This window comes from Lycium barbarum, chromosome 3 (genome assembly GCF_019175385.1).
Source record: "Lycium barbarum isolate Lr01 chromosome 3, ASM1917538v2, whole genome shotgun sequence".
In the NCBI taxonomy this organism is placed as follows: Eukaryota; Viridiplantae; Streptophyta; class Magnoliopsida; order Solanales; family Solanaceae; genus Lycium; species Lycium barbarum.
In genome coordinates, this window is record NC_083339.1 from 55,518,138 (window position 1) to 55,590,226 (window position 72,089).

Consider the following 72,089-nt stretch of genomic DNA (forward strand, 5'->3'; position numbering starts at 1 on the left):
GAGATGTTCGCGGTCGAGAAAGCGCCACCTTTTCAAAAAACGCCAGATCAAAGAGATAATGAATTAATTGGAGGTGAGGAAGCAAAATAGGCATTAAAGGATACGGGTCCGAAAGCGGAGCAGAAGAGATCGGACCCGGTTGGTGAAGAGGACGATTTCGGTGTACCCATATCGTTTGTATTACTGGAAGACTCGGATGCAACCAAATCCACCGTGGAGGAGCTGGAACAAGTCATCTTGTTCAAATATCTACCGAATATAAAGGTATACCTGGGCACGGGGTTAACCTCGGAGCTCAGGAACAAGTTAATTAAATTTCTTCAAGCTAATGTCGATTATTTTGCATGGTCCCATATAGACATGACAGGTGTGTCACCGGAAGCCACAACTCATAAGCTCAGCCTCGATACGAGATTTCCCCCGGTGAAGCAAAAAAGGAGGCCAATGGCCGAGCCAAAACGTGGCTTCGTAAAAGATGAGGTAACAAAACTTTTAAAAATAGGCTCTATCCGGGAGGTAAAATACCCGGATTGGCTAGCCAATGTAGTGGTAGTGCCAAAGAAAGGTAATAAATTTAAAATGTGTGTTGACTATAAGGATCTGAACAAAGCATGCCGAAAGGATTCATTTACGATGCCTCACGTCGATCGAATGATCGATTCAACGATCGGGCATGAGATGTTGAGTTTTCTCGATGCTTACTCTGGGTACAACTAAATCCGGATGCACCCGGAGGATCAAGAGAAAACGTCCTTTATTACCCGATACGGGACTTATTGTTATAATGTCATGCCATTCGGGTTAAAAAATGCCGGAGCAACTTACCAACGCCTAGTTAATGGAATGTTCGAAGAACAGATAGGGAAAATAATGGAAGTTTATATTGATGACATGGTAGTCAAGTCCATGGAAATGGAGGACCATTTAAAACATTTGCAGGATACCTTCGATGTGCTTCGCAAATACAACATAAAGCTTAACCCGAAGAAATGTGCCTTCGGTGTCTAATCAGGCAAATTTTTGGGTTTCATGGTGTTGAATCGGGGAATTAAAACTAACCCGTACAAGATCAAAGCCATCGAGGATATTGAGGTGATGAACAACGTCAAGGCCGTGCAGAGTCTCACCGGAAGGATAGCAGCACTAAGCCGTTTCATTTTGAGGTCTTTGGATAAAAGTCACAGTTTCTTCTCATTACTAAGAAAGAAGAATGACTTCGTCTGGACATCGGAATGTCAAAAGGCTTTGCAGGAATTAAAAAGATACTTATCGAGCTCGCCCCTGCTGCACACGCCGAAGGCAAACGAACAATTGTTTCTATACCTTGCCGTGTTCGAAGTAGCGATAAGTGGTGTTTTGGCCTGAGAAGAAGTAAGTACGCAATTTCCAATATATTATGTGAGTAGGACTTTAGGGGATGCAGAGACTCATTATCCACACCTCGAAAAGTTGGCCTTAGCTTTGGTAAGTGCATCAAGAAAGCTGAAACCTTACTTTCAATGCTATCCGATATGTATAGTAACTACTTACCCGCTAAAAAGCGTCATGCATAAACCGGAGTTATCGGGTAGACTGACCAAATGGGCCATAGAGATTAACGGATATGATATCTAATATAAGCCTAGAACAACTATTAAGTCTCAAATCTTAGCTGATTTTGTGGCAGACTTTACCCCCGCCAAGATTCCCGAGGTCGAGAAAGAACTTTTGCTAACCTCGAGAAAGGCTTTGGGAATTTAGTCTCTACACACAGATGGGGCTTCGAACCTAAAAGTTTCCGGGTTGGGCATTATCCTTAAAACCCCCGCCGGTGATGTCATTAGACAGTCGATTAGAACTATTAAATTGACTAACAATAAAGCGGAGTATGAGACTATGATTGCAGGTTTGGAATTGGCTCGGAGTCTGGGGGCCGAAATAATCGAAGCAAAATGCGACTCTCTCTTGGTCGTTAACCAAGTAAATGGCATCTTCGAGGTCAAGGATGAGCGTATGCAAAGATATTTAGAGAAAACTCAGGTGATACTACACCGATTTAAATAGTGGACCATGCAGCATGTACCCAGGGAGCAGAATAACGAATCCGATGCGTTGGCCAATTTGGGCTCTTCAGTCGAAGCGAAGGAAATCAACCCAGTACCATAGTGCAGTTGATGAATTCGGCGGTAGAAAACGGGCAGGCCGAGATAAACACAATGGGTCTAACTTGGGATTGGCGAAACAGATACATCGACTGCTTCCAAGATGGGAAGCTCCCGAGCGACCCAAAAGAATCACGATCACTCAGGACCAAAGCAGCACGGTTCTGCTTAATCGACGATCCTTCTTCGGACCCCTATCCAAGTGTTTAGGTCCCGCAGAAACAAATTATGTGATGAGAGAAGTCCACGAGGGTACCTGCGGTAACTATTTCCGTGCAGAAGCCTTGGTTCGAAAAATCATCAGAGTCGATTATTACTGGAACCGGATGGAGGATGATACTAAGAATTTTGTCCGAAAATGTGACGGGTGTCAAAGGCATGCCCCGATAATCCATCAACCCAGGGAGTTGCTACATCAGGTTATATCACCTTGGTCGTTCATGAAGTGGGGAATGGACATCGTCGATCCTTTGCCATGGGCACCAGGTAAGGCTCGTTTCATTCTGTTTATGACTGACTATTTCTCAAAATTGGTTGAAGCGCAAGCCTTCGAAAATATTAGAGAAAATGAGGTTATTGACTTCATATTGGACCATATTATCTGTCGTTTCAGCTTCCCGGCCAAAATAACTTGTGATAACGGCCCTCAGTTCGTTGGCAGCAAAGTCAATAATTTCCTTGAAGGGTTAAAGATCAAGAAGATTGTATCGACTCCGTATCACCCGAGTGCAAACGGACAGGCGGAATCCACGAACAAAACAATAATTCAAAATCTGAGAAAAAGACTCGAAACATCGAAACATCAACGGAGGGAAGTGCTGCCGGAGGTATTATGGGCTTACAGAACTACAACCAAAATCAAGCACAGGAGAAACACCTTTCTCGTTGGTCTATGGGGCCGAAGCTCTGATTCCCGTAGAAGTTAGCGAACCGAGCCTCCGATTCAAATACGCCACCAGTGGGTCAAAGGAGGATGCCATGGCCGTAAAACTCGACCTGGCGGACGAACTACGCGAAAATGCATTGGTCCGTTTAGCAGCTCAGAAACAGAGAATGGAGAGGTACTACAACCAGCGGGCCAATTTTTAGCATTTCCAAGTTGGAGACTTGGTACTTCGGAAAGTTACTTTGAACACCAAGAATCCCAATGACGGGAAGTTCGGTCCGAACTGGGAAGGGCAGTACAAGATAACCGGGATAACGGGCAAAGAATCATACCAATTGGAATCCATGGACGCACAACAATTGCGCAATAACTGGAATGTGGCTCATTTGAAGAGATACTACTGCCAAGGTACGGATGCCTACCCTTGTGATAATTTTTTATTAACCTGTTCTTTTTTGCAGAAGAAGAGTACCGAACGAAGTTAGGTCTGAAAACACGTGTTGCACTCTTTTCCTTAGTACGGTTTTGTCCCAAAACGGGTTTTCCGATAAGGTTTGTAATGAGGCAACAAGTACAACGTGTTACTTTATGAAAACGAAGCAAAGTACCCGGGAACGAAGGGTCTGCCCCTCGAGTGGGGACTTAATAGTTCTTACCTGATCATGCAGCTCGGATAAACACTAGGGGAATATCATACCCATATCGAGGTCTACCTCAGAAAGGTAGAATGAGTTCAACTCACCAAAGCAGATGAAGAAACATTGTTAAGTGCTACCCCGGAAAGGTCCTCGAAATTTTATGTTTCTCATCTTTGTCTGATCCCGGACCTTCTGTGTTAGGCTTCGATGTAAGGACCAAACGATCAAACACGAATCGTGTCCACTTAGTATTTTCTAAGGCAAAAACAAAAGGAAACGGGTGAAGTCTTTATTATGTACGTGCAAATACTTGCAATATAAATAAAGTTATGGAAAATTCGTCTCGGACATGTCCTTTTATTAAATACCCTATACTGGGGACTATCGTCGAAATTCGGCATCTTTTTATTAAATACCCTATATTGCGGACTACCGTCGAAATTCGGCAAAGGCAACAAGGTCACGTTTAACCGAGCCAAAATCGTTTAACACCCTCGAATGAGGACTGCCGTATCAAAATTTGACAAGGCAGGGATTCAGGTATCCGAACCTAATTTATTATAAGCAAACGGTCGGAAAAAGGTTTAAATAACTTAAAAACATTGATCCAAAATGCCCAACGTGATTCGGAGACGTCTGAATTCACGAAGCATAAATAAGCCCCGCGGGCAAACCATTCGATAAAATTCTCGATAAAAAACGTACCGAACGAAGAAAAAGCCGATACTTAATAAGATAGGCGCAATGCAGACAAAAAGGTGACTTCGAACCTCGGATCATCCGTTGCTGAATAAAACGGTTAAGGCCAATGTCATAACATGCATTCGGATAAAAGAATGAAGAAAACAACAACCAAAAGGGAAATACGCATTTCATATACAAAGCTAAGTCTTTACATTTGGACTTTCCACAAGTCAAAAACAAAAAACAAAATAAAGGCTCGTACAGGCCCTGATCTACCCGGTATGGTTGGAACCGGAGTTCTCGGAAACCGTACGCTCAGAATCATCAGACTCAGCATCAAGAGCTTTCTTGGCCTTCTTCTCGATTTCCTTGGCTTCGAGTATCCGAGCCTAGAGGTCCCCTAATCCTTTTTGGGCCTATTCGAGGGTAACCCTCCGGGATTTCCACCGCTCATACTCGACCAAAATCGAAGAACGAGCCTCGACAGTCTCTATGTCCTTAAGAGACTCTTCCAAGTCAGCTTCGGCTTTTTCCAATTTAGCCGCTAGTTCGGATCTCTCTTCGAGAAGAACTGTTTGAATTTGGTTAGCCGACTCAAGCTCGGCCTGAAGCACGTCATTGGCCTCGGCTGCCTCCTCGAAACTTGCTCTTGAGCTTGTCACTAATCCGGGCTTGAGCCTCGGCCTTCTGTTCGACCACCCTCAACTTCTCCTTGTCATTAGCACTCTCGGATTCAAGCTGCCGATGCCTTTCTGCCATCTTCATGGCATCGGTCTTGACCGAATCAAGTTCACTTCGAAGTTGGAAAATAGTGGCCTTGAGTTCATCGAGCCTTGAAATGAAACGGACATTGTCTTGGTTGAGACCGACATTATCTGCTTCAAGGAGCCGGTTCTTTTCGACCATATCAGCTAATTCGGCCTTCAAGCGAAGATTGTCGGCCTTTGCCACCTCGAGCTCGGGTTGAAGGTTGGAAAGAGCAGTGGCCCAGCTCAATTGGTCTTCTTTTTCCTGCAAGAGGTGTTGGAACTTCTCCGTTTCTCGGCCCTAGGCATCCAGCTGGCCCTTTAAGTCGTCAACCTCGTGTTGGGCACGGACAAAGCCCTCATTACCGAGCACAACACTCTGCAGAAGAAACAAATCGGGTTAAGATGGATAAGCGAGAGTCGAAAATCACATTGAATTACGGAAAGATCGAGTGTAAAGCTTACCCGGTTGCTTGCATGTATGCCTTCGTTAATAAGGCACTGCCAAGGGACTCCGGCCATCTTTCTCTTATCTGAGTCTGAAATAAGAGGCCTCAGATAACTTGCTACTCCCACAGGACGGGATAAAAAGCTATAATCCTCAGGGACGGTGATCACGGCTGACCTCGTCCTTCTCGGTTCCACACTGGGGGCCGGGAAGATACCTACAAGAGAATCCCTTGCACCCATTTCGGTGGCCCGGCTAGCTGCCCTCGTGGCTCGAGGAATAGGAAGATGTCCGAACCCAGCTGCTTCCCCAGTTGCAGGAGGGATATCCGAGAACATGTCATCCAGGTTATCAGACCTCGATGCAGGAGTAGGAGAAGTGGGAACAACTCCAGCAGCCTCGGTAAAAGTAGGTGCCTCGGATGTAGTAGCTTGGTCACCACCGGGCAGTGGGCTGGTAGCCATTGTAGCCTCGATATCAGGAGTCGACTCTGCCCTTTGTTCAGCCTCGATGTCCGGAGATGGTCCAGATCTTCTAGGCCTCTTCGCCAAGGGTACCTCTTCGGGCGAAACATCACCTGAAATGTCGATAAATTCAACAGACCTTAGAGGAATCGGAAAAAGGACATCTTCTTCGCCACCTGTGTGCGGGCCCGGAATGGAAGTTCTTTCCTCAGCTATATGCAAGGGTGGAATGGTAGTTTCTTCCTCCAGAATAGAGGTGACGAAGGGGCCCGCTTCGACCCTTCGAATAATAACATCGGGCTCAGATTCATCCCTCAGGGTCCGAACAACACTTATCGCCCTCTTCTTTGGTTTATGCCCTTTGGCCAAGGGTTTTCTCTGTCTCTTCTCGGCTGCAGCAATGAGCGGGATGATCCTGCCATATCAAATTCAGGAGCCGGAGCAGCAGTCTCGGTCGTTGATTCGGGTCTTGGCTCCACCGAGCTCTTGGGCAAGCCTGAATACCGAAGGAGTTATAGAAAGAAAAAGAAAAAGGGAGGATGCAATAAATACCGAATCAAAGAGAACATTACCGTGATTTTGGGCAACTCATCAGCCACGCAACAGGTCCCCCCATGTCCATTTTTCATGAGGGTGTTGGCTACTGATTGCTCCAACCCACTCGGTAAGGTTCCGGGAAGCTAAAGGTATCCATGCCTCGGCTAAAAAAAAACATATGTATGTAAGGGAGCAAATTTTGACAAAATGGGGAGGAAGGATAATTATAGAAGGGAGAACTGAGAAACTTACGTCTATCATTCCACTTTTCCGGAAATGGCATGTGATCAGCCGGAATAATGTCTGCGGTCCTTACCTGGATATAACGTTCCAACCATCCTCGATCTCTATCCTCGTCGAGTTTGGAAAAGATCGGGTTCCGACCTCGTTTGGCGATCTTTATCACTCCCTCCTCGGAAGATTCTCGGAGAATACAATCGGATGAAGTGCGCCAGTGTGAATTCCCTGTTGGCATTATTGGCCAGTAAGCGGAGGCAGGCCACGATCCTCCAGATAATCGGCCCAATTTGGGCCAAGGTCACGTTGTACGTCCGACACATCTCGAAAATAACCGAATCAATTGGAGGATCGAATTTGAGAGTGAACGGATACGTGCAAACATATAAGAAACCTTCTCTGTGATCGGTAATGGACTCGCCGGGCCTGGGGGCGAACACTTGCACCGGATGCTTGTCCCATCCACATTCGGCCCGGACCCGAGGTAGAAGATCCTCTGTAATAGACGAAGGGTATCGCCTTACGTCGTAACCCCTATCCGCGATTGGAGATGGCTTCTTGACGTCAAATTCATGGTTGTAATTGGGCTTGGACGGTATTATGTCCAGGGCAGTCGGTTCCATGAAGGTTTTACCTTTGGGCTGTGAAACAGGCTCGGCTCCCGGAGAAGAAACTGAGGGAACGTCCTAGAAGTAGATTCGGTGTTGGCAGACATTTTGAAGATGGACATGAAAATTTGGGAATTTGAAGTGGCAGATGAAAATTTCACGACAAGAACAAAACAATGGAAGAAGAAATATTAGGAGTAGCGACCCAATTTGATCTTTGATGCAAGAAACTTTTGAAGATTCAGTTAACAAACAAGAAGATAGCAAAGAGGCTTTCACGATCAAGAAGTAAGAAGAAGAGAATGTGAAGTGAAAATGAAAAAATGAATCTGCTATGAGCCTTATATAGGCGTGAAACTATAGCGGTTACAAACAACGGCCAATCGAGAAGCGACACCTGTCCCACATTTAATGCGACGTGATATGAAGAGACGTGGGTTAAGGCGGTTCCCGAGGTCGACCACTTGGGACGAGACACGTGGCCGATGTCAGAAGGACGTGACATAATTGTTCCCGCCAAATTTGAAGATAAGAACGGAGCTTATGGAACCACCAGTTTTGGGACTTATCCACTTCCCGTTACTCCGGTTAAACTATGATTCGAAAAGTGTGTGGACTATCTGTATACGGTAAAAACCGGGTTAATGTTTGACCGATTAACCTGAAACCGGGGGTTTGACTAAATGAGCACGAGCATGTTCGGGTTTTTTCTTCATACCAGGGTATCGTGTCGAATGCAATTGATCCGAGACAAGGAAAGCGTGTCCGTTTGTCTGGGAACGCCTGTCCAAGATCAACATGTCCGTTGGTCCGGTTAGCCTGTCCAAGATCATCATGTCCGTTGGTCCGGTTAGCCGGTCCAAGATCATCGTGTCCGTTGGTCCGGTTAGCCGGTCCAAGATCATCGTGTCCGTTGGTCCGGATAGTCGGTTGCGGTCTTGCCACGCGTCAGAAATCATTCTGCCATTTTGTATTGACGAACGTACGGATGTCAGACCGTACGGTCCTACCTTATCCTTTTAGGGTTTCTTTATTCAAAAGGGCTTGGCATTATATTCAAGGCCCATGAGGCATACCTATAAATAGAAGACATTTTCTCACTTTTTGGGGTTAACTTTTTTTTAGATCTCAACATTGTAATAGCCAAATATATTAAACACACTCTCTCTCTCTCTAATATTGGTTCGGATTTGTGTGCCCTTCTTTAGTTTTAGTTACTCATTCAATATTTACGTATTAACACATATATTTAGTGTAAATCTCCAATCACTATACACATCTGCATAGCAACAACTCGCATATATACATATATTGCAATAAACAAATACATAAACATTCCCTTCCAACCAAATAGATTAAAATTCACCCACATATCCTATACCTCACTTACAAATTCAATTGTTACCGAAATTCGGGGTAAACAAGTATATCTCAGTGGCAGTGTCAGAAATTTTGATAAGGGTGTTCAAATATTGACGAGTAATTTTTTTTTAATGAATAAGTGCATTGAAATTTCTTTAACATCATCGCCGCACACTTGCCTAAAGGAAGAAAATAAAGGAAGAGAAAAGTGCAAATACAAATCAACCAAGCAGCTTCAAACATCGTTTTTTTTATGTTTTCTTTTAAAGAAAGAACAAAACCAACCTTTGACGCAAGCTTTAAACCGTGACTTTTAGGTAATATTGAACACCCTTCACAACTAAACTATGTATCCCAATTGTTTTAAGGGTGTCCAAAATTTTAATATATATCCAGTTAACTATAATATCTAATCTATATACTTGTACCATTTTCCAACCAAGGGTGTGCAGGTGATCACCCTTGGCCATGAGTGGCTCTGCCACTAGTATAACTACGTTAGTTAATTAAATACATAATATAGCTACGATAGATTACACTGGGTATGTTGTTGTATAGCTACGATAGATTACACTGGGTATGTTGTTGTATAGCTACGATAGATACTTCCTCTGTCCCAATTTATGTGATACATTTTTCTTTTAATTCGGTTAAAAAAAGAATGATACATTTCCTCATTTGTCAATAATTTAACTTTACCTTTTACGCTTAACGAGATAATTTATAATCACACAAATATTTTTGATTTATTTTAAATTATAAGATTTAAAAAATTTCTTTTATTTCTTAAATTTCGTGCCCAATTAAATTATATTATATTATATAAATTAGAACTGAAGGAGAAATTAATTTAAAATATAGCTACCTAGGTTAATTTCTCTTAGATATTACCTACGCCATGTTAAATAGGGGGACCTAATTAGATTGAACCGTTGTCAAAGAAATACGACGCGGATGAGGGCATTACATGGCCCACAAGGCTGCGTAACTTGGGAGCAGCGTAGACTGGACATTCACTGCGGCATATACAAAAAGCAGTCAACATCATCTATCTCCCTGAAATCCTGATTGCTACTTGTACTTACTCGAGTGTTACCTCTAAATCTAATTATAGTAATCTATAATTCCCTATCAATCTCTCCTCTTCCAACACGGCAAGGGTGTTTGGTCGATAGTTAAAATTATGCAAGTATTATAAATATGAAGATTAATTATAAAAGAATTTATGTATTATTTTATATAGGATAAATTTAATTTTTTGATGTGTTAGTTATTTCATTTTTTATTATGCATAAAATAATACATAAATTAGTTATTTCATCTTCTATTATATATAAAATAATATATAGATTATCTCATAACTTATAAATATATTAGTTATATGAGTTTTTAAATTGTAAATTAAACACTATATTAATTTTATACATACCTCCTAACCAGCTATCAAATATGATATTACATGATTTAATACCTATATAACTCAGTTCAACACTAGCTACCAAACAACCCCTTCTTGCTCAAGCATTTACCTCCATAAAATATTCAAGAATTCACCATCAATCTCTCATGTTCCAACACGGTAACTCTTTTTTCACAGTTGAAGCAATTTTTTTTCTGATTATTATATAATCCTCACCGAAGCACCCAACAACTCTCCATGACAAATTCCTCCTGAAAGAGTTTACTTTTCCTACTTTCTGATATAAAACAATCCAAATGATAGTCTTCTTTTTTTCCCTTTGTTAATAGTATATAAAATATCTCTTGCATCAGTATCAATCCAACTTATGGATCAACCAACCATGTCAACGACAATGCCATTTCTTACTCACGTAGATTTTTCTATCTATATATTATTGGGTGTGCATAAGTCCATCACCAATCATCATAATCTTATTTCTTCTCTCCAGGCAATCCCACTTGACCCATTTTCACTTTTCCCCACAATTAATATGTACTAAATTCAACTTTCTACTGTGAAATCATTGGAAATTCTTGAATTTCATTTGACACTTGATTCTTCCTTTTCTCAGGTATGCTATGCTACTAGCTAAGTAAGCTTTTGGGGTTCTTTAACTTACTTTTTCATCTTGTTTTATGTTAAAAGTTTAACCTTTATTATTCTGTCCGTTTTAATTTATATGAACCCATTTGACTGTGCAAGATATTTAAAAGAGAAGAATTTTTTTTTAAACTTGTGGTTCAAAATAAGCCTTGAAAATTTGTGTGACTGTAAATCATTCATTAAGTGAATTTGTTTTCAAATTAGGAAAGAGATCGGTCATTTTAATACGGATTTAAAAGAAAATAGGTCCAAATAAATTGAAATAAACGCAGTAGTACTTTATTTCAACAATCCCCCGCCCAAATACTTTCTTTTCTTTTGAGCTATAATTATGGGTTTATGATTTTTTCATTCTACTTTTTATTGCTTGGAGCAAAATAAAATAAAAGTGAAAATCATAAAATAAGAAATGAACTGGTCCACTTTCTAGATGTTATGGTTTCTTGGTACTTGTTCAGTTCTCTATCCAAATTGATTATACTTGGTTTAAGGAATATTCCATTAAATGTAAAGACTTAGAATTTTAAGTCCGTGGATCTATTGAGGTCCACACATTAGCTGATCAATGTATTGAGCTTTTTATATTTTGCTTCTAGTTTTAGGTAGCCTAACTTGTATGAAAAGAGGTGTTTAACAGTTCAAACATCAGTTTTTTAAGTTGCCTGAAAACTGACATTGTCAGATAAAATTGCCTATTAAGTTGACATGCTGAGCACTGAAAAAGAAATATATAAAATATCTGTTTGGAATAGTGAACTTCTCATTTATGTGCCTTGAGGGGAGATCTTTCTAAGATTTCAAATCTCCTGCTTGATGCTCGTGTTTTTTTGTTTTATTTTGTTTTTGTTTTTGGTATTGTTTCACGCTATGAATTGATGTAGCTTGTCGATTAGTGTTTAATCCCAGGATTTGTGGCAAACATTGGTTGTACCAATGCCAAACTTTACTCTGCTGATCTGAAGAGTTCCAACAGAGCTTGACTTGTAAGAGTGACTGCTTTCCTCTCCTTTTCTTCTTATGGAAGTGTTTGTTGATGCTACCTGGAAAGACTCTACAAAGAACACATGAACACTAGTTTTTTTTAATTAATATTGACTTCCCGAGATATTCATGAATTTCAACAGCTTGCTCATTTTGTTTTCCATTCACTACCAGATTCATTGCTTATAAATTTACTATATAGGGAAAAGAATGCTCTTGTCCTACTTAAAAACCGGAAGTGAATAAGACGTTTCCATCAAGCGTACTATATTATGTAACCTTCCACTGGGTTTATGAGTATGTTTTAACGAAATGAGGACTGGCTTTAGACCAAAAGGTTGTGTACAAAATATAGATGGTTTTTGTTTTAGTTAAATCCTTAGTAAGCCGCTAAAAGAATCTTGTAATGAATCTGGATCTAGAAGTAAGTTATAGTAATTTCTTGCTTCGTAAGATTGCAAAGCAGCGACCTGAGTTATCTTTGCCTTAAATGTTTGTAGGTCTTCAAGATGGAGGGACCCAGATATTGTATATATGTTTTTGCTACAGCAATTCATTGCTATATGCTTCTTGTGGTTGCTCAAATAACCGATCCGTCTGAAGGTGGGTTTTCATCTGCCACTGCTGATGCTTAAACTATCCTGCTTGCAGTATTATTGAGTACATTCCTTGCTCCTAAAGCATTTTTTTTAACTGACTTTTTTTCATTACTTAGAAATTCGTATGTGTTTCTAATTGTTGAAAAGTTGTGATGTGAAGTTGTAAACTGATAAAGACATCATGTGCAAGACCTCAATTGTAAGGTTATGCTAATGGACACTCTAAAGCTTTGATTATCTTTCTTGCATTACGCCTTAGTACATCCAGGGCTTGCGTGGCCTAAAGGTTTTCTGCTCACTAACTTATTTCGTCTAATTAAAATCTGTGTTCCCATTTTTTGTAATACATAACAATGAAGAAATCTTGCAAGCCCTCAAGCTAATTCCAGGTGGTTGAAGTTAATTTTCAATTTATGCTGATGGGAAGTGTCATTAAGCAGACCTTCAATTATCTCTTTTATAAGGGCGTGTTCCTTTCACTTCCATCATCGAATAAAGCCTTCTTCTTGTTCTGCAGAAGGATTTTGGTGATTATCTCTACATCAATAATACAACGGATTCATCAAAATTGTGTATAGCCACCTTTGTTAGATGAATTTGCTTTAGTTCTTTAGCCTTTCTTAGTACATCATAAAATAATTGAAGAAGCTGTTCGGAAATTGGTTCGTTCTGCTGTGTAATATCAGAATCCCTGGACTTTTATGGCTTACTCCATGAGTTCTTTTGCATCAAGATTTCTATATAGAAAATCTGTCATGTTTCTATTGTTTAACCTAAGAAATACAACAAATGAGGATACAGGCATCAATATATTGAAAGGTGTTATGGGGATAAAGTCTACTTTTACAAAATTCATATGAAAACAGTATCTGAGAATTGGATAGTTAGATGCAACTTTACTACCTGCATTATGTTTTCTCTTAGTTCATTAAAAGGGATAAGGTTTGCGTCCACTTTACCCTCTCCAAACCACACTTTGTGGGATTTCACTGAGTATGTTGTTGTTGTTGTTGGATAGAATTGGAGAAATATGTATATTTTTGGGGCACCTCGTTAGTGTTTACAATTTTACTACCTATTTAATATTTGCATTTCAAGTATGCATATAGTAAGGCCAAACCAAACTGTGCCTTTGCTGGGATCAAATTGAAATGTTTAATCCTCATTTCATCTCTTGGTGAAGTATGAGCACTGACAGTCAGGTCCATGTTTTCTCCACGCTATGTTAAGGCTGTCTGACTTTCTGAAGGCAAAAAGAGATCCATGTCTCCGCCATGCATCATATACAGTGTGGCGGATCCAAGATTTTCACTTAGGGTGTTCGGAAAAATAACTGAACCTAAATATACACTGTAATATATGTTCAGGGTGTTCAAAAGTTAATATATGTACATGAACACAAAAAATTTACCCTAAATATACACTGTAATTTTTGTCCAGGGTGTTCGGTGGCCTCTTACTGCATCCGCCCCTGATCATATATAGGCCTGTTGGTACCTCAGCAGGCAAAGGTGTCTGGGAAAAATATTTGGCAACTATTGTTGTGCCTTTCAACCTGCCTTGCTCTGACATCACAACTAATACTGCAAATACAAGCACTTTCTTTTGGACGAAATAAATCGTGATATTGGTATCACATTGTTTTCATTTTTTGCTTGTATGCCCCATCATATTTAAATTCATACTAATAGTTCACTTCAGACTTGAGAATTAGATATTAACTTTCCCGTATTAGTCCCTGGTGTAAAGCTGGTCGACCATGTCCTTGATATAGCTAACACATTGATCTGCGAAATGTTAAGTCGTGTGTACTTTCTCTTGTAGTGGTTTATTTCGAAACTTAACCAAGTTCTATTCCTATTTGCAGTTTCAGCTCTAATATCTGTCAAGGGTAGTTTGATTGATAGTCTGAAGCACTTGAAGGGTTGGAAACGGGGTGATCCCTGTACTTCAAACTGGACAGGAGTTTTTTGCTATAACACTTTTGGTGATGATGGGTACTTGCATGTCAGAGAACTGTAGGTTATTCTTCTGCATTCTGTAGTATATGGTATCAGCAATTTTTTGTTCACTATGCAGATCCGTCAGCTGCACAAATTTTTTTGGAGTCTGCTAGTTGACTTCTCTCTTCATTCTGGGTTCTTTATCATTGCCTCAATTTCCTCAAACTAAATATATTTTCTTTTGCTTGTGTGACCACAATACATGAAAGAGGCCGTCAAAGCTTTTTTATTTTATTTTTGGGAATAAGTATGAAAGATTGTCAAACCTCTTCCTCTTGACTCTTTCTACAGCCGTTTGATGAATAAGAATCTTTCTGGAAGTTTAGCACCTGAGCTAGGAAAACTATCCCGTCTTCAAATTTTGTAAGTTGTAACGAATATTATATCTTACAGATAATAATAGTATGATAGGCTTCATAGTTTGCTTATCTATGCTACTCACTCTTCTTATTGTTTAAAACAAGAAATTTCATGTGGAATGATTTGACTGGGAGCATACCAAAAGAGATTGGAAGCATCACACCTTTGAAACTTCTGTAAGTTTGACTTAATGGACTTTTGAACTCCTTTCTCCAGTGTCATTTTCTTGCACATTTCTCCCTCCGCTCACCCTCCAACTAACACTCATATAGCAGCAAAATAATTTATTTATTTATTTTTCTGTCAGCAGTAGAAGCTGACCGTAGGCTGATTCACTATGAATGCATATTATTAACAGCTAATAGCTCCTGTAATCCCATATTGTAGGCCTTAATTGCTGTTGTGGAACAATTTAAGATATTCCGCGTGCTAGCGAAATTATTAATCTCAATTTTGGTTTGACCCTGGACCAATAATGTTCATGCAGGCTTTTGAATGGAAACCAATTGTCAGGTTCTTTAGCGGATGAACTCGGATATCTATCAAATCTCAACAGATTCCAGATTGACCAGAACCAAATATGGGGAGAAATTCCAAAATCCTTTTCTAATTTAAATAGGATCAGACATATGTGAGTGCTCAGTTGATTGCTAAGTTCCAGATGCAATGAAATCTAAGCTTTTGTCCTTATTTAAATTAACATATGATATGTCTGCAGCCACTTCAATAACAATTCGCTGAGTGGTCAAATTCCTCAGGAGCTTTCCAACTTGTCCACTATTCTTCACTTGTAAGTTAACAAGAAGATTCTTCTTAACTGTCTCTTTTTCTTGCTGGCACATGATTTCAGTGGCCTCTGGAGCATAACTCTTGAAAATTGTCTGTTTCTGCTAATACCTGCTTGCTACATGGCCTTATGATAATATCGTTTTCAACAGGCTTCTGGATAATAACAATCTATCAGGCTACCTTCCTCCTGAGTTTTCTACACTTCCAGATCTGGAAATACTGTAAGTTCCTTGTATATATTATTGTGGGTACTAGTCTCACCAAATGTTTTCTGTCAAGTGGTTAAACATTCTTGATAAGTTATCCCTTTGTAAATTTTATATCGTGTCCTACTTAATTGCAGAAACAACTTCCACTAAATGTGTTTTTGTCAAGTGGTTTAACAATTTTGATAAGCTGTTCGTTTATAAATAGAACATAAAGTCATGTTTGAACCAAAATATTTAGAACAGACTAGTCATAGCTTTTGAAGGGCTATTGACATGTTATTTGTATTTGACTGAGATTGTCTTGTTTATCTTAGCTGACTCGCTTTATTGGCCAAATAGCCAGACAACTCATAATATAGAGCATATTTTCTGAGACATCTTGTAACAGATATAGAGTTTAAGAACACTTCTATTACTGTAAATCATAAATCCATCCATCCCTTGCAATGCCTGATACTAGAAAATCTTTTATGAGATGTAAATGGCTTTCAGCTTAAACCTTTCTTGTAATTCTGATAGCTGCTTTGGTTTTATAAATGCAATGTGTTTGATGTTTCCTTTTCTGTGATCCATAGACACTAAAGTTTTATTCCTCTTTTCTTGATGCAGCCAACTTGACAATAACAATTTCCGTGGATCTGATATTCCAGCTTCTTATGGAAACCTTTCATCATTACTGAAATTGTAAATGCTCCGTGAAAAAAAGTCCTTTAGTTTATTATATTCATTTTTTCTTTCTTTCATGTCCCGTTGATGAGAACGAGTGTGCTATCTCTAAGGAACAACATAGTTATTCACACTCTGAAAGAAATAGTATAACTACTATATGCTAGAGTGATAATGGAAATGAATCATGAGTATGTGTACGCTTATGCACCTTGACATTTAAAATGCCTGTTAGTTCTTTCTCATTCATCACGTGGTTTAGAGATTTGGGTACTAATCCACAAAACATATTGCATTTGTCATTCCTAGTAGGCTTTGAGTAAACATTAAAAAATTGCATCTTCACACATGACAGTTTTACCTTTCTTTTCCTCATAGACGTCTCATATTTATGGATCCTGATACTTGTTTCCAAGCTTTTTATAAAAATATGCTCATCTCCTTATGAACTCATGATACATGAGAAAAGACAACTTACCAAAAAAAGTGATATATGAGAAAAGAATAAGTTGAAACATAAGTATTTGGTCTCCCACGTTATGTGTGAACTGTGAAAGAAAGATTTTGGGATATTTTATCATGATGGAACATGTCGTTAGAATAGACATGATGTTAGCATCCTCTTCTCACACACTCACTGAAGATCGAATGCTGCTTCTGATATTGCAGAAGTCTCAGAAATTGCTCTTTGCAAGGATCCGTTCCTGATTTCAGCAGAGTAGGAAACCTAAGCTATCTGTAAGTGCGAATTTGTTATAGTTTTGTTCTGCTTCCTTTGATAAGCTTCAGTTTATACTTCTTGCTTCAAGATTTTTTGTCTAGTTGATCTCCTAAAATGCCTTCCTACTGCTTGCTATACAGTGATCTCAGCCGGAATCAACTTTCTGGATCTATACCACAGAATAAGCTTTCCAACAATATGACAACTATGTAAGCTTGTTGATTTCGATCTTGGTAGTTTCTTCATATAGTTAGATTTCCTTAAAGTAAATTGACTGAGAGCTGTTCAGATACATGTTGGCTTTCGTTTCCACAATATTTCAACAGAATTGCCTGTGTTCCTCTTACTTCTGCCCTTTACTTCTTAGCAACTCTAATGAATATTTCAAACTCATGATGCAGTATTCTATCGCATAACAGCCTTAATGGATCTGTTCCCAAGAGTTTTTCTCTTCTTCCTTCTCTGCAGAAACTGTGAGAATCCTCACTTTGTCTTTCAATATCAAATGTTTCGCTGAAGGTAATGTACCATTAACAAATTGGCGGAACGGATTTGTCACAGGTCACTTGAGAGCAACTTTCTGAATGGTTCCATTTCCACTGACATTTGGCAAAATAAGACCTTTACTACAACTTCCAGACTTGTGATGTAAGATGTGAAGCAGAAAGATAACACTTGTTATTCTAGTAGAAGTATTTACTTCCAGAGTGAAACCTTTGAATGATGATTTCTTTCTAACCACTCTTTTTCATTGATTTTGCAAACCTAGTGATCTGCGGAATAATTCAGTTTCAAACATTTCGGGTGCTTTTGAACCTCCTGTAAATGTCACGCTAAGGTATGAATCTTCTTTCAAATTCAAGAATAGAACATTTTGGCTGTTGGTTTATGTCCTCATGGACCACATTCAATAGGACGAACAAATGGGTAATGAATATAGAACAACAGAAGCAGTATTCCAAACCAAAAAAGAAAAGTACGTCGATTTTCCTCGTGTGTCTGACAACAATTACCTGGATTACTTGAAGAAGCACAAGATGCATTAAATCACTTCTGATATGTTTTATCCACACTGATACACATGCTCTTAGCAAATTCATATATGGTGCTTTATAAAATGAAAACAAAATACAAAAAGGACAAGGGGTTGAGAGCACCTTTGAGGTTTTCATTGTTTGAACATTAAAGCATGCTAAAAAAAAAGGAGGTAGAGATAGAAAAGGGAATTCTAAAATTTTCAGTCGCATATTTTCATCTAGTAGTAGTGACAAAGGATGAAATGGTAAAGATCTAGAGGACCCTAAATATGGGTTATGGTCCTGATCAGCGTAAGGCTTGAAAAAGGACAATGTTTTACCAAATAATAAAAATGAAAAGGGGGTATAAAGATATAAATAGAGATAAAAGGGGGTATAAAGATATAAATAGAGGGAAACTGCAAGCATAAAAGGAGTTCTGATAAAGCTTTTGTTGAGTCTCTCATCTTATATATCATTAGTCATTAGTAAGTATTGACCCATAATTAACCGTTGACTGTGAAAGGTTCACAGTCCGTCGGTTTTGAGAAGTGGAGATCCCAATTAATTAACGATCGACTAAAGGAGGCCTGAGAAAATGGAGAGAGGAAGGACGTTTCTGTAAAAGTTGAGTCCACTACATGCCTTGAAGTTTTTTTTGACATGTCGCTATAATTCTAAAAATTTGTGAACTGAGGGAGTTTTTCTGCAGTATATCACATCAAGACAACAGTGATATAAACTGGTTTCGTTCAATTCTTGAAGAAGGGAAACATCCCATCTAGGAAAGTGGAGAACAGTAATTGTGCTAAATATAAAGAGAATTTAGGTCTGAAAAAGGCCAGAAGTTTTCTTAATCACGTTTTCTCGGAGGACTTATTGTGCTACATCTTTGTTACTATTTATGAAATTCATGTTTTCAGCTATGCACTAATTTGTATTCCAGTTATTCATAAATATCTGATTTGGACCGTGTATTATGATCATCTTTCAGCATGTTGTCTTTCAAATTGCTTTCCGAAGTCTTGCAATCTCATGAGATCTTCTTGAATACTTAAATGAAAATCTACATAATGCTTCTCAAAAGAAACATGTCAACAGCAATGCTTTTAGATTTTTTACTTTGTTCAAATTCATTTTCCACATGATCTTCCCCTAACTTTGGCAGACAATTTCCAGGTTTCAAGGAAATCCCGTCTGCAGTGATACAAGTATCAGAAACATTGACCAATACTGTGGCCCTCACTTTGGAGCAGATGAGGAGCCCAGTAATTCACCAAATCCCAGTGGTGTTTGTCCTATTCAAGCATGTCCTACTGACAACTATTATGAATTTGTCCTGGAATCACCTAAACCGTGCTTTTGTGCCTCCCCTCTTAGAATTGGATACAGGTTGAAAAGTCCTAGTATTTCTTATTTTGATCCGTACAAGCAACTATTCCAGTCGTATGTGACTAGTTCCCTTGACTTGGACCTTTATCAATTGCGGATCGATTCATATTTTTGGGAGAAAGGACCTCGTCTGAGGATGTATTTGAAGCTTTTCCCATTAGTTGGGGTCAGTACATTCAATAAAAGTGAGATTCTTCGTATTAGCGAGATTTTTGCCTCTTGGGAGTTCCCAGGAAGTGACCTATTTGGACCATATGAGCTCCTGAACTTCACACTGCTCGGACCTTATTCATACTGTAAGTATTCATAACTTAAATATATTCTAATTCAACTTGTAACGATTTAGGCTGCGTTATTACAATTGCATCACAATTGAATCATTGACATACAACTTGTGGATAAGATTGAAAGATGTGACTATGATTGCCACTTCTAGGGTGTGTTCAGTATGAAGGAAGATGTTTTCCAGGAAAATAAGTGGGTCTCTTACTTATTTCCTTGTGTTCGGTACCTAACAGAAAATGTTTTCCTAAAAGCATTTGTATATAATCTAGGAAAATACTATGGGAGGTGGAGTGGAGGGTAGGGGTGTGGGGTGGTGGGGGGGGGGGGGATGGGGGCTACAGGGGTGAGGGTGAAGATGAGGTGTGTTGGAGGGTGGGGAAGACACAATCAATGTGGAATGCCACTTGTGGAACTTGTTTTCCCTACTTCAATTAGAAAGTCATTTCCCTCGATTTAAAGGAACTTGTTTTCCTAGAGAAAATGTTCCCATATATTTTGACCAACCGAACATAAGAAAATTGGAATACATTTTCTGGAATGTTTTCCTCCATACCGAACACACCCCTAGTCAACAAGTAAAACGATCTTGATTCATAACATGAAAAAGTTTGGATAAGCAACAGAAAGAATCTCAGGCTATAATCCATGATCTTCTAGGAACTTCATATATATTGGATGGAAAAGACAATGAAGTCTGGCTAGAGCCAATTTTTTTTTAAAACTTCAAATATTTTAAGTTGGGGAACAACGAAGGATCTCAGTTACTTGATTTGAACACTGAAAATTCAAGGGGTTCAAAACCCAGGTAAGTTTGGTCCTTTCTCTCTTCGGGAACTTCAAATCTGAAGGATCTCAGACGTTACAGTTTCCATTGGGATGGAAGTCAGTTCCTGATTGCCAAAGATATGTAAATGGACTTCTAAAATAGATGCACATTAACCCCACCATTTGTTTTCTATTCTTTTCTTGCTTATGTGTTGTTTGTAAGTTTTACTTCTTTTAGTTGCCACAATGTTATAGAAATCCAGATAATTGTTCATTTGTTATATTTCCTTTATAAGAGCTTTTGTTTCTCATATGATCTTTGCATCGCTGCAGTAAATCCTGAAATCCAAGGTAAACAACAAAGCAAAGGCGTTCTAATAGCTTGCATTGTAGCAGCAGGTGTTTTTGCTGCCTTTGTTTCCACAATTGCCACTATATTAATCACAAGGCGACGTGCTAAGTATCAAAGCATCTTGTCAGGAAAACGTAAACGTTTGTGTAAGTTCTCTTATTAGGTTAGCTATAATTTTACTTTGTCAAGTCTGCTATATTCAATTCTTTCTGCAAAATAGATGAGCGAGTATTTTTCTTTGCAGCTTCAAGGCTCTCTATAAAAGTAGATGGCGTTAAATGTTTCACCTTCAGAGAAATGGCCTCGGCCACTAACAACTTTGATAGCTCAACTCAAGTTGGTGAAGGAGGATACGGTTCTGTCTTTAGGGGAATTTTAGCTGACAAAACAATTGTTGCTATCAAGCGAGCAAAAGAAGGATCCTTGCAGGGGCAAAAGGAATTTTTGACCGAAATAGAACTATTATCAAGGTTACATCACCGTAATCTAGTTGTGTTGCTTGGGTACTGTGATGAAGAAGGAGAGCAGGTATGATGAAACCTGAAAATCTGTTCAATTCCAGCTGTTTTAGGCGCTAATATTTCACACCATTCATCATGTTAATCATAGTGAGTCATATTTCTTTGGTGTAGCATTATAAGTCATTTTGCATTCTATCTCACTTCAGTTGCTAATGAGCAGACTGAATGTGTAGCAGACTAAATGCTTTCATTAGCTGCTGAAGTTTTCCTTTTTAGCACAAAAGGGTGATATACTTCTGTTGATACGTTTGCAGATGCTGGTTTATGAGTTCATGCCCAATGGAACTTTGCGAGACTGGCTTTCTGGTAGGTCACTGTTTCCTGGCTGTTTTCCAGCTTTTAATATAATTAATCATCCTCAATTTATTTCTTCTAATTGAGGAGTGAAGAGACATGGATGGGGTTTCAATATTTATAGTGTGTGGTGTTGTTAGTACTACAGTGAATTGATGACACAGTGTCTTCATTATTTTTATTGTGCTGGTAGAGAAACCAATGTCAAGGTGGTGACCGATCTAAAAGTTGCATCATGGAAAAGATACCTCAGGAAGTTCAATCAGAGAAACATTTGACTCCCATCTTCCTTTCCTTTATCATAACAAGAGAAGTTCTTAGTATCTTTATGCGGCTGTGATAAACTTAAATTGACTTTGGTCAAGAATATTTTCTATTGCTATCTGAGTAGGTGATTTCCATCATTTGACAGCTAAATCTAAACGAAATTTGAAGTTTGGAGCAAGGTTGGGGATCGCACTGGGGGCATCTAAGGGCATCCTTTATCTCCATACTGAAGCTGATCCACCCATATTCCACAGGGATGTCAAAGCCAGCAATATTCTTTTAGACTCTAAACTCACTGCCAAAGTTGCTGATTTTGGATTGTCTCGGCTTGCACCTGTCCAGGATGATGAAGGTGTACTGCCTAATCATGTGTCAACAATGGTGAAGGGGACACCTGTAAGTCTGACTATGCTTGTCATTCAGCTGTAGATTTTCTACCTTTAAGGAAATAATTGTGGAATGATCTGGCTGCTGATTATCTTATAAGATTCTGGCTGTATATACACAGGGTTACCTTGATCCGGAATATTTCTTGACCCGTAAAATGACAGATAAAAGTGATGTCTACAGCCTTGGGGTTGTATTTCTGGAGATCTTAACCGGCATGCATCCTATCTCGCATGGAAAAAACATTGTTCGTGAGGTATGTCTGTCAGATGAACACCTACCTATTGGAATACAAAAACAGTAGATATTTGATTATTTGTCTAGCATTTTAGCAATAAAAGCATAGGAATGAAACCTTTAACTGTCAATGACAGGTAAATATGGCTCATAAATCGGGAATAATGTTCTCTATAATGGACAACAGCATGGGATCTTACCCCTCTGAATGTGCTGAGAAGTTTGTGGCGTTGGCCCTTAAGTGTTGTCAGGACAAACCAGAAGACAGACCCTCGATGCTGGAGGTGGTTAGGACACTTGAAACCATACTCCGTATGATGCCATATACTGATGCCGATCCTTTGGATACTAAAGCCAGTTTTGGTGAAACTACGTCATCATCTTCATTTTCTAATACTAGAAGCCGAGACCTATTTGCATCATCCAATGTATCGGGTGGTGATCTTATTAGTGGTGTTACTCTTAATATTTCACCTCGTTAACATTAGCTTTTCTTTGATTACATATACTTTAGCTTGTAGATACTGGTGTTATCACTAGTAGGAAGGCTATACGACTTGTCTTTTTTGTGTATACGAGTATACAATAATATTACCTTACAGCTTGTAGTTCTAATATTCCTCGAGGATCCGTTGTGACAGACAACCTCTTTAAATGTACTAGTACATTATACATGACGTGCCTTACACAATCCAAAGAAATGCTACATGTAGTTGGTTATCACTAGCACACTATCAAGACTTGGTCGATCCTTCAGCCAAGTCTGAGAAGTAGTATATGCATTCAATCAAGGAATGTAGATATTGTAAGTTATTGTTGACTTGCATCAACAATAAAAACAAGGGAAAAGGGCCTGATTTACCCCTCTACTTTGGGAAAAGGTTCATATTTACCTCTCGTTATACTATCAGCTCATTTATACCCCTACCGTTACAATAGTTGAAATATTTGCCCCTATTTTTAACCCCCTGTCCCTGATAGTATAACGGGGGGTAAATATGAACCTTTTCCCAAAGTAGAGGGGTAAATCAGGCTCTTTTCCCTTTAATTGCCGATTCTTCTATTTTTAGAAAACGTTGCAGGTTTCCTAACTAGTTCTGATTTGCTAAAAGAACAATATATACAATAATTTTATGCAAAAGTAAGACATTGCTTCATCCAAAACAAGGTTTTACAATGGACATATTATAACAACAATTTATCCAAACGAGGGCATTACATTACATTCATCCAATTTGAGGAAAGAAGTAGCCAAATTGGAGGCTATAAGTCATTCTCAAGTGATTAAAGTATCAACTTTGGAAGACAAAGTAACAAAGATGTGGATGGTAATTATAGTTTCATTGACACTTTTCGTGGGTTTCATTACAGCTCCAATGATGAAGTGATTGCCCTTACGAGACTAGTATTTATGTTTTTGGTGTAACTTGAAAAATATTATCATGAAGTTGTTTTAAATGCCTTTGTTTGGATGAATGTAATGTAATGCCCTCGTTTGGATAAATTGTTGTTATAATATGTCCATTGTAAAACCTTCTTTTGGATGAAGTAATGTCTTACTTTTGCATAAAATTATTGTGTATATTGTTCTTTTAGCAAATCAGAACTAGTTAGGAAACCTGCAACGTTATCTAAAAATAGAAGAATCGGCAATCAAAGGGAAAAGGGCCTGATTTACCCCTCTACTTTGGGAAAAGGTTCATATTTACCCCCCGTTATACTATCAGGGACAGGGGGTTAAAAATAGGGGCAAATGTTTCAACTATTGTAACGGTAGGGGTATAAATGGGCTGATAGTATAACGGGGGGTAAATATGAACCTTTTCCCAAAGTAGAGGGGTAAATCAGGCCCTTTTTCCTAAAAACAAGGTAAAATGCATATTTTACCCCTCAAAGTTGTCCCCAAAAATCATTTACCCGCTAACTCTGCAGGCATACCATTAACCTTCTTCAAAGTGAAACTAATAGCACCCGCTCACCCTCACACAACTTATAAGGTAGATGGTGGGATGCACGCCCTCTACATCAATTTCCATGTAACAAAAAGGCTTGAAATTATATTTTTTCCTCAATTTTTTTTTATGTAATAACTTCTTCGTTATTCCTCATCCCACCTGCTACTCCCTGTCCTTCCAATAGCCCCTTAGAGAAGGAGGTGGGGGGGGGGGGGGGGGGGGAAGGAAACAAATGGAACAACTTTCTTCCAAATGAATGAAATAGGTTGAAGCCTGACCAAAAGGATGTGATAACTCCCAATGCAGTTAAATTCAAGGAAACTGAAAAGTAAGTCTTCAACCAAACAAGAACACTTATGAAATGATAGAAGAAAGCAAATTTGAAATAGGTAGATCAAGGATTATGGTTGAAAGGATATAAAAAATCAAGTATTAATTACTGAAACCCTGATAAACACAACCAATAATCTCAATCTAGGATTAAAAGCAAGAAAAGAATAGATCAATATAAAATGCTACCAGTAAACCTCAAGCAATGAATTAAGTTGAAAAATATAAAATATACAATTCAAGGGGAAAGGAAATTAATTTCATAAGAGAATTACTTAACATGTCGTAATTCAAGAGAAATTCAATTTGTGACAATCCCCCGACTCACAAGAGTCTTCATTATTCATAATCTATATCAAAAGCTAGCTATAAGAGGTTGTTTGGTTGGTGAACAAGTTATACTGGATTACAACAATAGAATTATATAGAGATTAAATACTGAGTAAATATCAGTGAATATACTTTTATTGATAGATGTTAAGTTCATTGGATTAAAACTGAGATATACAGAGTATAGCATAAAACTGTTAATTTTGGAAACTTCAGAGGAAAAAAACTAAGGTTCAGCAGAAACTTTTTTTTTTTTTTTTTTCATTCAAATCATATTCCAAAAGGCATACACACATATATCTACATAATATACTTTAAAAGTTAGTAGAACACCTTACCTATCCAACCACTATTGTGCTTTCTTACAAGACATATTCCACAAAATAAGGGCCACCATTCCTTTACAAACTAAACAAAAATATCAAAATAGGAAATATTAAATTAAAGACTATCCAGAAAAATCTCATTTTTCTAACACTCCTTGAGATTTTTCTTGGATACTCCTAGCTTAGCCCTTAGAACTTCAAATTTCCCCTTAGGAAGAGCCTTGGTCATGATGTCTGCAATCTGTTGATCTGAGATGCAATGAACAAGCTTAACTTTGTCATCCTTCTCCGATTGCCTGATAGCGTGAAACTTCATATTTGTATGCTTGCTACGACCATGTTGCACTGGATTTTTGGCCATAGATATTGTTGACTTATTGTCAACCTTAATGACAGTAGCTTCAATGTTATTTTGCTCCAAATCACGTAAAATCTTTCTTAACCATAGAACCTGATTTGTTGCTCCAGCAGCAGCGATGTATTCTGCTTCTGCAGAAGATTGAGCTACCACATCTTGCTTCTTTGAATTCCATGAGAACATGCTTGAACCAAGTGTAAAAGCATATCCATAAGTGCTTTTCATATCATCAATGACGCTTCCTGCCCAACCACTATCCGAATAACCCATCAATTGCCCTTGCTCTTGCTTTTTAAACCAAATACCATAATCAGCGGTTCCCTTGATATACCTCAACATGCGTTTAGCGACACCAAGATGAACTAAACTTGGAGCACGCATGAACCTCGACAAAAGAATTGCCGTGAACATAAGATCTGGTCTTGTTGCTGTCAAATACAACAAACAACCAATTAGACTTCTATAAATCATTTAATTAGCCCTATCATGTCACCCCCCGAACCATGTCCTGGGTGTAACCGAGCGAGCCACATGGATTGATGAGTCAACATGAGGTATGTACTAATGAAGAATATAACTTAAATCAGGAAAAACCTGAATAAAGCAAGGGGTTTAAGTAATCATAAGTCTTAAAATAGTATTTGTATCATGAATGTGGAAATATTCTGAAAACGTAATAAGTACTGAGCCAACACTGGCTATACGATTTTGAACATCCGACATGACATGCTAGACCAGTCTATGAAACCTCTGAAACATGAGTTTGAATACTAAAACTGTTTACCGGGACAAGGCTCCCGGCTTATGTTACACCCCGGAAATTTTCGTGTTACTAAGACTGTAGACGGCTTAGTATGAGCTCAAGGGAGAGTAAAGTTATACAAGGACTAAGGATGAAGATTATATTACATGAGTATAAGAATAACATATATATGACATTTGGAGACCGTATGGAGTAAATCAGTTAACACGTTACTTGATGAATAGCTCTCGTAACCGTGAGTTAAGGTGTAGCCCACATGTTGGGGTTCTATAAAGGAAATATGAAAAGTGATATGAGTAGTACATGAGAATTTGATCAAGTCTTAAGAAGGCCCCTCAAGCCAAATATGTGCATAAGCCCTCCAAAAGGATGATTTAAGGATACGTTTTCGGATAATTTGACTTGGAGGGGCCAAAACGCTATTATAAGTTTATAATTTGGAAACACACCAAAAATGAAAGTTGTAGATAATTGAAAGATCTTTCCAACCACAGGTCGTGGGCCATCATACGATATCGGGATCAATAATTATGGTCATTTTATGATAAAGACTCCAAGCTGCTAAATGGCTTCCGCGGGCCTCACTTGAGAAGGTCGGTAGAACCGACCTATGAGGGTATAAATACCCCCATTAATTCAATTTTTTCAGCACTTTACATTCTCAATAGTCCTAGAAACTTCCCAACACAACCCACAAACATTTATAGCCCATTAAATCAAGAATTTAACAAGATTACACCAAACTAGTCCGTGAAAGGTGATTGTTCTTGCTTCTACTTGATGTTGTGGTAAGTTTGGTCTTGAAGAAAGTTGGTGTGGCTGAATTTATTCAAGTATAAGGTATGTTCTTCATCCTATCTCTTATGTTGAGTTGATTTGAAGGTTTAGCAAGTCTTAAAAGCATTGTTTTAAAAGGCAGTGTCAGGACTCGCCCCGAGGCTCGCCTCGGAGTAGGGCAGTGGCAAAACGCCTTGGGGCTAACGTGCGGGGCTTAGTTCCTATAAGGCTTACACCCTAAGCGCCCAACCGTACGCCCTAAACACGCCTAACGCCCAACGCCCAGGGCTCGCCTAACAGTTCTTACATAAATTATATTTTAAATTCCTTAATTAAAATCATTCACCCTCATAATTGTTTAACAAAATAATGCTACTTAATAGTTTTTCATCTAAAGAAATAGAAGATTGGGTGTAACTCATATAACAAGTTGTAGTATTAGATATTTACTATTTGAGAACGTCGTGAGGGTGAATATCACTTAATATTTTTTAAAAAAACACATAGCGGAATTGTACATTTTCACTTGTCATTGATCATAAGTCCTATGTATCAGAATTATCATATAATTTTATTTTTTGTTCATGAAGAAGTTATGTTTTAATTGTAATATTGATAAATTTTATTGATTATTTGCTTATAGAGAGATAAATGAATAGTATGATAGTAATAGTGTTTTAACAAACTGTGTTTTTTTCAGTGTTTGAAAGTTAAAATGTTAGAATTGTTTTGCATTTCATAATAGCTTTTATTTCATTGTATTATTTATACTTGTAAAATTATGTTATATATAATTACAAGTTATAAGCAGTGTATAATGGATTGCTTTGATCATTTTTTTGTGAGGATCAAGCGCGCGATATATATATATATATATATATATATATATATATATATATATATATATATATATAGTTCATTTATTTACAGTTTTTTTTTTTTATGTAATTTTACCTATTTAAAAATATTTATTGTAATTATATTATTTTAAGAAATACTAAAAATTAAATACCCATGGGGCTTACGCCCCGTGCCTCGAGGCTTACGCTTCGTCGAGGCGTATGTAAAACGCCCCGCCTTACGCCCCCGCCTTTTACAACACTGCTTAAAAGTGAAAATAGTTATGGAGGAAAGGTCATAAAGTGTCGTGCTGTAGTTGTTGTGTTTATGGAATGCTTTGAGCATGTTGTAGCCGTGTTTCTGGGATGATTTACATGTATAGCGATGGTATCTAATGTCGTTAGTGTGTTGATGAGATTATGCTCCTTGATTGGGAAGAAAGGAAGTGTATATTGTTGTTGTATGTTGAAAAACATCGTGTGGGATGTTTTATGGAATATATTGGTATCGATAATATTGTTGTTGATGTTGGTATTGTTGTTGTTATTTTTGGTTACTGGATTGTGATTTCGGGCTAGACATACAAATAGGGGAGATGTTGTCCGGATTTTGGCAGATTCTAAAGGAGTTTGGTTTAAGGACTTGAGATAGGCATATGACAATAAGTTTAATGGTAGTATATTTCTCTTGAGTGTAGATTTGCAAGTTCGGGAGAATAAGCGTTAATTCGTAGGAGATCAATTAAGTATGTTAAGGCTCGTCCCTTTCTTTCAAAGGCATGATCCCTATGGTACGATTTCATAAATGCTTCCATAACTTCTTTGTTTTCAAAGGATAGAAGTTTATGACTCCAAGGCATGATTCCTTTCCCGATAATCCATAAATGTTTTCCAAAATGCCCGTATCCAAATCAGAGATTTATGATTCTGTGAGCTCTTATGATACCAGCGATGAACATGTTTTTTTTACGATGATAATGATGATGTCAAAGATGAGAATATTTTCTATGATGATTATGATGATGATGATCTTATGGTTAAAAGTCTCAAGTTATGAGATCAATGCTTTTATGAGATTATTGAGCTTATTTCATGATTTTCTCGATTTTATTCATTGTTGTTGATCTCACCTTATGGATTGTTCCTTCGAGGTGAGATATGGCGATAATGATTGTTTCATAATAGAAATCGGAGGTTACCGACCTTACGTCACTCCGCTAAAGTAGTAGCTTTTATTTGAACTCTTATGCATGCTATGAGTATAATATATGTATATAGCTATTTTGTGACAGTACCGAGTCCTATTATTTCATTTTGCTTATGCACTGCACACATTCTCATTCTTCATGTACATATAAAAGGCACAGTTGACGGGGGGTGACGTTGTGACCTTTGTTGTGATGTGTATATATATATATAAGGCACAGTTGACAGGGGGTGACGCTGTGACCTTTGTTGTGATGTATATATATAAGGCATAGTTGATAGGGGGTGACGCTGTGGCCTATGATGTGATGTTTGTATATATAAGGCACAGTTGACAGAGGGTGACGCTGTGGCCTATGATGTGATGTTTATATATATAAGGCACAATTGACAGGGGGTGACGCTGTGGCCTATGATGTGATGTTTATATATATATAAGGCACAGTTGACAGGGGGTGACGCTGTGGCCTATGATGTGATGTTTATATATATAAGGCACAGTTGACAGGGGGTGACGCTGTGGCCTATGTTGTGGCATTTCTATAGATATATGTGTTTTGTTGATATAGCCATAATGATTTATTTATCTTTTCACATTCATTGAAATGTCTCAGATGTCTTCCATGATTTTATGTACATATTGATTTAAAAAGGTTAAAGTTGCATGTATGATATCCGCCTTAAGAGGCAATCAAATGTACAGGTCATCTTTATCCCCTGTTATGTTCTATATTTCTTAATATGTTGTTATTTATGCCTTACATACTCAGTACACTGTTCATACTGACGTCTCTTCTTGTGGACGCTACGTTTCATGCCACACAGGTGTATACAGATGAGTAGATGACATTGGCTATAGGATGTTCCCAGGCTATCAGCTGGATTGGTGAGCTCCATCTCAGTTCAGAGTGTTGCCGAGTTAGAGTACTTATGTTATGGTATCTCGTGTATGTTAGAGACTTTTGCAGACAGTGTCCTGTGGATAGTGCGTCGAGATGTCGACAGTTGTGTAAAGGGACCATATAGGTCGATGTGTTTTTATGCTTTATTTTTTTAAAGATTTTATTGTGACTAAAGGTTTTCTTTGAATTAACGATAAGGGAGAAGTCCCTGATTTGACGAAAGAGTTTTATTGAAAAGTGTTTTTTCACCTGACGGAAGCGTCATTTCGTAGATTAAAGGTTCACAAAGAGTTGTGATTCCTGGATGAAATAGTAGTATGGCACTCAGCTGAGTAGAGTCTTGGGTGTCAGTCGCGACCGTCCGGTTTGGGTCATGACAGCTTACCTCTAATAGCTAAAATGACATGATCATAAATAAAGATAACACCCCGAATGAGATAGGGCTCACCAAATGAGCAATGTCCTAACGAGCTGATATGTCTTCCTGTAAATCAATACATACATCGTGAAGTGTAGGCCCCAAGAAATAGGGATGTCAGTATATTTGAATTGTACTGGTATGTAAAGCAATTTAATGAACAAACATGGCATATGAAGTAACAAAGGACTGAAGCTGAAACTGTAACTGTAAGCTGAATATGAACATAAGTATCATCTGACATGAGTATATATAACGTGAGTAAAACATTTTAAATGGAAGAGCCTTAGTATAACCGACATGTAACTACCACATGAGCACGTAGCGTATGATCTTTGCCCGATCAGCTAAGCCAGCTTATACCTTGCCGGGGTAGAGACATGAACATGACATGAATGGATCCAATAACCCGCAATGGGTAACATGAAGGAATTGTCCTAACTGGGCGGAGAGATCTCTATCCTACGTTTGCATACATAGTTTCATGCATTAACCTTCTAGGTAATCTGTGCAACTCCAAAAGCATGAACATGAATATAGTTGGCTTGGAAGCCCATGAATTACATGAACATGACTTGTAACATAATGAGTAAATATAGTACAACATGAATATAGATACATAATATAACTTGTATGAAACATGGAAGATTTCATGGAATTAAGCATAATAATACATAACTGGCATCTAAGAACCCATGGAATGCAAACTATGGGTGTTCATGGATTACGGACGGTTTCCCAATAACCAAAAGGGATTATCAAGAATACAATAACGAATTAATGGTTCAAACATGGTATATCATGATACATGTAACTTAAGGTCATTATGAATTAAAATAGAAACCCTAGGTTTTGTGAAGCGTCGTATTTTCATGAATGAACACGGCGTGGGGAAGAACAACGATATTCTCACACGTGGATAGAAACCCTACATACCTTAATTGCTCCTCAACGCCCAACGAAGAATCCAAACTTCGAAGAAGTATCCCAAAAATCTGAACTTGAATCCTTGAGAAGAGTTTTCTTGAAAAACCCTAGGATTGTAGAGTAGAATCTTGTTAATAATACATTTATGGGTGTTAATCCTTGATAATATAATGGAATAATACTTGGGGTTTGAAAAATAACTTACCTTAGGAGGTTTGAGGAAGTTCTAGGATCTTTTCTCCTAAAAAGTTGGCAAAAAATGAAGTAGAGTGAAGATTTAAGAAAATTTCACGTTCTGGGATTTTTATAGCCGAGCAAGGCGCGTGACATGTCTTTCGAATCATAGCATTGACCTGTGAAATTCATCCCTAACGCATGATGTGACCGAGAGACATGGTTTTTGGTGTTATTAAGCAAAACACAGGTTGAACCGCAGGCTTATCCTGCGAAATGTAGGTTAGTAATACGGTCATAAAATTTTGCTCACAAGTTCGTTTGAGCACCACCTTATATAGTTGGAAAGGTATTTCAAAGGTATACAACTTTCATGGTTTGAGCTTTCTCAAATTCACAACGAATTTTCCCAAAATTGGGCTGAAAGGAAGACCTGCCGTAAACTTAGCCGATTCTATCGAATCTTAAGCACCTCACTCTTCGTCATGATTTCCAAATAAAATTTTCCACACAAATTCATCCCCGTAGTACTTCACATGTCTAACATGTCACATTAATACTTATTTAACACATCCACTCCTAATCTGAATTTACGGAGTGATACATATCACCTCCTTCAAACTTCGAAATCTTTTTATTTTGAGCCAGTGGGGTCGATACAGGCTTGCACCTTTCCATATTGAACCTTTTAAGAATATACCATGCATATTTTTTCTTAGAAATAAAGATTCCATCAGTAGCTAGATGAAACTCCATTCCCAAAAAGTAAGTCATTTCACCCAAATCCAACATGACAAACTTTGTCTTAATTTCTTGCTTGAACTGACTCACCATAGCTTCACTACTTCCAACATAGAACAACACCACAAGAACATCTCCACCTTTAGCTTTCTTAACATATAAAGTGGCTTCATTTTCACTTCTTTTGAAGCCACAATGGATGAGATGGGTATCAATCTTATAGTACCAGGCTCGAGGAGCCTGGTTTAATCCGTACAATGCCTTATGTAGTCTGTAGAATTTATCCTCCATTCCTACAACTTGAAAGCCTAGTGGTTGGTAAACATAAATCTCCTCCTGCAACAGGCCATTTAAGAATGTTGATTTCACATCAAGATGATATAACTTTCAAAGCAAATAAAAGCCTTGTTGTATCATGTCTTGCAATAGGTGCAAATATGTCTCCATAATCATACCGGTAACTTGCGTATAACCTTTCACAACAAGCCTTGCTTTGTACATATAAACGGAATTATCTAGATTAAGTTTGGTTCTATAAACCTATTTCACCCCTATAACATTTCTGTCTTTGGGTTTATCAACCAGTTTCCAAGTGTCATTCTTCTCAATCATACCAATCTCTTCCTTCATATCTTCAATCCAAACTTAATGTCTTGATGCTTCTTGACAGCTAGTTGTTTTGAGATTGCAACATTGCACCTTTTGTATATATCAGAAAGAGACCTTATCTTCAAAATTGGTGAATCAAGTGAGGATTCCCCGTCTGACTCTTCATCTTCTTCCAAATTTTCAGAGCCAACTGATTGTGTCGCAGGCAGCGGAAGCAAGTTCTGAGAAACTGCATTTTGCTGCTCAAATTTCTCCTTATCCCAGTTCCAATAAACATGCTCATTCACTGCTACATCTCTTCTGATGGAAATATTTCTTGTCTGCAAGTTGAAAACTCTATAACCCTTGGCTTGCGATGAATATCAAATAAAAATCCCCAATTCACCTTTCGGTTCAAGTTTGCTTCTTTTGACTGAAGGAACATGAAAATAGCATATTGAACGAAAGAGTTTTAAATGCTTGGTAGATGGCTTTATTCCACTCCATGCCTCAATATGAGTCTTTCCATCCACAACTTTCGTCGGCAGCCTATTTCAAAAAATACACCAAAGTATGAACGACTTCTGCCCAAAAGCTTTACGGTAGTTTCTTTTCTAGCAACAAACATCTAGACATTTCAACTACAGTCCCATTCTTCCTCTCTAAGACTCCATTCTATTCGGGTGGATAGCTTACTGTCAGCTTGTGATCAATCCTCACATCTTCGCAATACTTATTGAACTCATTTGAAGTGTATTCTCCACCATTGTCTGACCTCAAAGCCTTTAGCTTACAACCACTCTGTCTTTCAACAAAAGCTCTGAATTTCTTGAAAACTGAAAATACTTGAGATTTGTTACTTAGAAAACACTCGCACTCACAAATAAATTCATGCACTACAAATGCAAATGTCATATGCTTGCCCTTATCTTCAATGCTGTCAACTTCGGACGATTCGGTTGCGATCACACTAGGACTTTTTCTCGGCTTGTAATATAGGCTTAGGGGTTGGTAGGATAAGTATTTAAGTTATAGTGACTCACCCTCCTTGAACACTACACTTCTAAGCCTTTATTCCTCTTTTTATCTTTTCTTTTTCTTCGTTTCTCTTCCCTCAATCCTTTAACCTCGGTGTGTGTTGCTCCCAAACATACACGCAAGTATATGCGGTCGTACAAGTAATATAGGAATAAAGTCCAGATATCGTATCCACAGGGATTTATGATTAACTATTTACTAGATTAAACTAATGCTAATTATCTAAACAAGAAATAAAAATCTCAAGATATAATTATTAACTAACTAAAAATAAAATAAAATAAATAATGAACTTTAACAAAGAAAGAACAGATTTTTATCAGAGAATAGATAGATCTAGGGCTATGACCACTAACAATCCAGTTGAGTATTCAAATCGTTCTATCTATGGGTTACTAGTTGACGGGTTAATTGTAACTTTATGATATTCTCTCGAACTACTCACAAGCCTGTAGATGCTACTATAAGCCTATATTTCTATGGTCGTCATAGGTAACAAGAACGTATTTACTTCTCTGTATTTAACTAAGAAAGGTTAAAGGGTATATTCCTATCCTCATTAGCGAAACGATTATATCGAATAAATTCTATTTATTCTTATTACGTACATGAATTACCTCTCTCAAGTCCAATTCACGCACCACAAATAGTGTTCAATTAGTGATCAAGTAATTAAACAATTAAGCACAAGAATAAATAAGCAACCCAAAAATATGGAAATTTAATAGATAGAAATGAAAATCAAACGTCAACTTTCATGTTTGTGTCAAAGCCCTAGAACTAAAGAGTTTAGCTCCACATAGACATGGAAGAAAAACAACAAATCATCCGAATAAAAATGTCAAAATAAGTATTACAGAGAAGAGAAGATAAAACTCTGTAACTACGGCTTCCACGGCGGCTCCAAGCTCTCTCTAGGTCCAAAATTCTGAACTAAGGGTTTCAAGTTATCCAAAGTTATGTACAAATCGTGTAGAATACGTATATATATGGTACCAAAAAGTCTGGGCTTTTAAAAATCAAATTCAACTCGGACTAGAAAAAAATTGCGGGCTTGCGTCACACCCGCGTCGCGGGTACAACGCGGAAAGCCAAAACAGATTCAGAGACTGTTTTTCTGGCGTCACAGGTGCGACGCACACTGATCGCCCATCCACTGCCTTCAGGTACGTTCTTCTTCTTTTCTTCAATTTCTTGCACTTTCAAAGTTCCCAGTCATTGCATAATTATTGTTTTAATCTTAGCCCACTACCTCATGTCCCCCTTCTTTCTTTCTTTTTATTTTATTTTATTTTTCTCTTTCTTCCGCGTTTTATTAAATTTTGCTCCAAATTTCTTTATCTTCACACCGCTTTATTCCGACATAATAAAATATAACATTAAGCACAAATCAATATATTTTGTACTCAAAAGAAAATTAAAAGTATTAAAATGTGCGGCAACAATGGCTAAATATATGCAATTTATGGCCGAACATCACCACCTCACACTTTAACTCTTGCTCGTCAAGTAAGCATTAAAACCACTCTCAATAAATCAAGCCTAGGAACACCACCATTTTGGGTGATACTAACAATTAAGACATTTAGCAATTTACAATATAAAGTACACTTCCCGATCATTATGTAAGATATACAAATTAGCACAACTAAACAACAAATTTCTGACCTCAAAGACGGACTCTAACTCATCGAATTTAAACTCGCTCGCCTACTCTGTCAAAGAAGCTAATAACATCACCTATCTATCATGAAACAAGTGCTATCACAAGAAGAAATAGTCCGCACACTCAAATCAAAGAATCGAATGTAAATTAAGGACTTAGCATCAAAGCACAACTCTCGCACTCACAAAGAAATTCACATGTATGCACAAAGATCCATAGGCTTGCCCATTATGTACATCTCCACTAATTAAGTGTGCTCAAATAGAATCAAATAGGACTTTAATGGGTTGTAATGTTGGCTAGGGGACGGGTAGGAAAACTATATAATAGTGACTTACGCTTCCCTAAGCACTTTGCACTTTTAGACTTCATCACCCATTATTATCATCTCTTCACGTTATTTTTTCAGCCCTCTTTTCATCAATTATTTCACTAGTAATTCTCATCATATCAAGAACGATTCATTTTTTTTTTCAAGCAATTTTTCTCCTTTTTTTTTTTTTGTAATCACATTCCATCATGTCACATTTTTTGTAAGAGGGCCTTTTCATCACTTTGCAGCTATCATTGGTCACCATTTTTTCACTTGACCATCCTTTTTCTTCAGATTTATCAATTAATATCACAGTCTATGCTACAGTGCTTAAGGAAGCAGGGTGCAAAAACCAGGGATTCAATAAAAAGCTCAAGGAAAAAATACAGCTAACAAACAAAAGGCTACAGGCTCAAAGGGCTAACTAGTGGTACAATTTCTGAAAACGCTATAATTTACAAGACATATCAAAGAAAGCCTATTATCATCTTCTAAACAAAGCAACACCTTTTATTTCGCTTCACTAACATGCAGGGCAAGTTCTAGACTATAATGCAAAACATGGAATATATGCAAGAAATCCTCTCCGCACATGGCACAAGTATCAATCAAGATGGATCAATTCTATTATAAGACAGATAGGATCATGACGAACTACAAAATAAGAATAAGCTATACACAGAGTCACAACTATGAGCTAGGTGTCAGAAAGTCTGCAATATTTTTCATTACTCAAGCACTCACAGGAAAGTACTACTCAAGCTCAGGTCCAAATATGCTAGTATCAACCAAATCACAAGGTCTTTCTTCTCCCTCTTATACTACTCCTAAAAAAAATTACCCGGTTCAAAGGCCCCCTCCCCTCGGGAAAGAACCGAGGCCATAAGAAAACCTAAGGGGGCGGATGATGAATGCTATTAATGAGGGACTTAAGAAGTTACTAGCGAAAATCAAAGAAAATAAAATAAAATAAATCTTTTTCGAATTTTTGATTTTTGTTTCTTTTTTTTTTCGACACTAAGGCTCAAAACTAATAAGAATAAAAATAAAAAAATCCTAAGGCATATTAAATCATCATCCTCAACCTTACCAGGGATGTATTTCTCACCCCACACTTAAAATCATGCAATGCCCTCAGTGCAAATAGATGAAAAAAAATTAAAAACGGGTAAAGCAAAAAATACTCCCTGGGGCCCTCTAGAGCCTAGCTAGTAACATGCTTTCATCATTAAGGGTCGGCACGACCCCACACTTAAGCTCAAACATGCTCCTCAGCTTTCAACTTTGAGTACTCAAACTTCCCCTAATCTGCAAAACAAAAACAAAACAAAACAAAATGTGACACTATAAAAATAAAAATCTAAAACTATTACACATTGGGCTGCCTTCCAACAAGCGCCTTAGTTAACGTCGTGGCACGACGTGAATCAACTTTTTCCTCCACCTCGAACTTATGAATTTCACCCCTAATTTTGCATCAAATTTTCTATCACGCTTCTGGGGCGGTGGTGTAAAAATAAAGGAACCAAGCAATAGATGTCGCATTTTGCACTTCTTGGCCTTTAAGTGAGGAATGCCATTTTGTCTTTTTGGTGTGGCAAATTTCAGAATGTAAGGCTCTTGTTCCTCATCTATACAATTCTCCAAAGGCTTGGAAGGCTCAATTTCCTTGTCGCCAACCAAACATAATGTAGAAAAATGTTTAGAATGAGGACCAACATGCCCCAACTCTAAAACTGCATTCTTTCTGACATCATCACTTTTGTACACCTCCTCAACAATGACATCATCAACAAAGATCTGATTGAATGGTTGGAATTCCTCTATTTGCTCCACAAGTTGGCCAGTATCCACAACAATTGGTGGTTGGACATCAGACGCCTCAACCTTTTTATTTATTTGAGCATGCAAGTCATAGATATCTGAGCTAAATTGGTCTATCTCTTGTCTGAGCTCAGTTCTTCCCTCTATCAGTTGTGTAGCCATGTTTGTAAGACCATCACGGAGAAACCCATGAAATTTCATTTGTTGAGCTTGTCCTGTTAGCCAAGATTGGCTCACTATCGCCACTTCTTCAAAGTTATCTCCTTGCAGGAAGTCGCTTTCTTCTTCTTCTGTTTGAGGTTCATCTTGGGTGTTGGCTAAGAGCCCGTTTGGATTGGCTTATAAGTTGGCTTATAAGCTGTTTTTAGCTTTTTTGAGTGTTTGGCTGACCAGCTTAAAGTCATTTTGTGTTTAAAATAAGCTCAAAAAAATAATTGAGTCAATTTGACTTAACTTATCTAAAGCAGCTTATAAGCTGAAAACAACTTATAAGCCAAAAAAAATAAGTTGGGCTACCCCAACTTATTTTTTTTGACTTATAAGCTGTTTTCAGCTTAAAGCCATAAGCCCATCCAAACAGGCTCTAAGTCTGTAACTTGCAGATCATTACAAGTTTCAGCCTCGGCCTGCATCTCTGTGAGTTTGGAACGAATCCTCTCTATGGCTTTCCACATCTCTGTGTTCTGCTCTCTCATTAATGCATCGTGCTCCATTATTTGCTCCCCTATTTGTTTCATCATATTGCCAACCCGAGCAAGACTTTCCGCATCCTCCACTTTGTTACTCCTGTCAACATCACAAATAACAGGAAAATCATAATAGGGGCTCGGGGATGAGGAGTAAGAGTTAGGACAACCATTCCAATGTCCGTCTTGACCACCACATTTATTACAAATATTCCACTCAAAAGATTGGGAAGGTGCACACAACCCATTTCTGAAAATATTTTGACAGTGTTGCCACAAGTGGGGTCCTCCACAAATCAGACAAGGATCACCAAAATAGGAATAACCAATATTCGGCCAATTTTTACTCCAAGATGTCATGTCAAGAAAGCTAACCAAAATATTAAATTAAAAATAAAATAAAATAAAATAATAATAAAAAAACTTGAATAGACAAAAAGAAAAGTCTAATCTAGAAAAACAGTTAATTTCTAAGTCCTCGGCAACCACGCCAAAAACTTGTTGCTCCCAAACGCACATGCAAGTATATGCGGTCGTACAAGTAATATAGGAATAAAGTCCAGATATCGTACCTACAGGGACTTATGATTAACTATTTACTAAATTAAACTAATGCTAATTATCTAAACAAGAAATAAAAATCTCAAGATATAATTATTAACTAACTAAAAATAAAATAAAATAAAATAAATGATGAACTTCAACCAAGAAAGAGCAGATTTTTATCAAAGAATAGATAGATCTAGGGCTATGACCACTAACAATCCAGTTGAGTCTTCAAATCGTTCTATCTATGAGTTACTAGTTGACAGGTTAATTGTAACTTTATGATATTCTCTCGAACTACTCACAGACCTGTAGATGCTACTATAACGCCTATATCTCTATGGTCGTCAGAGGTAACAAGAACGCATTTACTTCTCCGTATTCAACTAAGAAAGGCTAAAGGGTATATTCCTATCCTCATTAGCGAAACTATTATATCGAATAAATTCTATTTATTCTTATTACGTACGTGAATTCCCTCTCTCAAGTCCAATTCACGCACCAGAGATAGTGTTCAATTAGTGATCTAGTAATTAAACAATTAAGCACAAGAATAAATAAGCAACTCCAAAAATATGAAAATTTAATAGATAGAAACGAAAATCAAATGTCAACTTTCATGTTTGTGTCAAAGCCCTAGAACTAAAGAGTTTAGCTCCACATAGACATGGAAGAAAAACAACAAATCAACCGAATAAAAACGTCAAAATAAGTATTACAGAGAAGAGAAGATAAAATCCTGTAACTATGGCTTCCACGGCGGCTCCAAGCTCTCTCCTGATCCAAAATTCTGAATAAGGGTTTCAAGTTATCCAAAGTTATGTAAACACCGTGTAAAATATATATTTATAGAGTACCAAAATGCCTGAACTTTTAAAAATCAAATTCAACTCGGACTAGGAAAAAATTCGGGCTCGCGTCACACCCGCGTCACGGGTGCAACGCGGAAAGCCAAAACAGATTCAGAGACTGTTTTTCTGGCGTCACAGGTGCGACGCACACTGATTGCCCATCCACTGCCTTCAGGTACGTTCTTCTTCTTTTCTTCAATTTCTTGCACTTTCAAAGTTCCCGGTCATTGCATAATTATTGTTTTAATCATTAGCCTACTACCTCATGTCCCCCTTTTTTTTAATTTTTTTTTTAATTTTCTTTTTCTCTTTCTTCCGCGTTTTATTAAATTTTGCTCCAAATCTCTTTATCTTCACACCACTTTATTCCTACATAATAAAATATAACATTAAGCACAAATCAATATATTTTGTACTCAAAAGACAATTAAAATTATTAAAAATGTGAGGTAACAGTGACTAAATATATGTAATTTATGGCCGAACATCACCGTGGCCTATACTTACTATTATATTTTACACAAACACACAAACAATTTATTTTTTTTGTTTGTTTTTTTTTATACTTATCTGATGAAAGCAATTTCATTCCATACCAACTCTCTTTACTATGCAAACTTACTCACCCCAAACATAGGCGTCACGCCTCGATACCCCGTCATGCGTGTCACCCCCAACTTAGGGTTTTAGCCTCAATTTTGTCTTCTCAAAGTGTCAAGGAGGGAACGGGTGCAAAACCGGGAGAATTTAAACAAGGGTAACGGTTAGTCAAGAAAACGGTCAAAAGGCTCAAAATGGGAGATTAGGGATTATTTATGTGAACGGGTAGGCTTAAAGGCTTAAGGCTGCACAAAATCATCCAAAGAAAGCCTTGTTATGGTTCACTTTTACGCGGGTGCATAAAAGCTACTAAGAGGTTGTTGATGCTCTAATTGAATTTTAGTATTTTAGAGTCGCCACCTAATTTATTAAAGAAAAATTAGGAAAACCGCGTAAAAGGGTTTATTCAACAAGAGAAAATCTTTTTTTGGACCACAGTTCGAGGTAAGGGTTCTGGTGATCCCATAGGGAAGGTTTTAAGCACCCTAGTATTAAGGATCCGTAGAATATGGTTGACCGATGAGTTTCAATGTGTGATTATTTTCTTAAAGTGTTTACTTTCTTGCAATTTTTTTTTTTTGTCATACTAATCATAAAACTCAGAATTTCGACAGAATATCCCCTTAGAAAAAGGGGTTTTGGTTTAAAAAAAAAATCCGTACAAGTGTTAAACTCACTCCATTTCCGGACAAAGACACACTCGGGATTTCTCCTAAGTAGAGTCGTTACTGTTTTGGTCCTAATGAGATGAGTTTAGTTCTTATAGGTTTTATTACTTATATATAGAAAAATAAGTGGAGTGTATCTTCATTTTTTGTAATATAGATATATAAGAAGATTTTACTAAGTTCATTTTTTTTTATAATTTTTCATTCAAACTCAATTAAGCCAAATTGTACCCATACCAAAGCCATTTCATCTTAAAATGGTCCCAAGTGTAATTCCTCTGGTTTTTGTCAATTAAGTTTTGGGATTTAGGCCCAAAATATAAAATATTCCAAGTTATTTTGAGTAAAACAAGGTCTAATTCAATTTCATAAAGGTTTATTTAAGTTTGGGGAAAAATCCGATTTTTAAAGTTGCACTAAATGGTCTAAGTTTACAAGATATTTCCATATTATTTCAAGTCCAGATTTTGTCCCAATTTTAAGGAAAGATAGTCTGTTTTTATTTTATTTTTTATTTTAAGAAAGGGGAGGGGGGGGGGGGGGGGGGGGCATCTTAATAATCCTACACCTTATCCGTCCTGTTTTCAGTTTTCTCAAAGGGGCATAAGGCCCAAAAATAAAAACTTAGTTTTATTTTTAAAAAATAAAAACCCATTTGAAGACTGCCCATATTATTGCAATAGTTTATACTTGAAAAGGTTTCGCAATAAAATTGTATACACCGATTTCATGCTTGTGTTAACAATTAATTGAGTTTGAAAAACATTTGAGGCGACTTCCTGAACATAGTAAGCATTTCTGAAGTCCCAGCATCCATAGGGTTTCAATATTTTACACATTTGTTTACATATACACATACATGATATACATATAAAATAAAAGGAGACAAAGGGAGAATTGGACTGGCGGGCCTATCTAAGCCCACCAGCGACCATTTTCACTCATGGTTGGGCCTTCAATAAATATTAGCTTCCCTTATTTCTTTCAGACTCGATCAATGAATAAAATTTGGGCCCCAGGCCCAACAGATCTTAATAGAAGGGAACGACCCAAATGGCCCGCGATATTTCACATGCAAACACAAAGGGGAAAAATAAATTTGAGGTTAGAAAGTACCTACGCCTTAAATACTAAACAAGAATATCAAGAGAAATATAAAGAACAGGTTCAGGCATGTTTCAAATGCATTTCCACACTTAGTGAAGTAATCAGACAAGAAGAAAATAAAGCAAGCCCTAGTATAGCATGGCAGCGACAAATAAGAAGGTTGGCCCAAACTGTTATATCCCGTGTTTTAGGTTGGCCCAAACTGTTATATCCTGTGTTTTCACACATTTGGAAAATTGAAAATAATCTTGATTTGTAAGAAATAAGGTCATAATTGATTTTATGCAACATATGAGTTGTTTATGAAAGAATATTAATAAGGAAGAGTTGGAGAAGGCCAAGGGCAAAATTGGGATTTCGGAAATTAGTTTCGGGAATTACAAAATAAAATTTGTAGTCAATTGGGCTTGCAAAATAAGAAACAAAATGAGGCCCATTTTTTTTGAAGGGTGGCCGGCCAACAATGGCCCAAACCCATGGCCTTAATTAATTTTCCATGTGCTAATTATTATATAGTAGTCCTTATCTCATAAGAAGGTTCAAGAAAAATAAGATAAGGAAAGAAAGCAAGAACAAGAGCAAAACAAAGAGACCATTCGGCCCCAAGCTAGCAAAAATCACCCTAAAAAATCTTCCTCCAAAAATTGATATCTTGTGATTCGCTTACTAAATTAAGTGTCCTCTACAACTTGGTGTAGTTGTTTCGGAAGAAGGAGCAGTTGGTTCCTCAATTTGATCACATATTCAAGTGAAGAAGACTTGGGAAAAAGGTAAGAATTCATCCCTTTTAGTTGTGTTATGAAGTCTTGTTTGTGTTGTAGTATGTGGGAATGAGTTGATTGTATGGAAAAATGAAAGTTTGCAAAGTGGGTATATATATATGCATGTAGCCGTGTGTGTGTATATGTGTATACCTATAGTGTGTTGAATTTTATGTTGTATTCTAGTTGTGGTTATGATGGAAATTATATTGGAAACGAAAGTTGAAAGAATTTGGTTGAAGTTGGAAAACTGCCATGTTGGCCATGGGTTGTGTTATGATGAAATAACGATGGATTAATGTGTTTAATATGTTAGTTGTGTTGTTGTGATCCTTGCAATGTAAATGAAGGTAGAATGATGTAAGTTTGCATTGAAATGGAATGTAGGAGCTTATGTCGTCTTAGTATGATTTCACGTCGTTATGGAAATTAAGTTGCTAAGGTACAAATTATGATGATTGTTGATGAACTTGGAAGACGGAAACATGTTATGAATAAATATGCTAAAGATTAGAAGCTTCGGATGAAATGTGGCTTTGGTGGAAAGTTGGTATATTTTGTATATCTTGTGTATAGATTGTAGAAATGATAGGAAATGTTTCCGAAAGGCATTGTAATGTTTTTGATTAGTAATGAATGTGAGTATGATGGTGTTGATTTGACAATACGAAGTCGGAATGTAAGTTATGACATTATGTTGGAGAGATGACTAGTTATGTATTATTGTGTTTTATTGTGATTGTTGTTGTTGTTGGTGTTGTTGCTGGGTTGTTATTGATTGTTTTGGCCGAGTTGAATTCTCGGGGATGCTATATGTATAGGGGAAATGCTGCCCAAATTTCTGTAGAAAAGTGTTGAATTGAGATTTAAGCCCTAAGGTCCTATGGGTAACATTTGGTAAATATGACCATTTGCAGATTTTTGACGAAACGGGAAGTGAGCTTGGAAAGGCGTAAAGAGCTTAAAAGGTATGTAAAGCTATCCCGATTCTTCTCTTGGCATGTCCTAGATGTACTAGGGTTGGAATTACGCTTCGGGGAATATTCTGTCCATCGGAATCCGCGTTTGAAATTGTCGCATTTTCGTTCAATAGAATTGAACTCTTTAAGTATCCTTTGTTGGAGAATTATGCAAATTTCCCCAAATTACCTAGAAAGTTATGGAATGCCCTAGGACCTTTGTAGGTGACCCCATAAGCCTAAAAATACGTAATTTGAGCCCACCGCTTCATTTGTTCCGAGGTGGGCCACTATTTCCGATTTTACCCTTTTTTATTTATGACTTGTCTTCGAACTGCTTTAAAGGAAACGTTTGAACTACTCCTCTATCTCTTATTCAAAAATTGTTTTAAATATTCCGTTAAGTCTTATAAATTGTTTTGGATCTTGGAAACGATCTCAGAAAAGATTATGCCTCCGTAACCCATTATGACATTTGAAATTCATTTACTATGATTCCGTCCGATTTCATTAATTTGATTTGTCATTCGATATGCCTCATTGAGTCTCTGGAAATATATATGTTATTTTTATTGCATTTAGTTTCTCACTACTCCGTTCGTGGATGCCTCAATGTTTCCCCCACTGGGCCCGGGCCAGGATATGTTGTCAAGCGTATTTCTCTGCATTGTTCGCCGTGCCTCGATGTGAGGGGGCAGGTATACGTGTACATGGGTTGTGGAGTATGCTGTGCCATGTACACACATTTGATATGATATGTTATGATCTGATATGATACATTATGTTACGGGTTATCCCCTATTCTGATCCTTATGTGTAGTGGCACCAGTGTCGGGAGGGTGACCACGTTCTGTCTACCGAGTCCCTTGGCGGGGGCCGGATATGATATGGCATATGTTTCTGTACACACTTCTTATGTTTTGAAAATATGCATTTGATATTCTGGATTTTGCATTCCTTTTCTGTTCGTTCTGTTTCCGGTTATGATTTTGTTTCTGTACTTCAGGCTTTACATATTCAGTACATATTTCGTACTAACCCCCTTTCTTCGGGGGCTGCGTTTTCATGCCGTGCAGGTACAGACGACAGGTTTGCTGATCCGCCCGCATAGGACCTTATTCTGCTATTTTGGAGTGCTCTTTTATTCAGAGCATACACTTTTCGTATATACTTTTGTTCGCTATGTATGCATACATTTGTTCTGGGGTACGGCGGGGCCCTGTCCCGCCATATGATTCATTCGGTCTGTTTAGAGGTCTGTAGACTTATTTGTGGGTGTGTGTGCCTACTTCTGTACAGTTGTATCCCTATGATCTCTTTCGTTATGGCAGCCTTGTCGGCTCGCGCATGTATATGTTGTTCTGTTGGCCCTGTGTGGCCTTTGTTGGTATTTGCTGTGTACAGGGTTATTTTGGATAGTCCGAAAAACAAAGGAAACTCTGCCGAAATTTTCTTTAAAAATCTTATAACTTTGAAACACCGCCTTGTCGGCTTCTGTTATATACCTTGATGGGTTTGATATAATCTGAGGCAGGGTTTGACATTTGTGTCGGTATAAGTCATCTGTTTGCCACTCGGATTTGTGATTGCGTTCGGGTGCCCAATTCGGGCACTAGTCACGGCCCACGGGGTTGGGTCGTGACACAAACATAAAGAGGCGAAACCCAAATATAGCAAACAAAATAGAGAATAAGCCCAAATGAATATCATTTTTTATGATAAACAACTAGCAGATTCTAAACCCAAAACAAGTAATATACCATATTTATACTGAATATACAAGTTCTTATATACGATATAGGGACTGTGTATACATGGTATACTTTAGGTATGTCCCCGATATATCCTTGGTATATTTTAACACAGAAAACCAACACTTATAAACTCAGAAAAAGGGTGCCTTATTCTGCTTACTATTTTTAACACTTCATTTAAATGACATAGGGGTAGATTTCAAAAGAAACAAGAAGAAGATACAGTGAATATGACAAGCAGTGTAAGAAATTCGAAAGACCAACAAATGTAGTGAGGTGCCATCTCTAGAAAAACGAAAACATTTTATTGCCATTTTATGAACTTCAGATCTGTTTTAACATGGATTTTAGCCATAATCCTACTTGTTTTAAAATCTAAAGGGTCCCATAAGGTGTAATTTTTGCATAGGGGAACCCCAGTAGCCTGAAATAAGGAAGACTTGGCTGAGTTTGACTAGAAACTCCAAGCCCTGTCAACTCTCTTCCTGGCCCTAGGTAAGTCACACCTATGGGTTTATCACACCCTAAGTGACAACCTTCCCATTTAAATACCACATATACCCACACAAGGTCTTAAGCTATTCCAGTTTAATACAATCAAAATGTTTCAAAGAAGCAGGTAGGCACTAGCATAGTATCCAGTTGTCAAAAAAAAAAAAAAAGGTAGTATGAAATAGACAGTTTGAGCCTAGAGACATTAAAAATCTAAGTGTATATAATCATGAAAATGGATGCATCTCAAGTCATCTTCTAACAGTGGAACACATGAATCAAACAACTTAACCTCAAATGACAGTCTTAATAGAGCCAAGAAAAGATAAGCGTATACATGGTTTCATATAAGGAATCTAACAAACAGACTGAGATTGTTATGGCTTTATATAACTAATCAACTCTGCATAACACTGTTAATGAACTAAACAATGCTATACTTAACAGATTTTTAAGATCTAGTCTCAAATCAGGTTAGCACTTGACTATGTTTTATATCTATATCAAGTTAAAGACCTTATAAGAGTTATAGATGACTTCTGGTTCACTTAACTATCCTTAATGAAACTAAACATGTTGATATGAACACTAATCAACTGATACATCAATGTATTTTAAAACACAGACCCATATTGAGACTATGCTAGTTTGAAACATGACAAACAGTGCTTAACATGATTCTAAATTGGATTAACATTAAGCAAAGCTAATCTAACATGGTAAAGATTAAATTAACCACTAAACATCAATCAAATCCCAAAAAAAAAAAACTAAAACAAACAATTAACACATATACACATAGATGGACAAAAATTAAGGAAAATACCTAAATATATATAAACTATCTAAACTAAACAACTAATAATTAAACAGAAGCAGCAATCAACACATAAATAATGACTAAACTAATAATCATACAAAAGCAGTAAAATGAAAAAAAAAATAACTAAAGGAAAGAAAATTACCTCTTGTTAGTGCAGCCGCTTGTCGAGATTTGAACTTGGAGGATTTTTTCTTTCTCAACCCCAAATGCTCTCGCCACACACGAACAAGAACAAAGGAAAAATATTTAAAATTTAAACTTTACTCGAGAAATCAAAGTTTCAAAGCAAAATGTGCCAAAACTTAAGTATTTCAAGTTTTTAGTGAATATATCTAAGCCTATCTGACCTTTTGTCTTGTTTTCCTCTCTTAAGCCGAGGGTCTTTCGGAAACAGCCGCCCTACCTTTCAAGGTGGGGGTTAGGTCTGTGTACACTCTACCCTCCCCAGACCCCACACAGTGGGATTCTACTGGGCTTGTTGTTGTTGTTGTTGTAGTGAATATATCTGATATTCAGTATGTCAAAGTGAAGGATTGGGGATTCTTTATATAGAGCCCAATATTCTCAAAACCCTAGCCTCAAACGATGTGGGGTTTTCCAATTTTCACAATTACATCTCTCAATACCACATCTAACGACCAGGAATTTAGTGAATCAACAAATAAAGGGTCAGATTTGACTCGAAATCAGTCAATTTGTGGGGTTCTTCATGAACCAATAAAAATCGAGCATTCAAAATCAAATACAACAAAACCCATTAAGGTTTCTCATTCAAATGACCGTTGTAAAGCAAAAAGTGAAGCAAAGGAAGGGTGGTAATACCGTGTTAGGTTGATGCCGGTAGGGGGAGAGAGAGAGAGAGAGAGAGGCGAGCATTAATTGGTTGCCTCAAAATGGTTGAGCCACGACTGTGTAAAGTAATTGTACACTGCCATTTTACCGTTTTAGGCAATTGTGCCGAGGAGATAGGATTTTCCCTCCTGGCGGCTAGAGTTTGGCGAGTCCAACCCTGGCTTTAATAAAAAGTAAGAAATAAATGGGTGTTTGGTATGTCTGTTATGCTTATAAGCATATGTGGGCCGGGTCAGGTCTTATTTTGGACTGAGCCCAGCTAAAAACTAAAGGAATAAAGGGGCTGTATATATATACACTCATATACACGTGTATACACATGTATATCCGTGTATATACGTGCACGTACTTGACCCTAGTTAAATAAATTTCCACAATTACGCGATTCAATTAATTTAAATCTCCTAATTATGGTCAAGCATGAGTAATTAACTAATTAAACAAACTAATCAAACACGGCTAATTATGCAAATGGACTTAAGTTGCAAATATGGCCTTAATTGATTTTAACCTATGGAATTGGTTACTTCAATTATGGCCATATTCGGCCTAATTAACCAATTAAAGCTAATTTCTAATAATGACCTTAATCGATTTGAACCAATGAATTTGGCTATTTCGCTTAAGGCCAGAATTAAACTTATCAAATAATTTAAAAGCTAATTTGCAACAATGACCTTAATTGATTTGAACCAATGAATTTGGCTATTTCAATTAAGGCCAGAATTAAACTAACAATTGATCATTTCAATTGTAGCCAATATTAGCCATGTCGCAAACAATTTGTGGAATTCAACACTTAATTAATTATGATTAATTCTAATAAATTGTACAAATGCATATGGATATGCAAAATTAAGAATTGTAGGTAAAAATGATTAATTTATTTAATTAATCAGATTCTTTGAATTAAACGGAGTAAAATGCCTGCTAATTAATTTTTAGTAATTAAACAAATAATTGTTTCAAATTATCTTCTTGATTGAATTTAACAAATATTCCATATCATAAAAATATGTAAATTAATTTCTACATGATTTACAATACTATAGAATTTATTTTCCAAATAAAAATGGCAGAATATAATCAAAATAATTTATAAAATCATTTTGGCTTGTAGAAAAATACATGTTTCACTCCGTTTGATATCCAAGGGCTCTGGGTAATTAAAATAAAATGTGGGAGGTCAAAAATTAGATGTCAACAACTGCTCCTTTGGTGTTTGGGGATGGCGGGACCATCCCTGAGCAATGAAATTTGACTAACCCTGATTTTTGACTGACCCAATCTCAAACTACCTCTCATTTTTATACGATTTTCAAATATATTATCGGACCCTGATTTATGGGTTTCCTACATATCTCAAGTCACATGAGAATTCAGGCCACTTATAGATCTACTCAATTTTGACTTAAATGCTAATTTAAGCAAATTTCAGATTTTTCGATTGTCGAAAACCGAGAGGTCCAGAGTGATTGGTTGGAATGTGACTGGCTCTCCGGTATTGAGTACGCCTACATATCCTTAATCTTTGGGAATTAAGTCACCTATAGTTTGATTAGATAGAAGGAAAAGGGTATCCCTTATGTGGGAATGCCTTTTGTGGCCCGGTGTGTGTCCGACCGATTGCGGGAAAAATTTAAAGAAAGCAAAATAAAACAAACAAGCAAGTAAGTAATCATGTGTGGCAAAGCATGAGATGGAGCGATCTTCCAAGTCCTGGCCAGCTTGACTCTCGTGAGTACCGTATCTCGACTGTCTACGTAAGAAATAGTTCCATGTTTGCTCCGCATGCTTTTGCATTTGATTGAATCAGCCTGCTTCTTATTTGGTGGCTGCCAATCTACTTCCGTCTACTGGGCAACATCGTGATTGATCATGAAATTAATACTACAGCCGTCTAGTTGGATTTACATCATTTTGACCCTGTGGAGCAAATACTGCGGTCGACTGGCCGGATTTACATTTCTTTGACATACTAGAGCGAAAATTGCAACCAAGATGACCGGATTTACATTTCTTTGACATACTAGAGCGAAAATTGCAACCAAGATGGCCGGATTTACATCATGACCTTTGTAGCAAAAACTACAACCAATTGGCCGGATTTACATCGCTTGACCTTTGTAGTGAAGATTGCAACCAACTGGTTGGATTTACATCGCTTGACCTATGTAGCGAAAACTGCAACCAATTGGTTGGATTTACATCGCCTGACTCACCGGAGTGAAAATTGCAACTAACTGGCTAGATTTACATCGCTTGACCTTTGTAGCGAAAACTGGAACCGATTGGCCGGATTTACATCGCCTGACTCAGTGGAGCGAAAACTGCAACCAACTGGTCGGATTTACATTGCTTGACCTTTATACTGAAAACTGCAACTGATTGGCCGGATTTAAATCGCCTGACTCACTGGAGCAAAAACTGCAACCAACTGGCTGGATTTACATCGCTTGACCTTTGTAGCGAATACTGCAATCGATTGGCCGAATTTACATCGCCTAACTCGCTGGAGCGAAAACTGCAACTAATTGGCCGGATTTACATCGCTTGACCTTTGTAGCAAAAACTGCAATCGATTGGCTGGATTTATATCGCCTGACTCACTGGAACAAAAACTGCAGCCAACTGGCCGGATTTACATCGATTTACCTTTGTAGCGAAAATTGCAACCGATTGGCCAGATTTACATCGCTTGACCTTTGTAGCGAAAACTGCAACCGATTGGTCGGATTTACATCGCCTGACTCACAGGAGTGAAAATTGCAAGCAATTGGCTGGATTTACATCGCTTGACCTTTGTAGCAAAAACTGCAACCAAGCTGGATTTACATTGCCTGACTCACTGGAGCGAAAACTGCAACCAACTGGCCGGATCTACATCGCTTGACCTTTGTAGCTGAAATGTAACTGATTGGCTGGATTTACATCGCCTGACTCATTGGAGAGAAAACTGCAACCAACTGGCCGGTTTTACATTGCCTGACTCTTGTAGCGAAAACTGTAGCCGACTGGCCGAATTTACATCGCTTGACTCTTTAAACGTTACTATGACCCTCTCGGTCAGATGCGCTGCTTCATTGCTTTGGTTCCCTTCCGTGGCCCTGTTGGCTAAATGTTTGCCCTTATGGCATTTTCGCTTCTTTGATAGCCTTTGTGGCTAGATATTTTCCCATACGATATTTCGATCCTCCACAGCCCTCGTGGCTAGATATTTTCCCTTATGGCATTTTCGCTCCTTTAGTGGCCCTCCTGGCTAGATATTCACCCTTATGGAATTTCAATTCTTTTGTAGCCCAGTGATAGCTGCAATTTTTCCTGGCAAGCGCTTCTCACCTTCACATGAAACTTAGTTAGCAAAATGGATCGTCCTCCCTTGTTAAAGTTGATCCATCTCGCTCCCCTGGCCGTATAGCTAGTTTTGCCGGTGTTTGGCTCAATCCCTTTTGGGTTCGGTATTTGAAAGATGAATTTATTTCAATCATGCAAGGGAAACTATTTTCACAAATCATTAGTTATAAATAAAAAATATTCTGTGGAAATAAGTGCCTTTTTTTTATAAAATTGTTTAAATTAATTGTCATGACATGCGCTTTAGATGAGAAATATTCCCTTTTCTTCTACTTGAATAGCTGGGAGTTCTGTTCCTCTATGAAATTTTTAAAATCTTCTCAAACATTCTGCCCCAGTTTGAACCTATCTGCTTGGCGAACTCTCGTACCGGTATTAGTATGGAAATTTTGAGGTTCCATCAAATATTTTGCCCAGTTTAGGGTATCGAATTAATCAAACTCTGTTGACTGGTTGAGGATGAGAAATTTTGAGATCTTCCCAAAATTTCTGCCTCAGTTTAAGACTAAAGGTTGGCTATTTCTTGTGACGGGCTGGCAGCGCGAATTTTTAAGGCCCACTAAAACATTCTGCCCTAGTTGGGTATGTGTGGCAATCTCTTTGTGCTCGATCCAGATCCTCCTCGAAGTCTTATCTGTGAGGCATCCTAGGGGTTTCATGGATTTTTCTTTTGGTACGACTGAGCTCAAAGAGCGCCTATGTATCCTATCGCAGCAGGAATCAGGTTGAACGTAGTTCGGAATAAAGTAACTGAGTTTGGGTTTTTTACTAACAGTGTGATCGGGTCCCAAATGGACTGCCTACGTAGCCCACTATGGGGAAGTCATGCCATTGCATAGTTCATATTACAAAAGGGATAATTTGGTTTTTTCCTATCCATTACAAACGATTACAAGCAAATGAAAATTAACCATTAGAAAAAAATGAAAGTAAGCTATTATGACTAGGAAGGCGTGTCTTCACGTGTAATACCGTTTGACTATTTCTGCATTGATTGGCTTGGGCTACTCTTGCCCGTCCATTTCTTCTAGCACTATTGCTCCTCCAGAGAGCACTTTCCAGACCACATATGGGCCTTGCCAGTTAGGGGCGAACTTCCCCTTGTACTCATCCTGGTGTGGGAATATTCTTTTGAACACCAATTGCCTTATTTGAAAAAGTCGAGCAATGAATCGTTTGTTGAAGGCGCGCGTCATCCTTTGCTGGTATAGTTGACCGTGATATAGACAACTAACTTTTTTTCGTCGATTAACGCTAGTAGCTCGGATCGAGCTTGGACCAATTCTGCATTGTCCAATTCTGCCTTTTGAATGATTCTGAGTGAAGGTATTTTGACTTCGGCGGGTATGACTGCTTCGGTGCCGTAAACAAGCAAGTAAGGAGTTGCCCCTATTGAAGTTCGGGCTATTGAACGGTATACCAATAGAGCGTATGGCAGCTGCTTGTACCAGCCTATTTAGTTCTCCGTCATCTTCCTTAATATCCTTTTGATCTCTTGTTGGCTGCCTCTACAGCTCCATTCATTTGTGGCCGGTAGGCTGTGGATTTCCTATGAGTGATCTTGAAATGCTCACAGATATCCTTCATCATGTGACTGTTCAAATTTTCCCCATTATCTGTTATGATGGGTATGCCGAAACGACATATGATATTGTTTCGTACAAAATCGGCCACTACTTTCTTTGTCACTGATTTGTGGGATGTTTCTTCCACCCATTTGGTGAAGTAGTCGATGGCAACTAGGATGAATCGGTGCCCATTCTAAGTAGTAGTCTCGATCGGTCCAATGACATCCGTACCTCAAGCGATGAACGGCTAAGGTGAGCTCATGGCATTGAGTTCAATGGGCGGGACTTTGATCAGATCTCTATGGATTTGGCCAGTAATATCCTGCTTGAAGAACTTTCTTGGCTAACACGAAGCCATTCATATGGGGCCTGCAGGTTTCAGTGTGTATTTCTTCCAAAAGACTTGTGGCTTTAGCAGCGTCCACACATCGGACCAGACCCAAATCCGGTGTCTGCTTGTACAATATTTCTTTGTTCAGGAAGAAACCATTTGCCATTCTTCGGATGGTTTTCTTTTGGTTACTTACGATACCTTTAGGGTTTTCTCTCTTTTCTAAATATAGCTTGATGTCGTTATACTATGGTTTTCCATATGGCTCTGCTACCACGTGAGAACAATAGGCGTGATCCTCTTTTAGACTAATTTCCAACGGGTCGATGTGGATGCTTTCAGGATGTTGAATCGTGGATACTTTTAGGATGTTGGATCATAGATACTATGGTGGCCAAAGCATCGGCAAACTCATTTTGAGCCCTTGGCGTATGCCTGAATTTGATCTTCTTGAACTTTTTGCACAATCTCTATGCCAGGTTTGCATATGGCAAGATTTTATCGTTCTTAGTGGCCCACTCGACCTCTACTTAGTGTATTAGGAGATCAGAGTCTCCTATGACCAATAGCTCGCTGACATCCATATCCGATGCCATCCTCAGACCCAAAATGCAAGCTTTGTATTCTGTCATGTTGTTGGTACAACATAATTTGAGCTTTACGACTATCGGGTAATGTTTCCCAATTTCTGATATCAAGACCGCTCTAATTCTGGAACCTTTATAATTAATAGCCCTATAGAATAATAATCTCAATCCGGTGTAGGGTTCTACCGCTTTCTCTTCGATGGCCAATACTCCTTTGTCTAGAAAATGGGTCCGAAGGGGTTTGAACTTTATCCACAGGACTTTCGGCTAAGAGATCAGCCGACGCTTTCCCTTTGACGGCTTTTTGTGTTTTGTACACTATATCGAATTCGCTCAATAACATTTTCCACTTGGCCAACTTCCCGACGGGCATGGGCTGGCGAAAGATATACCTTAGCGGATCCATTTTAGATATGAGGTGGGTGGAATATGATGACAAATAATGCCTCAACTTCTAGGCGACCCATGTTAGGGCGCAACAAGTCTTTTCCAGCAGCGTACATCTTTCCTCACAAGCAGTGAATTTCTTACTCAAGTAATATATGGCACGTTCCTTTTTGCCCGTTTCATCGTGTTGTCCTAACACACATCCGAAGGCATTTTCTGATACCGACAAATATAACAAAAGTGGACTCCTGAGCCTAGGAGGTACCAAAACTGAAGGATTAGACAAATATCTCTTGATGGTGTCAAAAGCTTATTGGCATTCTTCTGTCCATTTTGTGGGCGCGCCTTTCTTCAAGAGCTTCAGTATGGGTTCCACAATAATGGTGGACTGGGCTATGAATCGCCCGATGTAATTCAGCCTTCCTAAGAAACTCATGAGTTCCTTCTTGGTTTGGGGGGAGGTAACTCTTAGATTGCTTTGATCTTGGTCGGATCTAGTTCTATGCCTCTTCGGTTGACTATGAATCCAAGTAATTTCTTGGCGGGCACTCCAAATGCGCACTTGGTCGGGTTCAGTTTTAGATTGAACTTTCAGAGTCTGTCAAAGAATTTCCTCAAATGTGTGGTGTGCTCCAGACTCTCTCTTGACTTGATGATGATATCGTCCACATATACTTCGATTTCCCTGTGAATTATGTCGTAGAAAATGGTGTTCATGGCCTTTATATAGGTGGCGCCAACGTTTTTAAGATCGAACGACATCACTCTATAATAGTATAATCCCCACGGGTGATGAAGGCCGTTTTCTTTGCATCTTCTTCATTCATGAGGATCTGGTGATACCCAGCGAAACAATCCACGAATGACTGCAATTCATGCTTAGCACAATTATCTATGAGTATGTGGATGTTTGGGAGTGAAAAGTTATCTTTAGGATTGGCTCGATTGAGATCTCGATAGTCTACACATATTCGTATTTTTCCATCCTTTTTGGGCACGACCACTATGTTGGCTAACCATGTGGGGGTATGAGGTTACTTTTACCACCCCTGACTTAATTGTTTTTCCACCTCGTCCTTAATGCGGATGCTGAGATCCACCTTTAGCTGCTTGGTTTTTGGTTTTACAGGGCCAAACCCTGCATTGATAGGTAACTTGTGAGACACCACACTAGTGCTTAACTCTAGCATATAAGCATATGACCATGCGAATATGTCCACGTATTCCTTTAGTAGATTTATTAGCTTTTCCTTTTGAGGTGTCTCTAGGTGAACACTTATCCTAGTTTCTTTAAAATTTTCTTCGTCACCTAAGTTGATTGCTTCTGTTTCATCCATATTTGGCTTCTGCTCGTTTTCCAATTGCTCTACTTCTTCTACGAGGCCCTCGGGTAGCATTGTCTCCTCGTCATATTCCTCATTCTCTTCTTCCAATATACTGTGTGACTCATTCGTATCGCAACATCTCATGACATTTAGGGTTGCATTATTATTTTTATTAATGAAAGAACCAAAGTAAGGCGAGGTTAGTATAATAATTATACATGCAAAAATAACATAAAATTAGTGCAAGCTATGTTCTATAATTCGAGGCTTGATTAATTTGATTGAGATAAAGGTACAACTATGGTCCTGGCTCGGATCAGCATCGAGACATTTCTATTTTTGAAAACATTATGAGGTAAAGTAAAGTGCAAAGGGCGAGTCGCCGGGCCTCGACCAACTCTCGCCGTTTTTTCAGAAAATAAATTCATCATTTCTCTGCCAAGGAACCCAAAGTGGGACGGAAGTCCAGTTGGACAGCTGTTCACCTGGAGTAGCATCTTGGAAGATGGGCACTTCTGTGTAGTCTTTCAGTACCACCGAGCAATCTTCTTCTCGGAATAGCATCCCTATCCTTTCTTCTACATCTGCATCGTTTGGCATAGGCATTCTGCTCGGGAATGACTGGAACAAATTTAGAATAGGTTTGTAGAGCTTCGCAATGTCCTTCTTCTTTTTAGCAGCTGACGAGACCTCATCGTCTGTTGGGACATAACCCAACCCAAAGCGAAAATTGTCCTGCGGAATGGGAATTGGCTCTGTGATGCCGTGCAAATTTCTTACCAATCCTTTCCCGGGTTCAAAACTATTCTGAAGCATAGCTGATGCAATCATTTTTTATACTGTGGGCATGGGTGCTTCTATTGAATCTATCCTGTAAGGGGCTCCTACCAGTTCCATTACGTGGAAATCCGTTCCTTTCGGCACTGCCTTGATGACAGGCACTGAATTGTCTGGGTAGTTGTGGATGCTACTTGTTAACACCTAATTTTTTACCTCCCGTAAATTATTTTACTTGGATGATAAACAAAATAAATCTTGCATTTTTAGAGGTCAAAATGATTTTATAAAGTTATTTGGGATAATATTTCACCATTTATATTTGGTAAAATAATTTCCATGATTTCATAAATCATTTAGAAATTAATTGGTACATTTTGCAACAATTATAAGATATTTGATAGATTTAACCAAAATAAAATCAATTTAAATAATTATTTATTTAATTGATTAAGTTGTCAAAAAATTAAATTAGCAAACATTTTATTCCCTTTAATCCAAGGAAATTGATTAATTAAAAGAATTTCCCATTTTACCTTTCAATCCTTAATTCTAATTTGTTAGTATAAATAAAAATTATTTCTAGTGTTTAAATATGATAATTGGTTGGTTAGTCAATTATGATCATTATTGCAAATTGATTTTTAATTGTTTAATTGTTTCTGTTATGGCCACAATGGAATTAACCAATTCATGGTATAAGGCAATTGAGATCATTTTTGCAAAAATTAGCCTTTTAATGACCTTAATTTAAATAACCAAATTCATTGGCTCAAATTGATTAAGGTCATTATTGCAATTTTAACTTTAAACTGGCTAATTAGGCCAAATATGGCCATAATTGAAATAATCAATTAGACTAAATCAAGTAAGGCTATATTTTCAAATTAAGCCCATTTACACAATTAGCCGTATATTAAACTAATTAATAAATTAATGACGTCCTAATTGGGTTATAATTGAAATACTATGGGCAATAATCGATATTTTAAATTTTGTTCATTTGTTAAATTACCTGTTCTACCTTTTATACGCGTATATACCTTAGATACACATATATTGTATACGATGTATATATAAGTGTAAAGGGAGGCCTGCCCATTTCCCTCTAAAATACCGGACCGAGTCCAACCCAAATGGGCGGGACCCAGCCCAAATCCCTTCAGTTAAAGGGGTAATACCCCTTCCAAATTTTCATTTCATACTAAATGAACCAAACACCCCCTATCTTCTCTCCTCTCGCTAAACCTAACTCTAGCCACCGCCTCTCTCCTCCTTTTCCCCTTCCTCTCTCTCCTAGCTGGATTGCCAAAAATGGCATCAATGCAGAGGAGTCAGGCTCGTATCAGCCTTAGTACAACCAAAACGACGCAACACTTAAAGTGTCTTCATCTCTCTCCTTTGATTTCTACTAAACAACACCTATGCAATGTAAAATGCACTCCTTTTTCACTTTTCTTAGTCAAAGTTCACAAATTATAACGTTGATGTTGTTATTTTTGAATTTTAAAGGCTTAATTCTTATTTGTTCATGAAGTAGTGGTTCGGATTGACCTAGAACAGAACAAATCCGACCGTGTATGTGTGTCATCTTTAGATCCTAGTCATTAATTTCATGTATCAAGTTTCTTGCATCTAAAAAACTTACTTGTCCCACATTGTTGGCCTTAGGTTTTGTAATAGTTTTGGGGTTCTATAAATAGAACCCTAACCCTCACCATTTAACAAGTTTTCACAACCCGTAAAGGCTTGATTATTGAGTATCAACTCGAAATTTAAGCTTGCTAGTATAATTTTAGACTTAAACTCTTAAAGGTTTGAGTCTCCAGGTTCTAAATTTTATTTTCTTTTTCTGTGTGTGTGACTGAGTTCTGGGGTTGGAAGCATTAAAGGCTCCAAATTCAACTCTTGACACGGCTGCACATTAAAAGGTAACATTTTATCTTGTTTTTGCCCTTTTTATTTTATTTTTGCTTAATTGTACTGTAGTTTGCTCTGTTACCAAGTGACTTAGTTTAGATATTAGTTTTGAGCATGATTATTGCCTTGGCATGTGTTTGAGTTTGATGAAGATCAAAATGATTTATTCTAGACAGTATACTTGATTGAAGTTTTGCCTTAGTTGTTTAGATAATCAATACAGTAATCAATGGTTGTTTGAGTGCTAATTTGAGTTGTGTGATCTGTTAATGAGAATGCCATAAACCTAGATGCCTCTTTTAAATTGCTTCTTGAATAATTGCTTAATTAACCCTTCCCTTAATATGATGATTATTAACTATGAGACTTAGTTTTAATGATTTAGTATTAATGACTAGAGCGATCTCTAGTGATGTTGTTTAATCCTGTTTGAGCCTCTGAATTATTGATGCTTTTGTTACTTGGTCACAAGACCTTGATGGCTTGGGTTAGATAAAACTGGGATGTTTCATTTGAGTTAACTTAGAAGATTTGTTGGTTTATTGGTCAAAGCGCATTAATATGAGAATTCCAAGTTTACTTTTGGTCCAAATATGCTTATTTCATGTCATGCTAACTGCATAGGTCATAACCAGGTTAAGTAGGGTAGCATAGGTGGTCTAAACAAGACTTAATAGGTCTAAACATGCTTATACAAGTCTTAAAATGTAGTCAAGGTACTGGAATGTATTTGAATGAGACTTGATTGTTTCTAAATGTGTGTAAGCCTATCTGAATGTGTTTAAAACATGATCCTAGTATCTGAAGTAGTTTGAATACACTAGGTTGTATCTGAGTACACCTAAGTCTTCTTAGATTCTCTTGAAATAGCATAAGTGTGGCTTTGGTATGATTTAACTAGTATACACTAGGGATGAAACAAGTAAAGGGTCCCAATTTAACTATGTGAGTTTAAAATAGAAAGATAAGTGATTCTTATCTTAATTGACTAGGGCTAATCTAAAAAGGTATTTTGATTCGTTGAGTGTCCATGTTTAAAAGGGTAACATGTAATCACTATTAGAGAATAAGTGAACTTTAAAGGAGAGTTGTCTAGGTTTCAAGGAGTTGGGGCACACTGCTAGATTTTGTCAAGTCACGTTGTGTATAAATCACACTAAGAATAAAAATGAGAGTATGGTAGGTCTTTGAGTATGCTGGTCTTTGAAAGTTGTTTTAGGAAAGAAAGTATGCTAATTTGGAAGTTAAGACCTGTTTGCTTTACGCTTCTCTTCTGATCTTGATAAATGAATATGCCCAGGACTAGTTCTAGCTTTGAGTGATAATTACTTGACATCTGTTTGGTTGTAATGAGATAAGAAGAAGGAAATGAAATTGGACACACACACACACACTTAGCTAGAATTAACCTAAGAAAATGGTATGCATATCTGTCTAAGTTTTCCATGATCAAACAGGATTAAAGTAATTAAGTAATTATGATCTAATAGCAAACTAACTAAATTATCCATCTGCATTAACACTGCTTAAGTATGTGATTGGGAATGGTCTTAACGATAGAGTTTTTATATAGTCACAAGGATTTATGAGTGAACTAAAAACCACATGGCACAGAAGAATCTTTTAAAGGGTGCCTTGGGAGAGGATTAAGGAGAACCAAGCACCACTTGGTTCATAATACCTTTGCTCAACATAAAAGGCACCATGGCACTTCTATGAGCCTATGGGGTACATATTTGCTATATAAATTCATTATGATCCTATAGACTCTATCATTAGATCACAGGGTGGGGGGATAGTTTCTTAGTTAATTAGTTGAATCATGAGTCCTAGAACATGTTCAAGACTAGATATTGTAACTATATGTAAGAGAGAATGGAGAGTTTTTTTGTAGTCCTCACGGGCTATAATTGTCATTTACTAGAGCTGAATATGAATTTCAAGATTTTTCTGCTTCCACATGGCTACAATAGTTACCTTTGCCTTGGATATTCCCACTTTTACCCTCATTAATTTCTTAAGACCGCCCTCACTTGGACCTTCATAATTGGTGCATTCTTTGACTTTTTGTAATCTCTTGTTGGTCTTTATTAGGTTAATTGTTAGTATATTATTTGTCCTTGTGTCACATTTAAACATGTCTATTATATGTGCTTACATCTGTTCTAAAATTAGTTAATGTATAGTTTTAAAAAAAAATTATTTTATGTATTTGAATTATTACTCCCTCTATCCTAATTTATATGACACCGTTGAAATTCTAAAATTCAAACTTCTAAATGTTGAATGTAAATCCGGATATAGAAGCTTTATGTTTTTTGAAATAAAATTTATATATTTGAAAACTCTGTCAAAAGTACTATAAATCATAATAATTAATAACTTAAAATATTTAAAAGGCAGATAAAGAAATTTCAGTCAAACAAAAACTTGATTGACTCTCGAAATTTTAATTATGGCACATAAATTGGGACGGATGGAATATTTATTACTATTCTTATAAAATATTAAGTAATCCCTTTAAATATGTACTTGATAAATCTGTCGAATTCTGATATGATGAGCTTGCTATTAGTTGTAATGACCCTCCGGTCATTATGAAAAATGTAGGATTACCCCACCAAAAAGAACCTTCCCAATGGTAGAAAGTGCTAATAGAAACTCGGTTGTATAAGTCTAAAAACTGAAAACTTGACTTCTTTGTGATTGTTGTTTGATTTTGTTGAGTCTATCGGGGGATGACGTAGGAAATTAGAACTCTGTTGGGAATTTCGAGGCCACGGTTGGATTCGTACATGTTTTTATGTCTATGTGCATGTTTTGTTTGTGTTTGTGAGGCCTCGGATGAAATATTGGGTGATAGACTGGGCAAAAAGTCAAGCTTACTGCCCAAATGGGACTGTTGCAACGGGGTGGGTACCGCTATGGCGGTGAGAACCTCGCCGCAAGTGGTCAATCCGTGTTCGGCATAGCGGCGATCGAACTTCGTTTGGTCTACTATAGCGGGCACTTGGCCGCTATAGTGAGACCGCTGCAGCGGTGAATTGATCGCCCCAGCGGTCGACGGAAAACAGTAACCATGTTTTAAACACTTAGTTCCAAATTCTTTATTCACAAAACTCCAACACTGTTCCCCACAAGCACCTAGGGCGAAATTCCAAGCTAGGGCAAAAATATTCTTGAGTGGTAAGTCTCATCCATCCCTTTCAATCATTCCGTATCATCTTCATGATTATCATCCCTTTTATGGGTCTTCAATGGTGAAAGTAGTAATAGTAACCTTAGCACTTAATAAACCTTCTATACTTAATGGGTTAGGATTGTTATCACTTATTTATCATCTAATGGCTTAGGTTAACTCCTCTTAATCATGAATTGAACCTTTAGAGCCATGAACTAAGTGAATTGAGACTTTGGGTTTCATAAAAATGGTAGCTTGGCCATGGAAACTGCTTGTGATTGGAGTGTTGATTAAACATTTTTATAGTTTGATGGTTTGTGATTATTAAGGCCCTTGATGGGTTGTTTTATAGCTAGAAATCCTTCACCCATTGGAATGGGGCTAAAGGGAAGGGTGTCTTGTATTGATTTTGTGACTAGAGTAATTGTGACTCATTGAGCCTTCTAATTTCTAGATTTTGAGCGTTCCGAGGCTTTACGGATGGGAAAAGCTGTAGTGGAGTGATTCGCGTTGTTCCAGCTCTACGTTTGAGGTAGGTTATGGTCTACTTGAGTTAGAATTTGATTAGTTGATTGTATGTGTTATGAATTCAATAGGAGAAAGCATGTCTAGTCTTCAAACATGATGTGTGTGTGTGGTTGACTCCATATATGCAATTGATTGAGTGACTGTATAGGCTTCGTGCCACTATTCATATGTGTTGAATCTATAGTTGATGTTGCTGTGATGAGAAGTTAATATGATCTTGTCGGTGAAATTGTGATACAAAATGATGATTTGAGCATTGATAATAAGAAGGAAAGAAGTATTGTTATGTATAGATATATGAAAAGGCACAAATGTGATCTAGATTATGGGCTCGTGGTCCAAGGTTCGTTCTGAAAATGAGACATACTTTGATGTGGGCCGCATTCAAGGTTCTTTTCGAAGCGGAGGTTCATGCTCGGGTTCGATGAGTATCTGGAATGAGTGGTACATGGACACCATGGGTCCCCTGCAGGACATGACTACAGAGCAATGACATCAGTTAGCATGTGTGCACAGTGAGTATATGGTTATAGTGGTAGACTTGTTCCCGTTGATTTGATTCACTATATCTTCGGTGACTTGATTCGTGATTATCCTTGGTTGACTTGTTGTGTTTTATTGATTTCATGTCTATTGGCTGAGTTGTTTATTCTATTGATTTTATGATATATGCATGATATTAATCTTAGTCGGCCTATGATATCTACCGGTACATAGTGTTTGTACTGATACTACCTTACTGCACTCTTTTGAGTGCAGATTGTGATACAAAGACTGCTACCCGTCGTCATATCTAGCATTGAGGCCGTTGCTGACAGATTTAGGGTGAGCTTCTATCCATGCCAGGCCGCCCGAAGATCTTCTTTTATGATGCCTACTTCTACTCTAGACATTTTGGTTATTTTTTTAGACAGATTTCATTCCGTAGACATGTTTTAGATTAGAGTCCTTATACGGCGACTTTCGGATTTTGGGGATTTATTGTTATATCCCGCATTTTGTGCAATCGGATAATTCAAGGCAATCGCGGGAAGACAACAAGCAAGGCCACCCTTTATGTGGTATGGTACATGAGTTGCTTATGAAAAGTCTAGAAGTGGAAATACGGAGGAAGACGAAGGGCAATTTGGAAATTGGAAAAAAAAAAAATGCTTCATGAACTACATAAACTAGTCAAAAATATAAGTGGGCTTGAAAGTCTTTTTGGGCAAAAATTAAAGGCCCAACCGGCCATTGATATGGGTCCAAGCCCATGTGGGATTATATGGTAAATTATAAAAGATGGATAGGTCATCTTTATCTCATAACACTTCTAGAAAATTCAAGAAAAGAAGAATAAAGAAAGAAGGAGAAAAGCCCTTGAGGCTTTCGGCCATAGTGAAGATCCAAGAGAAAAATTGCTAAATATTTCTCCAAAAATCACTTTCTACTCCTTGGAGGGTGCATAACAACATGGTGGAGTTATTGGAGTGGTAGAAACAAGTATTTGTTCAAGGTGCCAAGCATAGCTAGCTTGAGTAGCTAAGTAAAAGAGGTATGATTCAAGCCTACTTTTCATGTCTTATGAATGGTTTTTATGTGTTGTAGTATGTTAGAATGAATGAAATTCATGAAAGAGAGAATTATAGTGTATGGCCGTGTATATGAACATGTGTAGGAGCCATGCTTCAATTAATTTAATTAGTGTTTGGTTGTTAGTGTTGCGGATATTATGTCGATAACGAAAGTTGAATGAATTTGGAAAGGTTGTAGTGTGTGTGCATGGTGGCCGTGAGCTTATGGTGAAATATGGAGGAAAATGAGTTAAGTTTATTTAGTGTTTTGGTTGTCGTAGTGTTGTGGATGCCTTGTTGTTAATGAATGTCCAAGGAACTTAATGAAGTTGTAATGGTGGATCCTTACTTTAGAAGTTGTATGAATAGAATGTAACGTTTCTTTGTATGCATGAAAGGCTATATGATTAGTATGATGTTGTTGGAATGTAAATATGAGGTCGTTATTGATTTTCTTGAAGTTGGAAGGTTATGAAGAAAGTGGTAAATTGAGATCATGCCTCTTGAATGGAATATGTGAATTTCTAGTAAAGTTGTTGAAGTATGTTAATAGTTTGGCCGGGTTTGAATTCCCGGATTGTGTTTGCTGAGAAATTGACTAAATTGAATGTCGAGGATGGTATATTTACAGAGGAAATGCTGCCAAAATTTCGGTAGCAAAGTGTTCCCTCAAGATTTCGACTCTAAGTATTCTAATAAGAAGTTTTGGTAAACTTGACCAATTTGCAGATTTGGACGAAATTGTGACGTGAATTTGGAGTAGCTAAAGGAGCGGAAAGAGGTATGTAAGGCTTCGCCCTTCTTTCTATGGCATGTCTTAGATATAATGAGTCGGGCACGAGCCTCGGGGACAACCCGGTTCCCCGGAATCCGTACCTAAAGTTTTCAACTTTTCGTTCAATTGAATTGAAGTAGAAAGTGTGCAAAATGATGAAAAGACCTCCTAGACCCCTATAACTTGCCTAAGTGGGACCCGATTACCCTAAGACTCATACAAGTAACTCTATGACACGTAATATGGGTAAATTGTATACGCTACCTCGTCCGGCCCGAGGTGGGCCCGATACTCTCGGATTTTCCTATAGTCTTGGTTAACGTACTTGAAGTGAATCTAAAGGGGGCCTTTGATCCCAATTCCGTCACCAAGTAATAAGTGCTATGACTACCCCAACGGGAGTGCCCCTATGATGATAATGATAATGACAATGTCGGGCAAGAGAATGTAGCTATGATAAATACGACCGGAACGACCCTATGACTAAGCCAAGTACCTTATGTAAGCATTAAATTGATAAACTAATTTTCTAAATCGTATTTATACCTTCTAGTTATAATCTTATTTTCTAAGATTCCAAAACCTATGACTGTCACCTAAAATGCCTGCGATTTCATTTTTGGTTACTGTAACACTATTCTCCGTTAATAATCTCACTTTAAAATACTTGTTCCTTCTAGGTGAGACAAAGCTATCACTAGCATTTCGTACTGTAATCGGAGGTTACCGACCTTACGTCACTCCGAGGGATACATGATTTTCCTTGGCTCTCTTGTGTGCTTATAGGATATATGTATATAAAGCGAGTAAACGTGTATGGATATGTATGTATATTAGATAAAGAAATTGTATATGAGACATGTATATGCATAAAAGAGGAGTAAGCGTATATGTATGTGTATATGGGGAAAAAGGGAAGGGCCACTGCTATATCACCACCTGATTCAGCTGGATTCCATCCTGGACGCGGGATGCCCGGACGCGGGATATGGGATGAGCCGTACGCGGCGTCTGTATATACATATATAATGTGTGATACATGTGTGATGTAATATGTTGGGTTATCGTTGGGGAGGGGATTGGGGGAGCCGATTGTATTCGGCGTCTGTAAATGTAAGCAAAAGATACCGTTACTGAAACGTACTGTTTTATTTCTGTACACGAGAATAAGTAAGATGAAAATGTTGAGTCCTATGCCTATGAAAAGAAACGTTTCAAGGATGGAAAGGCAAGTCTACATGACAGCCGGCCCGAAAAGGGGCCTCCCTACTTACAGGTTACGTTCTTGCCTCGTTATACGCGCTATGACTCTGTGATATTATTATTGATCGTACTTTATGTTACTGCTTGAACTGTTTTCCATGCCTTACATACTCGGTACATTATTCGTACTGACGTCCCTTCTTGTGGACGCTGCGTTTCATGCCGCGCAGGTCAGCAGGTATACGGACCAGATTCCTAGTGCCCTATCAGCAGCATTCGACAGCGCTCCAGTTGTTCCGGAGCCTTATTTCACCGGTACTATTTTGTGTATGTATTTTCGGGCGCGACAGTACTCGGCCCTTTCTCTGTATAAATGTACTATGTCTAGAGGCTCGTAGACAGATATACACAGTCAGCTATGTACAGTTTAATGTATTTTATTCCGAATGGTCCGCGTTCCGGTGTAACGCGATATTAGAAAGTTTACTGCAAATGTTAATGTTTAGAAAAAAAATATGGCACTGCTTATACAGGATAGCTAAGGGGTGCTCGGTACAAGTATCGGGTACTCGTCACGGCCCCTGATCGGGTCGTGACAGAAGTGGTATCAGAGCAGTTCGGTCCTAGGGTTTGTCTACGAGCCGTGTCCAGTAGAGTCTTGTCTATGGGTGTGTAGCGCGCCACACTTATAGACGGGAGGCTACAGGGCATTTAGGAAATGTGACCTTCTTTGTATTCTGAAATCGTGCGATAGAGCTATGTTACCAGGCTTCCATGCTCCTTTTCTAAAACCGATGTTATGGTTTCAGTAATGCCGCCGAAGAGAAAGGCTACGACGGCCGAGAAAGCCAAGGGGGTGGCGGCCCGCAGTGTTGAACAGGAGCTAGACGAAGAAGAATCTCACAATGAAGCTCCCCCTCAGACTGTTCCTGCACCCCCTGCACCGGCAGAGCAGGGAAGAGCTCCAGCTCCAGCCCCCGCACCTCCAGTTCCACCGCCAGCAGCTCCGGGCCAGCAGATGGTAGAGGCCATCCAGTTATTGACCCAGCTAGTAGCCGCACAAGCTCAGCGGCAAGACGTGGACACAGGCGGCAGGGCGGTAAGCGCAAGGGCCCGAGACTTTATTACCCTGAAGCCGCCAGAGTTCTATGGATCGAAGCCAGAGGAGGACCCGCAGGGTTTTATAGACGAGATGCTGAGGACTCTGAGGATCATACATGCTTCGGATACGGAGTCCGTAGAGTTGGCTTCATACAGGCTGCGGGATGTGGCAGTTCTGTGGTACGGTAACTGGATATCATCGAGGGGAGCAAATGCACCCCCTCCGGTTTGGCAGGAGTTCACTGAGGCTTTCCTACGACATTTCCTACCGCCAGAGGTTCGACGGGCTCGAGCCGATATGTTCTTGAACCTGAGACAGGGAAATATGAGCGTTCGAGAATACAGTCTTCGTTTCAACTCGCTAGCCAGGTATGCCCCCGCCCTGATAGCTGATAGGGGAGACCATGTGCACCGGTTTGTAAGTGGGCTAGGGCCACATTTGGTTAAGGAATGTTTGACGGCCTCACTTCAGGACGGGATGACTATTACCCGCATCCAGGCCCACGCCCAAAATCTGGAAGAGCAGTATCAGCCACGGAGAGAGGAGAGCTATCCAGAAAGGGGTTCCAGAAAAAGAGGCAGATTTTCCAGGGCTAGAAGCGAGTATAGAGAGGGGCAAGCACAAGAGCAATCCAGGTATTCAGGCCAATCAGCGGCCAGTGCCCCACCTCGATTTGTGGATAGGGGATTTGATCGCCCTACTTATTCAGGACCAGGTCAGGGTGCCAGAGCTTCGGATTCCCAGTACAGAATTGATTCCGGCAGGACAGGGATTCCCCCACCACGATGTGCTCGGTGTGGCAAGCCACACTCTGGGCAGTGCTACTTAGACACCGGTGGTTGTTTTTCCTGTGGTCGGACTGACCATTTTGTACGTGATTGCCCGCTAAAGGATGGAGGAGGCCAAACTCAGCCAGCCGGATCAGCGATCGGTTCGACGTCGACCGTGCGCCCTCGTGGACAGACTTCTCAGGCTCCAGCAGGCCGCGGCCGAGGTAGGGGAGGAGCACCTAGTTCAGCCGGTCCTCCGCACCGCCTATATGCACTGACAGGGCGACAGGACCCTGAGCCTTCCGCAGACGCGGCCACAGGTAATTTTTTAGTATTTTCTGTGATAGACGTGTGTTAATTAACTCAAATTTTATTTTTCCCTATACTGTCCTCTGTATTACTGAACACACTGAGAATTTGGACGAAAAATGGTCATACGCATAGGTAAAAAGGCGAATACGGGAAATTGCGAAGGTCAGAACCGTAAATGAAGGAAAAGACGTGTGACGCGGACGTTTCGAAAACTGCCAAGACCTCAACTTGTTCCATATTATGTGACATAAGTAGTACGGGGAAGCGGAAGTAAAAATATTGACGCCAAGATATCGGAATGCATTAAAGTTCCAAGGTTAAGCGTGCTCAGGTGGGAGTAATTCCATGATGGGTGACCCCCTGGGAAATATGCTGAAAATTTCATAAATGAGGAAACAAGAGACGAGTGTAAAATTAGGCAGCCCAGAGTAAGTTGGGGTGTGGAAAGTGGTTAGAAACCCCTTACGAGCCATATAGGCTGCGACGGATGAAGCTAACAGAAAAAGAAAAGCCATGACAACAGAAAGCCTTGGGAATGAAGGAGAAAAGTACAGGTGTCGCAGGGTGGGACCAATATTGAGTCCACACTGTCTAAGGCAAGGAATTCCTAATATGGCGACATACAGTAACATGTCTAGTGAGGGGATAGACGCGGCAGACGCCACGAAGGAGGAAATTGCAACTATAAAGATCGCAAAGGGCAGCCTAAGCTTCTAAAGATGAATATGTTAAGTGACATGAGGCACCTACGAAAGAGACCTCCCCGAAGTATTATACTACGCTATGAGGCCAGTTTAACATTCGAGGACGAATGTTCTAAAGGGGGGGAGAATGTTATATCCCGCATTTTGTGCAATCGGATAATTCAAGGCAATCGCGGGAAGACAACAAGCAAGGCCACCCTTTATGTGGTATGGTACATGAGTTGCTTATGAAAAGTCTAGAAGTGGAAATACGGAGGAAGACGAAGGGCAATTTGGAAATTGGAAAAAAAAAAAATGCTTCATGAACTACATAAACTAGTCAAAAATATAAGTGGGCTTGAAAGTCTTTTTGGGCAAAAATTAAAGGCCCAACCGGCCATTGATATGGGTCCAAGCCCATGTGGGATTATATGGTAAATTATAAAAGATGGATAGGTCATCTTTATCTCATAACACTTCTAGAAAATTCAAGAAAAGAAGAATAAAGAAAGAAGGAGAAAAGCCCTTGAGGCTTTCGGCCATAGTGAAGATCCAAGAGAAAAATTGCTAAATATTTCTCCAAAAATCACTTTCTACTCCTTGGAGGGTGCATAACAACATGGTGGAGTTATTGGAGTGGTAGAAACAAGTATTTGTTCAAGGTGCCAAGCATAGCTAGCTTGAGTAGCTAAGTAAAAGAGGTATGATTCAAGCCTACTTTTCATGTCTTATGAATGGTTTTTATGTGTTGTAGTATGTTAGAATGAATGAAATTCATGAAAGAGAGAATTATAGTGTATGGCCGTGTATATGAACATGTGTAGGAGCCATGCTTCAATTAATTTAATTAGTGTTTGGTTGTTAGTGTTGCGGATATTATGTCGATAACGAAAGTTGAATGAATTTGGAAAGGTTGTAGTGTGTGTGCATGGTGGCCGTGAGCTTATGGTGAAATATGGAGGAAAATGAGTTAAGTTTATTTAGTGTTTTGGTTGTCGTAGTGTTGTGGATGCCTTGTTGTTAATGAATGTCCAAGGAACTTAATGAAGTTGTAATGGTGGATCCTTACTTTAGAAGTTGTATGAATAGAATGTAACGTTTCTTTGTATGCATGAAAGGCTATATGATTAGTATGATGTTGTTGGAATGTAAATATGAGGTCGTTATTGATTTTCTTGAAGTTGGAAGGTTATGAAGAAAGTGGTAAATTGAGATCATGCCTCTTGAATGGAATATGTGAATTTCTAGTAAAGTTGTTGAAGTATGTTAATAGTTTGGCCGGGTTTGAATTCCCGGATTGTGTTTGCTGAGAAATTGACTAAATTGAATGTCGAGGATGGTATATTTACAGAGGAAATGCTGCCAAAATTTCGGTAGCAAAGTGTTCCCTCAAGATTTCGACTCTAAGTATTCTAATAAGAAGTTTTGGTAAACTTGACCAATTTGCAGATTTGGACGAAATTGTGACGTGAATTTGGAGTAGCTAAAGGAGCGGAAAGAGGTATGTAAGGCTTCGCCCTTCTTTCTATGGCATGTCTTAGATATAATGAGTCGGGCACGAGCCTCGGGGACAACCCGGTTCCCCGGAATCCGTACCTAAAGTTTTCAACTTTTCGTTCAATTGAATTGAAGTAGAAAGTGTGCAAAATGATGAAAAGACCTCCTAGACCCCTATAACTTGCCTAAGTGGGACCCGATTACCCTAAGACTCATACAAGTAACTCTATGACACGTAATATGGGTAAATTGTATACGCTACCTCGTCCGGCCCGAGGTGGGCCCGATACTCTCGGATTTTCCTATAGTCTTGGTTAACGTACTTGAAGTGAATCTAAAGGGGGCCTTTGATCCCAATTCCGTCACCAAGTAATAAGTGCTATGACTACCCCAACGGGAGTGCCCCTATGATGATAATGATAATGACAATGTCGGGCAAGAGAATGTAGCTATGATAAATACGACCGGAACGACCCTATGACTAAGCCAAGTACCTTATGTAAGCATTAAATTGATAAACTAATTTTCTAAATCGTATTTATACCTTCTAGTTATAATCTTATTTTCTAAGATTCCAAAACCTATGACTGTCACCTAAAATGCCTGCGATTTCATTTTTGGTTACTGTAACACTATTCTCCGTTAATAATCTCACTTTAAAATACTTGTTCCTTCTAGGTGAGACAAAGCTATCACTAGCATTTCGTACTGTAATCGGAGGTTACCGACCTTACGTCACTCCGAGGGATACATGATTTTCCTTGGCTCTCTTGTGTGCTTATAGGATATATGTATATAAAGCGAGTAAACGTGTATGGATATGTATGTATATTAGATAAAGAAATTGTATATGAGACATGTATATGCATAAAAGAGGAGTAAGCGTATATGTATGTGTATATGGGGAAAAAGGGAAGGGCCACTGCTATATCACCACCTGATTCAGCTGGATTCCATCCTGGACGCGGGATGCCCGGACGCGGGATATGGGATGAGCCGTACGCGGCGTCTGTATATACATATATAATGTGTGATACATGTGTGATGTAATATGTTGGGTTATCGTTGGGGAGGGGATTGGGGGAGCCGATTGTATTCGGCGTCTGTAAATGTAAGCAAAAGATACCGTTACTGAAACGTACTGTTTTATTTCTGTACACGAGAATAAGTAAGATGAAAATGTTGAGTCCTATGCCTATGAAAAGAAACGTTTCAAGGATGGAAAGGCAAGTCTACATGACAGCCGACCCGAAAAGGGGCCTCCCTACTTACAGGTTACGTTCTTGCCTCGTTATACGCGCTATGACTCTGTGATATTATTATTGATCGTACTTTATGTTACTGCTTGAACTGTTTTCCATGCCTTACATACTCGGTACATTATTCGTACTGACGTCCCTTCTTGTGGACGCTGCGTTTCATGCCGCGCAGGTCAGCAGGTATACGGACCAGATTCCTAGTGCCCTATCAGCAGCATTCGACAGCGCTCCAGTTGTTCCGGAGCCTTATTTCACCGGTACTATTTTGTGTATGTATTTTCGGGCGCGACAGTACTCGGCCCTTTCTCTGTATAAATGTACTATGTCTAGAGGCTCGTAGACAGATATACACAGTCAGCTATGTACAGTTTAATGTATTTTATTCCGAATGGTCCGCGTTCCGGTGTAACGCGATATTAGAAAGTTTACTGCAAATGTTAATGTTTAGAAAAAAAATATGGCACTGCTTATACAGGATAGCTAAGGGGTGCTCGGTACAAGTATCGGGTACTCGTCACGGCCCCTGATCGGGTCGTGACATTTATAATAGTTAGGACTTTCGCATTTACTTCATTATTTTATGGCATGACTTATTTTGATTATCTTGTGCTTAAATGAATAATAACAGATTGAATTAGTTAATATAAAAACAGACTTGAATGAATAGATGACTTGTGTGTTGGTTCGCCCACTATGAGTTAGGTGGGTGCCAGTCATGGCGGGTTGGGTCGTGACATTAGTAC

The 72,089-nt window shown here is 38.3% G+C and overlaps 1 protein-coding gene across 6 annotated transcripts; it reads left to right on the forward strand.

Annotated features, from left to right (window-relative positions):
• Nucleotides 1–10,337: 10,337 nt before the first annotated feature.
• On the forward strand, nt 10,338–23,259 carry LOC132631218 (probable LRR receptor-like serine/threonine-protein kinase At1g06840). 6 transcript variants are annotated; one of them, XM_060346817.1, is made up of 22 exons: nt 10,358–10,784; nt 11,710–11,799; nt 12,298–12,400; nt 14,264–14,414; nt 14,691–14,762; nt 14,864–14,935; nt 15,247–15,390; nt 15,478–15,549; nt 15,698–15,769; nt 16,367–16,441; nt 17,093–17,161; nt 17,285–17,353; nt 17,546–17,617; nt 17,706–17,792; nt 17,914–17,982; nt 19,340–19,848; nt 20,936–21,094; nt 21,199–21,482; nt 21,730–21,781; nt 22,182–22,432; nt 22,545–22,679; nt 22,798–23,259. In XM_060346817.1, the coding sequence occupies exons 3-22, from the start codon at nt 12,307–12,309 to the stop codon at nt 23,140–23,142; spliced, it is 2,853 nt and encodes a 950-aa protein (XP_060202800.1). In that variant the 5' UTR covers nt 10,358–10,784; nt 11,710–11,799; nt 12,298–12,306; the 3' UTR covers nt 23,143–23,259. The 6 variants fall into 6 exon arrangements, with proteins under 6 accessions (XP_060202802.1, XP_060202800.1, XP_060202799.1 ...); XM_060346813.1 differs by having other exon boundaries at nt 10,374–10,784; nt 20,936–21,100; XM_060346814.1 differs by lacking the exon at nt 10,358–10,784 and adding an exon at nt 11,106–11,262 and having other exon boundaries at nt 20,936–21,100.
• Nucleotides 23,260–72,089: the final 48,830 nt, after the last annotated feature.

What these genes read in the sequence shown, in the direction of transcription:
- LOC132631218 (XM_060346816.1), top strand. Translation starts at nt 12,307, where the DNA reads ATGGAGGGACCCAGATATTGTATATATGTTTTTGCTACAGCAATTCAT. An exon ending in TACTTGCATGTCAGAGAACT is followed by an intron (nt 14,415 to 14,690) that starts GTAGGTTATTCT and finishes CTCTTTCTACAG; the next exon opens with CCGTTTGATGAATAAGAATC. An exon ending in CTATCCCGTCTTCAAATTTT is followed by an intron (nt 14,763 to 14,863) that starts GTAAGTTGTAAC and finishes GTTTAAAACAAG; the next exon opens with AAATTTCATGTGGAATGATT.